Here is a 72,089-nt window from a genome sequence, read left to right as displayed (position 1 = left end):
CTTGGAACTATAGTTCACATTAAAATGTTGATTTATAAAAACTACATTGTTCTACGGCCACTCTTCGGTTATCAACAACGTAACTATGTAGTGATACTGGAAAGCATAGAACTTGAGTTTCGGGAGGCATGTTGTTCAGCATTAATATCTACAATGTTTTCCACGAAATGTTGAACTATATAATGCTTTTGAGATAGAGCGTACAACCGAGATGAACCAGGAGGGAAGAATCTTATGCTAACGTAAGTCTGGTTGTGTAAGCGCATCAAACTACTGGGTGAAACTGTAATATATTCGTCATTCAAAATTCCGGGGCTTGACATTAGGCTTAGATCTACTTATGAACAGAGCCATCTTCTTTTTCACTTATATTGCGTTCTTATTCGCTACTATAGCAGAGACGTTTTGTTTCTTGTTGCACTTGTATCGCAGCCATTTTAATGTCAGGCGTTTATCCATTCAGTTCAGTGGCTATCCAGGCGTGCTAGTGTGATTCTAGCTCTCATATGCCAAATATAAAAAAGTGTTCATTATTTTATATATGGCACATTAATTATGAGACAACACGCCTATATTTGTTTTTGGAACTACAGTTAACAGCAAAATGTTGGTTTGTATAAAAAAATATTGCTCTACGGCGTCTCTTAGGTTATCAACAATGCACTGGAAAGCATAGAACGTGAGTTGTTCAGCAATAATATTTACCTTGTTTTTCACGTAACATTGAACTATATACCCTAAAGCTTTTGAGATAGACCGTACAATCGAGATGAACCAGGAGGGCAGAATCTTATGCTAACGTAAGTCTGGGTGCATAAGCGCATCACACTACTGGGTGAAATTGTAATATATTCGTCTTTCAAATAGTAGGCTTAGATCTAGTTATGAACATAGCCAGTTTCTTTTTCGCTGATATTGCGTTCTTATTCGCTACTATAGCAGAGACGGTTTGTTTCCTGTTGCACTATCTAAAACATTTTACCTAGACGTTCCTCCTAAGACTTTTCCTTAACAAATTGGATGAATACACATGTCATGACCTGATTCTTGGATCATCAGTTCAACCTTGGCGTATCCATAGAAACTCGAAATTTAGCTGCGGCGCCGTTAACACCGTCAACATGTTCCTATTACAAACATTCAACATATCTATTGTGATAAGAAAACACAGTTCTTATGAGCGGATGGTGTCTTAAATCTAAGTATTCCAGTTCACTCCACATTGAAACATTGCTTACGCAATTAAATTGTTAAATTTGACTATTTAGCTGTCTATAAGAATATCCATTCATTTTAGCCATCGGGTTGTTAAATTAAAATATTTAAAAAAATAACTTTGTAAACAATATTTGAACGTTGTGTGAACTGAAAAGCTTAAATGATAACCTAAACTATGTTATAATGTTATCTACATTATCTAAATATGTTATGTTTAACATAACAATTAAAATGAAGTTATATGGGAATTAGGGAAAACCAATTTACATTTTGTCGTCTACATACAAAAAAATAATATAACACTTGTTTACTCTCTAAAAACCCATCGCAATAAGTTCAATAATTTCAAGTGAAAATACACATTCCACTATCCTAAGTCTTGGAAAATTATTTAAATAAACCCAAATTTCTTAAAAAAAATATATATACAAATTTTATTTAAATTGTTATGTATTTTACAAAAGATACATAAGAAATTAGAAAAAATTATTTTAATAGATGTGTAGCAATAACTTTACCCTTCGAACTCTAAGGACATTTAATTTTTTAGTTCTACTGATTTTTTATCTAGAAAAATCTTAAATTATTTTGTATTTATTAGTATGAATATACAAATTATAAACCTTACGTGAGACCGTAAAAAGCGTTTAGATGAGTATTAATCGTATATTTAAAATGACACATCACATACTTTCTTGACCAAAACAAGGGCGTAATAGTGTTTGATAGATAGAGAGTCATAAAAGAGACATAAAATTCGGTACGCACATTTATTTTGTGATCTAGAGGTTGTCCTGAGCTGGATTTACAAATGGCCTGAATGGGCTATAGCCCAGGGCGGCATATTCAGTGGGCGGCAAATTTTGGTAAAAAATAAATTATTCCAAAATTTAAAAATATGTTCAAAAATTACTCGTTTTTTATTTTTACACATAACAATTTGTAAATTGGTATTGTTTAAACAATCATTCGCTTAATATACTCCATTTATTTCATAGTCCTAACATTAATGAAATATGGTATGTTCCGGGACGTGACAGTATCTGCCCGCAAGTAGATAGCTCTGGTCCTTCAGATATTTCAGATGACCTAAATCCTTAATCTAAGTATTATTAAAATCAGAGTTAAGTTATTCCTACATATATCTTCTTTGGTTTGAGTGTCCTTAATCCAACAGACATTTTTCGACTTTCTTTTCATAATTTTTTAGTAATTTCTCAGTTGATAAATGTTGTGACATCTCATATTTTACGGTAAAAACAATAACTGCAACGATAAGAAGCGTAACTTCAATGTTGACAATTCAACCTATTTTATTTGAATTTTAATACAATCTTAGCATGGCCGCCTAGTTGCTGCCGACGTCGCGTCGACCCACCGCGGTGCCCAGGTAAGCCTACATGGTTGGCGGGAAGAGGAGGGCGGCAAATTGTGGATAGCCTAGGGGCGGCGAATCTTCAAATACGCATCTGGAGGTGCCCTAAATCTCATGCACTGAATCATATAATGCTGAAAACAATAATAAATTTAACTATTGATTTCTGGATATTTTTGTTAGAGAAAATGGATGTAAAATTGCCTAAGTGTGAAGAGGTTTGAATATGTCTATAATGGTGAATTTGTATAGTATTAGCATACATGTAATTCTTACCATACCGAATTTTAATGGGAGAGGAATAGATCTTCGAAAACTTTGGACATAACTGACAGAATTAATAGGTTTGTAATTTAGTAACATCATTAATAAGTCCTGTTTTGTGAGTGGAGACAACGTATGCCAGGGATATGCATCTTGGGAAACACTAGTCGCCAGTGGTGTGTTAAATAGATTACAAACTGGTCCAGTTAATAAACTTATATAATAAGACCATAGGTGGTATCTCATTGGGATTTCAAATCCTTGTTTTAGTCAAGCTTCTTAAGCTTAGCCAATACATTTTGTAGGCTGAATCTTAAAAGAGAGGAGTTTACAAGGTGATCGCCGCTAGCAGGAGTGTACGAAAACCGAGAACAAGAAGCTCCAAAACAATTTACAAATCACATAATGTTAATTTAATACGGTGTCGTTGTAAACCATGCGTAATGGTATCGATGAAATGTTTCTAATTGCATTTACGTGGCTCCAGACGAAAAGGAGATCCACTGATACACCTTGCTCTATTCTATTCAAGTGTTGGCAGTAGTCTTCTCTAGCAGAAATCTTGCAAGCTGGTCTTGTATTAGAAAAACGCAACTAAATACAGGCTGTTGTATGTTGCTACTTATACTATTTGTAGACAATTTGTTTGAGTTGTCACCAGATTTTTTGAGCTGGTAGAGAATGATCTTGGGAGAGGTGAAATACTACCTCTCCTCATTCACAAATTTAGCTTAGCCACAGCAGCAATCGTAAACAAAAAATTTTCAGTTGCTTCATTGAGGTTGGAAGCACTCAGAATTGACGTTAAGCCAACTACTGTATTCAATTTTTTAATTCTTAGCGCAATATTCACTTATCGCTTTTGCTTGCAATGCTTCATTTGGAGTTGATTTTAATTGTAATTATTTGTAATTTAAATTACATCGGAACTTTTAATCTTTACATCTAAGTTTCCTGTTTTATGTTTCAAAACAAGATCTGCTAGAATCTTGTTAGACCCTATACTTTACAGAAATTAAAATAAATATGTGGGGTTTCTTTCATATCTGTTTATGGCTGTTTTAAAGATCTTTCTGCAAAATGACAGGATAGTTAATGGTGTGGATTTTAAAACCAAAATGAGACAGTAAGTAGCAAGCAGCCATGCTGCCTTTTAAAAATGAGAGTTGGTTTTTTCCATTAGGTATTACCAGCTTCCGCTAACAGGGAATGATTCTCTCTTACGTTTAGGCTTGTTAAAATCTTTCACATGAGATCCCACCTACTTTTCAATCATTCTCTACAGTAAAATATATTTATAAAAATTCAGAACTTCTTTGTTTAACACCTTCACTGTGACACGAGTCACGTGTCGATTTTCGGATAGCAATGTGCGTATGTATTACACTTTTATACATATCTATCTATATTATATGTGGTTAACATCTCACTTGTATTTTAATACACTTTTACAATTGGGATGTAATACCTGTAAGAAAACGGAAATGTATAGTTTTACAACGTTTTTATATTTTATGAGAAGGATAAGTTTAAAACAATACCGTCATTATTAATATTCCATCGTCGAGTGCATAAAAGTAAACCATCCAAGGGTAAAACTGTTTATATTCCTAGCTTAACAGATACAATAGCAGTTTCCATAGGTGTATCCAGGAAGGGGAGGGGGTTTGTGGGAGTTATGACCCCTCCCATTGATAGAAATATTCTAGGTACATTTTTAACTTAAGTTAAAATAAATGTATGCTGGTATACAAACAATGTTATAGTCATAGTTAAGTATTGTTTTTTTCTTTTCTTTTTTTGAATTTATAACAGTTTTTCATAGAGTAAACACAAGACTTGTGCTTTGTAAATGTTCAGTGTGACAAGTTCGTCTGTGACTCGTAGGGGTTGACAAAATTAATATAGTCTAATGCAGATATTGTCGCTTCCTTACTAACCACGCTTCGCGAAAGAGAAACAACGAGTAGCAGCCATGAACGCTTACCAGCCATCTCTTCGAATGACTAATGGAATTGTAATGGTTTTAACATAGTTTTCATGACTTTCGTTCTTGGCACTAGTCATGTATTAGTTACTTGTGGTGTTATTAATGAATACCGACAATGGTAATATCAACAACAACAAAATAATAAAAGTACAAAGCCTCTTGTTTGCTGATTTCAGTTACTATGTAGAAGTATTTTATCTCTTAAAAGTTTTAAATTTTACTCGCTGTTACTGCTCCACTTCTCCGGTCTATTTCAACTAAAATTGTGTAAGACACATATACAGTTAGATAATCAAAACGTGTTTTATAGCTCACCTAGCTATAGAAATAAAATAATGAACTTTAAACACTTTGGTGGCGATATTCTAATAACGTATATCGGAAGTTATGGAATAAACCAGTTTAATTTATACTCTAGCGTATTGTAATGAAATATTAACAAAACTTATAAGTTCAAAACCAATGTGAACATATCATAGTCACTTAAATAATGTCTGACTTGAAGTTTGTATTTTCTTTAATGTTTTAGTTTGGACACTAGAACTCGTTTTCAGTTCCAGGAATAAAATACAAATAAATAATAATATCAAAATATTGTTTGTAAGTAAATGTTAAGCTTATATGAAAATAAACTTAAAACTTCAAGCAATCATTAAAACGACTTTCCGACCAGATAACATCCCAGTTTTGTGGAGTTAAATCAGGACTGAAGAAAGGAATTACATGTTTATAAATGCGTAACTTCAATTTCCTTATTTTTAACAATTCAAAACAAATAAATGTAGTGATAAATCAATAGAGAGGGTAGAAAATGTTAAAATGCTATCTAACGGAAAATATTTTCTGAAACTCTCTTAATCCGAGTTCCCAGATGACCAGCAAGTTCAGGCGGAACAAAAATTTAGTAATTCTCGTCACGACACATAATATTTGACACCATCGCAGTGTTGGATACTGCATATGGCAGACAGTATCAATCCTTATTTACTCGAATCATAGTTAACTATCTAATTGGATACTTTTTTAGTAATTCCCGTTACGCCACAGAATATTTGACACCATCGCAGTGTTGGACAGTGAATACGAGTAGCGGAGAAGGTTAGGTTTAACCACATATAACGCACATGTGTCCAATTACGACAATGTGTGTTGACCAAAACATCCGTACGCATACATACGCTATCTGTATGCGTACGTCTGCTGATCTGTGACTTGCTTGCTGGTACCGTTTTAATTATGTCTAAATCTTGTAAAATTAACTTTTTAGACATCTGAATCCTGTTAATTTGGGTAGTTATGTGTTTCGGAATATTTTTTTATAATTAATAGACAAGTACAGACTGCATGCAGTCTGCAGTATATCACTGTGTTCACCCCAGAAATAAATAAACATGGTACAGTCCACGAATGTGGCTAACTGAATTTGAGAATTATGAAAGTATCATTCTGGGCAAAACATGTTTATTCGTGGGGGGGGGTGGGGGGGGGGGGGGGTGGGGGGGGGGGGGGGTGGGGGGGGGGGGGGGTGGGGGGGGGGGGGGGTGGGGGGGGGGGGGGGTGGGGGGGGGGTATAAATAATCACAAAATGACAGTCATATTTTTTCAAAGAAGAAAAGAAAACAATCAGTAACAAGAAATATGCAAAATAAATATAAATGTTCCTTTTACCAGTAGTTACTAAACATCATCAGTACAATTTGAAAATATGTTATAAGATTTTTTTACAAACGATGTAACGGCTGCCATTGCTCGTAACAGAATGACCATCCAAAAATGGGCCGTAGGTACAGTGATATTTAGTATTTTATCACGATATCTTTTCGGCATGTATTTATTTTCTCGACTACAATGTGTTGTAAATCCCATCTACAGTGAACCAATATTAAGCATTTCCAAAAACTACACTTAGTCTCTGTTATAGATCGATTAACTAAATTTAAAAACATTAAATTATTGTTTATGTCCTGCGTGTTAAATGACAGTCTTGCAGTAAATTGTAGGCTACTACTCAATTGACGGTTTGAGACCCCGTTAGATATTTACAAACTGTGTAATCATAAATTAAAATTATGAAACAATGCAAAAGTTATCAAATAGACTAATGGTTTTATTAAACCTCAATGGCCAACCTTTAAAAAGGTACATAAGTTACTGAACTTAGGCTACTACGATTTCTCCGTCGAAACACACATTTTATATTAAGTAGGTCGTACCAATTCAAATTACTATTTATTTTATAATTGAAATAATTTAATCCAAATTCTTAAATTTATGAGGACGCAACGAATAAAAATGTATGTTTTATCAGTTACTAGCTGTTACCCACGGCTTCGCACGCAAATCTTAAGAACCGAAGTCCTTATATATCACTTAGTAAAAGCAATTAATGCGCGATTGGCTGCGGGTAACAGCTAGTTCATCAATAAATTCCTAGTATTTTATAACGAAAACTCTTGATTTTCACCCACGGCTTCGCACACGATTTCCTACAGAAAAATTGGGACATAGGAGGCATATTTCCTTTGAACATCGTTATTACCCTTCTGAGATAAATGATACTCACTGAAATATACTCATGATCTATTTAAGATTTAAATTTTAAAACAGTCTCAATATGCACTTGTGAAATAACTGGAATTTTCTCCAATATTCTATTTTTTTTGTATACAATTGAACTATATTAGACCATCGTGGACAGGAGTCAAAAAGTCGGAATTCATTAGCGCACATACAATGTAATAAATGATCGCACTCAATGTAATTTTGAAACGAAAATAGGCACATTTTTAGGTACATATTATTACAGTCTAATGATATGAGCTTCAGATGTTTTAAAGCAAATTGCATTTCTTACGGGTATATCTGTAACTTTTAGAGACCAGTGGGGCGGAATCCTGAATCGGGAACGGGATAAAAAGTATCCTATGTCCTTCTCCCAGTTCTTAGCTACCTCCCTACCAATTTTCAGCCAAATCGGTTCAGCCGTTCTTGACTTATAAATAGTGTAACTAACACGACTTTCTTTTATATATATATAGATACAAAAGTGAAATCAAACATTATGGAATTTTATATTCTATAGTAAATGCAGTAAATTCAACTCTAAAGTATAAGCAAATAGGGAGTGCGGTTGCATCGAGGTAGTTTTACACCAAACCACACACAAGTTCAGTTGATGAGGACCGGCCACATCTCCACCCTGTTAAGTCACCTAGTGCACTTCCCTAATCAAACCTAGGATTTTTTAATCTCGTCCTTAAAGTGGTTAGTATATAGAGATTGTAAACACCTTAACGAGAAAAATTATACAAATAATGTATAATACATTTAAATTGTCTCAGAGAATTAGGCTACTTAGTCATGAGTCAGCTGTTAGTGAATAGCCCGAGGCGGAATACAGAAGATGTCGGACTGACCCTAGCCTTTTGCCCTCGTGAATGTGGGGGTGTAAGCGTGTGACTACCAAGCCCTTCAGCCGCACTCTTTATTTGCCAATACCATATTTTATGCAGCTAAAATTTGCTGCATCTAAAGTATAATAAGCAAGTTAATTTTGTTAACAGACATTATGGAACAAATTGTTAAATAACTATTATTTCAAGAATGTAACACACGAATAGCCCTTGGTGTTTTAGTCAAATAAATACAATAATTATTCGGTATTGCATCATACTCAAATCCCAAGTCTTAACCTATTTCTTGACTATTCGGAGACATTTGGAATTGAAGTAAAATAACCAACTGAGTGGAAATGGCCGCAAATACCTGAAACAAACAAGTGGTGAACGTGGTGAACATTAAGTGATATTACTAAACTAATGTTCTATTATTACAACTTAGAATTATTAATTATTTATAAAAAAACATTATTATGTTTTCCATTTGTGAATAGAAGAGTACGTAGTCTACCGATAGGTGGAAACATAATGACACATTTATACCTAATATTGATTACGGTAACACTCAATGATTCTGACGTTGATGGAAAGTAGAACAATCTCTTCTTTTATATTGAGATGTAAGAGTCTAGCACACCACAAATCCTGCAGTAACGTATTTCAACAATATATTATAACGATACTCTATGCAGTTTTATTTGTAATCTAAGATTGGTAAAGTTGTAAAAGCTAACAAAAGTATGATCTTAACTAAAAGTAGTCTCACACATTCACTGCGGCACGTGACTGGTATAGGCTTGAAAGACTGCGACGAGTTGTATTTAACTCGTACACAAAACAATCCAATGTATAAAATATTCGACGCGAGACTAAAATTATACGTACACCTAATGTGATCAGCACAATATAAAAATTATAAGATATAATAAATTTGAATATAATTACTATTACACAACTATTGCTTGAATTTCTTTTGATAATGATAATACATAATTATAAGTTACTAAAATAAATATCTATTCACTCCAAAAGCAGATCAGTAAGTTAGACCACTGGAAACTAAAATTATAGGATTCATCATATCAGATACGGTTAGATTCTGACCGTAGAATCAAATTGTTGTGTAGGAAAATGACGTGAGTATGCCAGAAATTATAGATCATAGACATCCTGTTGATCTTGATTATTGTGAACACTTATCTATTATTAATGGAAAAGTTATGTTTTTATAATCTGAAAAATGAATAATCTTACATCTCAAAAACAGTCTAATTCTGATAAAATTACACAACAAAAACACTTAAACATTTATGCCATACACATTCTAAACGAATCTAAGTTTGTTTCTTGTTATTCTAGTCGAACAATTAATTTCTGGATGAAAATGAAAAATTGTTATCGGTAAAAGCATCAACACAGACGATATACGTTCCTCAAGTAAACCATTAAATAACAGTCGAGAAGAGCATACTTACTGAAGTGATGAGACTTTCATTCAAAGTGAAGAAACCACATGCTGTGAATGTCATGTCAATGTGAAGAATTTGTTTTGAAAATGCCACCAACTGCAAAGAAAAAGAAAATGTGCACAGCTGAATAAAGATATATACATTAAAGTGTCTTCGGTAGAACGCAAAACTAACAGCAATTTCTAGATATAAAACACGTTAAATGCTGTACCATATGAGACGGGTGCACTTTACGGTGCGTTACGACCAGATTCCGTTACATATATGATTTTGCGCATCAAAACACGTTATGGGCTTCAAACAGAGCAACGTTTTGTTTCAGAACTATCAGATTGCTGATTTCCTATAAGTACTGGTAAGGATTAGGATAGGACGTGTTGTACGAGGCCCGGAGGTCTCGTAACGCATACTAGTAATGAAAAATAACAAAGACATTAAGAGAACTTTTTGTTGTATAAAATGTATTTTTATATCTACGAGAATAACATATATAATACAGGAAAAAGTAGTATAATTAGAAAAATCTTACTTTTCAACTGAAATATTTCCATCTTTCCCTTATACAGTACCTAAAATTTCTAGCCACAGTTCTTAGCGTGTAGAACTGGTAATTCAACAGAAATAGTTAACTCGTTCCCACCATAATTATTTCCTTACGTCAATTAAATGTAAAGTACGTTCAAAATCTTTCATATTTACTTTGATTCCCGTAAAAATGTACACAGTTAAAAAAATCATCAACACATGTGCTTTAGACGATAACAAATACATATGATTTTGGTTCATAAAATAAACTACTAACTGTGCTGTGCTGTTTTCATAGGGGAAAGTAATCAATGCGCACGCGCAAACGAGCTGAGCACCGTGGTCTACATTGTAATGCGCGATTAAGACGTAATATTAGCTGTTGCGTATAACACTGAAATTTAAAACATTGATTTCAACGGGTCGAACTGATCGACCGGTTTTTCTGCAAAAGCCATTTAGGCCAACAGCGACGTACCGGCCTTGCAGTTCTCAAAGGGTTTTAAACTTAATAAAACACGTTAGTATTGTAATTATTAATAACCTTGATTGTTGTATCTTTGGCATGCAAAAACCATCTCTGCAAACTAGTTCCGTAAAACTATTTTACTATAGGTAACTATTTTATCGTCACTGGTAAATGCCATCCCGTTCTCAGGACTTTGCTATTATATAATATTACAATATAATACTACTGTGTATCCATAAAGTAACTATCTCAATTGTATTTAAATTACATTTAAATTTATCGTGCAGGAGTATAAATTATATTGAGATAACAAGTGTTCATTATTGTTTATGTTTGTGATATTACACATTAATTGATAACAGATTTTGAGAAGCCAGTTCCAAACAATAATAATTACTACACTTTTTTAATTAATGGCTTTTAAAACTTGTTAGACATTTGAATTCTCTTTCAACTAGAAATTGCAGTTTTACATTTATATAAATTCCTCTGTAGCCATGAATTTTGTATATTCCGTTTTTGTGTGGATAATAGTTTTAACTCGTTAAAATTATCTATAAATTCGAATTAAAAGGTTATTATAAATTTACTGATATCTGTAACATTACTGCACGTTGTTTTATTTTCTTTGTGTTAATTAAAATAAGATATTTCTATATTTTACTGCAGTATCTTTTGAAACAGAAAAAAATACTGAATTTGAATTGTTTATGAAATATTTATAATGTTCTTATTTAATATTTAAATATTTACTTACTGCAACAGTTCCTTGGTGTTGTTTAGTATTGAGAAGTTCATGAATAAGAGCAGCAACTGTTTGAATCTGAAAACCCATTTCTCTTATAATTAAGTTAATTATAAAATAATTTAAATAACAACTCACAAACGTTTTCTTCAAATCTAGTTTTTTCTGAAGAGAAGACAATTATTCCAGTTGAGTATCAAAAACATACAGTTGAAATATGGCACAAAATATACTTTACTTCCAATTAAAATAGAATAGATCCATACTACTTTGACCCTAAAATTTTCAATAATTTTTTAATCCTTTATAAACAGTTACTGTTTTTACCATTTACAAATTTAAACTCGAGCAAAGTTTTTATTAAATTTATGAGTTTTACCCACTTAATAAACTGTAAACTAATCACTCATTGCATGCCATTTTTTTAAAACAGACTATTTGTTTTGTATATTGTAACTGCGTTTAGGCCCATCCTTCCATCATAGGTTGGCCAATAATCATTTCAGACAGGTAGGCCTGTGTATTTATGCAATACATCGACTACATAGAATTATGAAATTTTGTACATATTCCTCAAGTGTACTTGACCAGAGGTTCTCAAAGTGCGATGAAGGCTCAAGTGAGTCAAAGCTTGGTTGAAAAATTAATTTAATTTACTTAAAAATAATAAAGCAAACTTTTATTTGTAAAACTGCAACATTTATTTTTAGTAAACGTCGTAAGAGTGCCGAACATTTTATTTTTTTATTTTATCGGCAGTAAAATAGTGTGCGTGTACATCGACGTTTTCAGTATAGCGCAGTAGATGACTCTCACGGTAGCTAGTACCTTGCGTGCCTGGCTGTTGTGATTTCACAATGCCTTACAAAGTACGACTGTGACCGTCTACTGCAGTTCCACGTTTTGAACGTAGCAGTTCTCCATGTTTTGTGGTTATTTTCATAGATACTTTCGTTTTACATAAGTGTTTTGGGCAAGTATACAAGTGTATAACATCGAAATTAAAATATGTTTTAACTGGAACAAATAGTGGGAGTGTAGACGCGTCAGTAAAGGCAGGCACGAGTAGTGGCGTCAATGACAGTCAAGGTCAAAATGAGGATCCCGGTGACACGGCCAGTGTATCCACTCCTTTTCCAAGCCACAGTGGACCAAACGTAGCCAACGTGCGCGAGTATGACGACAGTTATTTATCAAAAACAATCATAAACGGCCAAGAACGGCCCCGGTGTATAATATCTAGCCGTCCTGGCCTCTGACAGCATGAAACATAACAAACTAATGAGACATCTTGACACTAAACATGGAAATATCGCAAACAAACCTAGAGAATTTTTTGAACGAAAAATCAACAGTGTTAAATCTACACAAATTGTATTCCAACATACAGGTTTGTTGGTACCTACCTTCAAAGGCTTTGTTGGCATCTTATCAGGTTTCTCACAGAATCGCCCAGAAGAAGAAAACACACACTATTGGGGAAGACCTGATATTACCAGCAGCAATTGATATGGTTTCAACTATATTTGGAGAATTCACGGGTCAACAGTTGAAGGTCATGCCAATATCAAATGATACGGTATCAAGAAAGGTGAAAAATTCCAGACAAGTTGATGAAGTTACCGATCTTCATAGAGTTGCTCAATGTTATGTAAAATCCTTCGTCGATGGTGAGATGATGCGGGAAGAGTTGATTTTTTTCTAAGACGTTTTCAGCCAATACCACAGGTGAAATCATTTTCCAAATGATTTATACATTTTTGAAGGATAATGCCATGTCTTGAATCAAATGTGCAGGAATTTGTACAGATGAGCTCAGGCTATGTCAGGAAAGTACACTGAACTTTGAAAGTTGATTAAAACGGTAGCTCCAGAAGCTGGATGGACACACTGCATCATTCATAGAGAGGCTGTTGTAGCAGCAAAAGATATTATTCTGAATTCTGATGAACTTTAACATGTGGTCGTTAAAACAGTCAATGTTATTAAAGGACAGCCTCAGTGAAGATATGGGCTCAGAACACACAGCTTTATTGTTTAATACTGAAGCTAACTAGTTTTCGAGAGAAAAGGCTTTGACCAGAACTTTTGAGCTTAGACATGAAGTCCTCGCATTTTTGCTTCATGAAAACTACCAAAACTCAACGTTTTTCACTGACTCATATTTTTTAACGATTAATTTACATGGTAGATACCTTTGAGAAAATAAATGTACTGAACAAGTCTTTACAGAAAAAAAGATACAAACCTTCTGAATAGACTGAAAAGGTGAAACACTTTGTAAAGAAGTTAAGTTTGTACAAGTGCTGTCTGAAAATTGACAGTTTGGAGCTATTCCTTAATATTAAAATTATGATTGAAAAAATGAACCTCAAAACTATTCCAATCAATGCAATGAAATGTTTTCTTAAACACTTAAAAATTCTCAAATCTCATTTTGAAAAATATTTTGATGAGAACTTAGATGGCTTGGCACAGATTCAAAGCCCATTCAAACGATGAATGTTCCCTTGACATGATGAAAAAAGAAAGTCTCATTAATTTCCACAAGGTAATACTGGGCTTGAATTGAAGTTTAAAGAATCTTATCTCTCATCGTTCTGGATTGGTGTACAAAAGGAATGCCCAATTGTGAGTGAAAATGCATTAAAAATACTCACTCCATTCGCAACTACTTATTTTTGTGAAAGTGGGTTTTTTGACCTAGCTGCCATGAGCAGTAAGTATAACTTAAAACTGGATTTGACCAAGGAACAGAGTAGCGTTATCAGAACTGACACCGCATTTAGTCAAACTAAGCGCAGGAAAAACAAACAAAACCTTGACACTGGAGCTATTTTTATTACTATTACTTTGAGTTGGAAATAACAATTATGTACTGTAGTAGCTAAAATAAATAAATTGTAATTGTATGTATGGAATTTGTTGTTTGATTACGATTAAACCTATTGCCCTTTAGACTCTAATGTAGTATGCATAATAATGTGCAAAACTGAATTAAATAAAAATAGACTATAAATGTCAAAAGTGACGTGCTTATAATATACAGTACATTTACTTTTAGGGGTCCGGCTTACAGCTGGATTATGCAAGAGAGCTTGAAGTAAAAAGTTTGAGAACCGCTGTACTTTACAACATAACGATGATGCAGATTTTGCTAAGATGATTATCTGATTACATTCCGGTTGGAGGTTTTAAAGTTATGTAGTAACACTAGTTTGGTTCCAGATATAGGGATTCCTTCTAGTGTCTATAGTTAGCCTCAGGTAGTATTGGAGACATATTGCCAAACATTTGAGGATTCCTGATGACATTCCAGTTGGAGGTTTAAAACTTGTGTAGTGTGGCTGGGAGGATTCCTGAGATAAAGATTGTTCATAGTGTCCATAGATAACCACAGATAATACTGTGGGGAGGGGGAGTCCAGGAAACTGATATTTTCCCATAGTGGACAGAGAGTAAGGCCCCATTTTGTTCCTTAAAAAGTTCTTGACCCGTTTCTTTGTTGAGAACGATCTTTCAGCAGTACATGTCAGTAATACTGAATTATTCAAATAATAATAATCGTTTACTAAAAATAGTAATTGAACAAATTGAAGATTTGGGAGGGTCCGGGCCTCTTGGACTCCCTTGCTGGCTAAGTCCTTGGCCGCAGTGAAAGTGTTTATGAATTAATCCAAGATACTTTAAAGATAAGGATTTGTGGATATTTAGCCTTAAAAGTAAATAAAAATAATAAAAAATAATCATGGATACTATTCAACATGTATTCAATATAATAATCTTAAAAGGAGTCCCCCTTCCCCAATAACTTGAGACCAGAACCATATCAATGTTTCAAATGCTTATCTTAATTTTTTTTCTTAATAAATATATTATACCACTGTAATACCTGAAAAATTATCAAGGAAATCCATTGATTATTTTCCCCCAAAAATAGTGAAAATACTAATTTTTACAGCATTATATTAATTTCATGATAATTACAGGACTGTAAAACAAAAATTGTTATTACTTTATTATTCGTTTAAACATTCTTTCAAAATATTTTTGGTTTCTTCAAACTATCTTGTTTGAGTAGATTAAGAATGCACTTCTTCGTTTCCTTTCTGAACGTTTGTTAATAAACATTAATCTATATTATCAATTTTAGTAACCAAATTACAGTAAACTTTTAATCTGTTTATTATAAATAATAAAACTAAAAATTAATTATATTATAAGAAAAATAATTAATTTCAATGATATACAATATCACACAAGACCTTACCTCATCACGTACTGCTGCACAGGAAAATGCAATAAACATAACTTGAACTATATTCATCAAAACTGTATACAGATAATGCATCTGTCGAACCCCTCCATCCAAATGGGGTGAGACAGACCACTGTTTGATGAGCATGTATAGGTTAAACGTTGTCAGAAGCATATTGTTGGCTACCACCAGTAGGATTGGAATGGAGAAAAATGAGTTTAGGTCTTCCTTCATCACACTGAGAAAACCTGATCAGTTCTTTGCAGGTATGAATCACTTGGTCCTTCCTTACCAACAGTGTGAGCCTATTGAGTGATTGAGTTACAACATTGATATACTGGTTCAAGAGCAGAACACAGCTGATGAACTGGGCCTGTGAGAGATATGTGATGACAGCAAACATTTTCAGAACTCCAGGCACAAATCCATCAATAGAGAACCTAAAGATTGCATGCACACCAACTGCGATTCCAATCACAAACAGGATTAGGAATTGAAATCTAACATAAACTCCCTTGGGTAACTTTACTTTTAAACCTTTCCAAGTGACAGATTCAACATGCGAGATGCAATCAAGGAAGTGGAGCAGTATTTTATGCTTCAAGATGTACACAATACATATGGCAGTTCTGGTTATTGTTGGAGACAAAGTGCAAATGAAAGCGACAAATTTAAACAGCTTCGACTTGTCTTCATCAGTTATTTCTGAGACTAGCTGATAAGCAGAAAGGAAGTTCATAAATACTACCAATAAAAGAGAATATACCACCGATATAATTGAGAGTTTTTTTGAGGGATTGAGTTGTGAAACTGCAAACAACTTTGATACAAAGTGCAGCGGACACATATATCCCATAAAATGCTCAGCCATCTTATTAGAATTATGAGAATTGGAAATGCTCAGGTTCAACTGTATAAAACAAGAGTGACACTAAGACAATTGTCTAAATATTGTCATTATTAAAGAGCTGGAATAATTGGTCAGCTTACCATTGAACAATTACTGTCAAGGTCAAACCAATTTAATCACTTTGTTTTATAAGAGCACATAAACACATTCATTAAAAAAAAACAAATATCAATTTTCCAGAATCAATAAATTATCCAATTGTACAGAAATTAAAATAAACATGATTTGTCAATTTTGATAATATAGAATTTTTATTTTACCAAGTTTAAGGAACTTATTTTACAATACAAATTAAATATCTTTATTGTCGTGAGGCAATTACATGCTGTGACAACCTCAAAAATTCTACCAATTTTTTGTGGTATTGTCATGTTCACAGTTCAATGTTTTCCAAAAACTAGTATTAAGCCTACTTTGGGTTACAAACATACTTTGGAATTTTGAATAGGCCTATTTTAAAAGTTATGTAAAAATTTACATAAGAAATTAAATATTATATAGCCCAACAGAACATTTAACAAGTTGTACATTTTTAGCATACAACATATCTTACTAAACATTAAATAAAAATAAGTTATAACAAGTTTCATAATATTTAAAGAGAAACAACAAGATAATAAATAAATACAATTAATATGTTAAATTAGTTAATTAATTTAAAACATTTACATTTAAAATTAGTCTATAAGTTAAAATTACCCTGCTTTTCATCAAAAAGATAGTCAAAACAATGTTCTAATACTATTTTTTTTTTTGTAATATTAAAGTGTTAAAACAAACTCCAATGTGAAAAGTACTAATTCACAAAAAAGATTAAAAACAATAAATATCAATTACAAGACCAAACACTCTAGAAATTAATATTTTGAATACTAAAAAATTCTGAAAGGTCATAAAATGGACTTTTTATCAACCAGCCATACAGTTTAGTTTTAACAAGTTTGGTTGGTTACCTGAATTACATTTTTTAATTTGTTGTAAATGTTTTGAGAAATAGACACATGACTGTGTTGTGTTTTGCTAAGCTTACAATACTCTAGTAATTCTATTTCTAGTATTATAGCCATGTATATTACTGCTAAAAATTAGAGATGGAATGTTTTTCAGGATTTATGATGTTAAAACAAAAATAAATAAATTAACAACTGGTTGTTACTGTAGTTTAACAAAATGTGGTTTACAATGATTCAGTAGCTTTGTTCTCATTATTACCCTGATCACCTTTCTTTTGTAGGATGAGGATGTCATTAATTTTAGTGCTATTTCCCAATACGAAAAGACCGTACCTGATAATAGATTGAAAGAGGCATGGTATGCAGATTTTACATAATTCTTAGGTAGACAGTTCATTATGCTCTAAGTAAAAAGATTACTCTAACGAAATGTATTCAATTGGGTGTTCCATCTTAAATTATCATCAATAAACATTCCTAGTAATTTAACAGAGGAAAAAAGTAATTTTATTTATCAAAAGAAGGTGTTTATCTTAAGCTAAACAAGATGTTTGGGGGTTTGAGTTTATTTATAGCAAAAGGCCATTTGATCTTAACCATAATTAGGCTTCTTCAACTGTTTTTACCCTATATTTACAAGATTTTGTACCGTGTCAAAATTTGTGTGGATATTCAAGAAGGTTGTGTCATCTGCATATAATTAAGATTTGGCCTTAACAGCACTAGAAAGGTAATTTATATAGAATTATTAAGAACAAAAGGGGATCCAGGACTGACCCTTGGGGTACTCTTTTCTCAGCCACTAACTCATTGGACCAGTCTCCATTAATGTTAACTTTTTGCCAATGATTTGTTAAATAGTCTTTAAAGAAATTTCCAGAAATACCAGTAATATTATAATTATTTAGCTTTAAGATTAACTCATGTTCTACACAGTCAAATGCCTTGCTCAAGTTATATTCTAAAAAGCATTTAGGACTTCTCTAATTAATGCGTTCACTACATCAATGGTACATTTTGATAGCACTCAGTGAACTTCTATAACCTTTTTAAAAAAGTGGGAAAAGTATTGACAACTTTCATCTGGAAAATATTCCTCTCTCATACACTTATTAATACATATTGTTGTATTGAAAATGTATGATAGAGATTTTCTTAAACATACTGTTAGATGCATTAAAAACATTTTTACTTTCCAGGTTTGGTATGATGTGTCACTTACTCTAATTATATCAGACGTGCTAAAGGTGAAAATGTAGGAAGAGGAAGACAATCCATGAAACTTTCTCTGCGATCAAGAAACTTTGTTATCTGGTCAAATTAAAAACAAATTCAAACATGATTGTTGGTTTAATTAGTTTAAGAGATAACAAAGGTTTTATTGTTTTAGGTAGTCGCCTAGGATTTCTTAAACAAGGAATAAGATGAGTGAAATATATTTTGGATATTATAATAATTGTGAAAGAACTACAAAAAAGAGAAGACTTTTGGGTTGATTTTCAAGGGCTTGACAATAAGAATTAAAAATGATTTTTCCCACAGTTATTATTTACATAACTAAGCAACGACGTAGTATTAAAATAAATTAAGTAGTAGTCAGGTGTCTTAAATGACTTTTATATCAGTCATTATGACTTATTATTGGAGGTCTTCAAGGACACCACTTGTTTCATGAAAACGACTATACCAGTGGAGGGTTACCAATATACTGTTTTTGATAATATGTATTGTTTATTGTTGAAAGTCCTGCAACCTGTTTATTCTAAATTAGATTTGGGAACAGGCATATTTTCCAATAACCATCACTTATCTCAGGAGTACTTAGCATGCCAAATAAAAAGGATATGCCTATGACATCATTGTAATTCAGCACGAAACTGCATATGCAGGCATGTTCCTTGGTCCACAATTATTGTTTCCTGTGCTAAAAATGCCATTTAATTGGCATGTTTTGTAATGGATACTAGATGTAATAATAACAGTTGAGTATTCATAATTACAAACAATGTTATTATTATTTTCCCCTACATATTGATATTAAATATCACTTAATCTTGTTACATATACATAAATTATTAGAAATTAATTTAAAATCATTTGATTTTTCGGTAACACTGGAGAAATACAGATTTTATCATCCATATAAATTAATTACGAGGGCTGTTTTTTTAAGTAAGGGCCGTTCTCCCGTACACGGTAGTAGTTCGCGTTCCTGCCGTAACGAGCGTGCGCCCCGCCTCCCGGCATTCTTAGCGAACAACTTCATGCCAGTTGCAGCTCTGTAGCTAAACCTGTATGCATTACTGTGGATCTTTAAAATGTTTAAGATTATCGAATCACCCGCCGCGTGTGAGATTCGGTCAGTGATACGATTTTTGACTGCAAGAAACATGTCGGCTGCTGACATTCACCGTCAGCTTTGTGAGGTGTATGGTGCCAAGGCAATGAGTGAAGGTAAAATGCGGAAATGGGTCCGAGAATTTAAAGATGGCCGCGAAAATGTCCACGATGAAGATCGCTCAGGCCGGCCATCTGTGATCACGGGAGATTTGATTACTGCAGTTGACGCAAAAATTCATGAGGACCGACGGTTCACAATAACCACTCTCTCTATGGAATTTCCTCAAGTGTCCAGGTCAGTACTGTACAAAATTGTGTCAGAAAACCTAAACTTTAAAAAATTTTGCTCAAGATGGGTACCCAAACTCCTCACTGAGGATCACAAAAAAAAGAGCAGTTCTTTGACTTTCTTGACCCGCTACGACGAGGAAGGAGACGACATGTTGAGTCGAATTGTCACAGGAGATGAAACATGGGTATCCCATATCACTCCTGAATCAAAGCAACAGTCCATGGAATGGCGGCACACATCTCCAGTCAAAGTCAAAGCCAAGCAAACGCTGTCGCGGCGCAAAGTTATGGCAACTGTGTTCTAGGACAGGCGCGGTGTTTTGCTAGTGGGACTTTATGCCGCGAGGAATGACGATTAAACTCAGAAGCCTACTGCGCAACCCAGTCTCCGACGCGCCATTCAGAACAAAAAGACGCGGCATGCTGACAAAGGGAATTCTGCCCTCCACGACAATGCAAGGCCTCACACCGCTGCTCGGGCACAGGAAATGATCGACTCTTTTGGCTGGGAAGTTTTTGAATCATCCGCCGTACAGCCCCGACCTTGCTCCGAGCGATTTCCACCTTTTTCGTTACTTGAAAAATCATCTTGGCGGAAGCGCTACAATGACGACGAAGAAGTCAAGACGGCCGTGAACTCCTGGTTGTCAGAGCAGGCGGCAGATTTCTTTGAAGAGGGATTTCAAAACTTAGTTTTAAGATATGATAAATGCCTTAACAAACAAGGCAACTATGTAGAAAAATAAAGAAAAGTATGCAGATTCTGAAAATAAATGTATTTTTGAAAAAAATAATTGTTGTTTATTTACAAAAAAAAAAAAACGGCCCTTACTTAAAAAACAGCCCTCGTATATATGTATAAATGGTTTCAGCAATATCTACTTCTTTGAGTGGTTTGTATCATAATATAGATTTTACTCTCCGAAATAAACCTTAACCTTTTATATGTTTTTGATGTAATATGTTGTACTTTACATAATATAAAATAAGTGGTTAAAATTAAAGCAATTTGTTTACAACAAATTTCCAAGTAAATGTGTGAAATTTTAATAAAAACATATAAACTTGTTTCTAGATTTAAAGAAATGGATATTAATATTATACACAAACATAATGAAATAGAAATGGCCTTTAAATTATCCCCCTATTATCAGCATGTGCTATTTGTCTTATAATTTTGTGCCATGCTATATTTTATTTTAGTTATTGATCGGTTAAAATTGTAATGCATGCGAGATTTACCTTGCTTTGGAGCAAGACTAAGCTAGTGCAACTAGTAAAAAAATGCTAGCAATTATTTATTTTTATAACAACAACCAATAAACTCAAAAAAAATTTTTTTAGATACTGAAAATTAAAGTAAACCCTAAAAACATAAAAAAAATTGTTTCGGTTATAACTAATGAAGCAAGTTCAAAACAGTTTTTTTTAACTCCTTTATTCAATAAAAAACAGAAACTAATGTAAACATTACATAACTTCATTTCATAAGTTTACTAGAAATGATTATAGTAAATCTAAATTATTATCTAAAGTATTATCAAATATATCACACACAAGGTGGATTCACAAGATGGCGTAGCCTATATTTCCAGGTGACCAAAATTATGAGTAAGAGACAACAATTACAGACAAACTAGTGACGTTACGAGTACACAATCGCTGTACAAGACCAGCTTCGGACTGACCAGTGGGACGGACCCTTGCTGGCCAATCGTCATAATGTCTTGTTACTTCTCAGTTGTGTACTTGTGAAATCTCTCTGATTGTACTGTATGTTTGTGACTCTTCTGCTGTAAGAAAGTAAATTATCTGTGGGATGTAAAAACAGAAATTGTAATAACACAAAGTAACTGTAAAATTTCCCAAATTAACATTTATAGAATATAGTCTTACACATAAGAATATCAAAGTCTCTAAAAAAAGATACACTACATGTTTTTTTAAGCAGAACATTGAAATTAAGACAGAAAACCTTTTGATAAATAACACTGTAATTCTGAGAATTGTTTTTTAACTATTCATAATAAGAATTATATAAAAAATATTTAGCACATCCATTATAAGATCAAAGCTTTTATTTTTTTTATCGTAAGATTATAATATTATATATATTTTTAGTTTCAACACATTTAAATAGCAATTGAAGATCCAGAAAACACAATGGTTACTATTTCAAACTAAAACTACATCACAATCTCTGTTCATCTGCATTTCTACCTTGTTGAACATTTTTATCTTACAAAGAACACAGAAAGCAGCAATCTTTAGCCTCTGATAACCTCCAGCTTCTGATAAATGTAGTCTATTAAAAGGGAGAGAAGAAAGACATTTATTGGTGTAAAAATATGTCTTTCGAGTCAACTTGAATCTTTTAATCCTCTATTTGATATTACTAATTTTTTACAATGATAAGTAAGTTTTTTATTTCACGTTTCAGCAAGATTTAAAAACTTATTCTACACTATATAAATGATACTGTGTGTTATATATTTTTTTGCAAGATGTGGAAACATTTAAAATATTACAAAATTTGTCATTTACCTAGTCAAAAATTTTCTATTTTCAGCTGAAAATGAAAACATTACCTTGATAACTTTTGTCCTTAGAGTGATTTAAATTTTAATGCAAAGGCAGCATTCCGGTACCTGTCTCTTTTAGAAATAATATTTTTTGGTTTGCAAGGGAAACTTTTTCCTATACCTCAGATATCCATAAAAACATTCTTATAAGAAATTATATTTTGATAATTTTGATCAGACTTATTTTTCTTCTGAGAGGTATTTCATACCCCACAAATCTTGGAGAGGTTACATATATATAAATTGCTGTCTGTTAGTAACAAACTGTATTACGCAAATGAACGACAGAAAATACAAGAATTTATAAATTATTGTAATTCATATTAAGTTATAGGGAAATAACAGACATGATGTTGACTGAAGGTTATCAGTTGACTAAAGAAATAAATTAATGTCTAGACTTGTTTATCACCAGGCAGAGAATTAACAACAAGAAATTAAATTTTAAACCCGGGTAAATTTAAAATCAACATTCCAACAAAACATGAATAATCAGAAGTTAGTTTCATTTGTTAACTGTAATATTTATTCAAAATGTTGCAAACAACAGTGAATTATACAAGCGGATAAAAACAATGACTGTAACAGTTGTTGGGCTATATTAAATAAAACGAAAAAAAGGCTGAGACAACAAAAAGGACAACAACATTGAACGTTACACTTCTTTCCATATAGGTTTTTAGTTTCTACAATGTAATAATATACAAAAAAAAGCTGCTATACTGTGCTAAAAAAACACAATAATCTGAAATATGAAATAAGGCAGAGAAATCAATTTGGTAAAATTATTGTTGTGTATTGGAAGAATAACTGATTTTCAATGTTCTGCTGTAGATAACTAACATAATCAAGTAATTATCATAAAAACTACAAAACCTAAACCCACAATAAAACTTTAAGTAAAAATATTATAATTTTACATCAAAAGAAAAATTAATCCTTATTAAAATGATCCTTGAAGAGATTTAGCAGAGCGTCTGGGTCTGGAAATTTTTCTTTTCGAGGTGGTCCCCGATTTTGGCCACTCCAAATTGTAGTTTCTGAAAGTAAACAACAGTTACTTAAAACAAATAATATTTTACAGAACATAGGGTAACAATTCAAAAGTTAACCCTTAAAACACTAAGCTACTTTATGAGCTACCGCGTATTTATACCAAAACATTTTTTTCAATTTTCTCGTCTCATTTTGTTTATAAATAAAGTGAATAAAACTGAAAAGAAAAATAATTTAAAAAATTCTCACTTGAAAACAACGTATTCATTATATCATCAACAAATATGTCAAAATATGGATCATCTGGATTTCTCATTGTCTACAATAATTCACACACAAGGAAAAAAATAAAATAATAACCTAAACTATAGCAACTTGGTACAACAGTAAAAATATAGCATATAACAAAAAGATACACTCTTAAACAACAGGAAATGAATATTGTTAGTAACAGCTGACTGAAATAGATGATGTACAGACCGCGAGAGAAAAGAAGAGACCTGGATTCTGGCCTATCTGAAATTTGCAGGCGCTACTACTAGTATGTTGCCGCGCCTTGTTTCGTAATTCCATTATTGTTTCACTGTTCCATTGCTATGATAATCAATTCGCAGGGTTGGCTGTAGGGCGAAGCGCCTGAAATTACCGCGCGGCAACACACTAGTACACAGCTGTGCGCCGGTACGGGCCAGGTCTCTTCTTTTCTCTCGCCATCAGTATGTATAGGCATAAAGTAACTGTATATTTATTTTGTTCTGAAAATGAATCAATATTCTGTTTAGTGACCTTGAATTAGCAGTTTACGGATTCCTAACATTCTAAAGCAATATCACCATGAACTACATAAATATAAAGCGTTTTGCAGTCTTGCACTTTTCAAGGTATAGCAGAACCCATTCATACCACATCTAAAGATGTATAAGGCGTGTTAAGGGTTAACTTATAATTCAGGTAATGTATGAAAAATGACTAACCTTTTCCATCCTTGTCCACAGCCACAAATTCAAAGGCACCTCTACGAGGTTTGGTGGGATTGTACGAGAATTCAAGCTGAGAAAAGGCTGGCCTCAAGGCCGCCACAAGATCCTCAGCTTTGCGCTTGAACGCTCGTCAGGAGACACTGTAATAGACAAAAGATTCATGGATTATAATAGTATCCAGTATTCACATACTAATGAGGAGTCAATGTTGTGAATACCATAATGAGGAGTCAACTTCAGTGTGTCCTATTTTGTGTATTAAAACTTTCACATTATAAGTACATAATTGTTTTTTTTTTTAAACAAACACTTTAATGAAATAAAAATGAGTTAATTCCAGTTATTGTGGGATTCTTCACTGTAGAATCTCTTGCTGTGTGACCGAGCCCTAAAAATTCCATTTAAAACACTTAACTATTACAAAATCCAATACATTAGCCAGAGATCTGTAGCAATGTCACACTTAAAAAATGATTTCCCATTTTTCGTATGCCTCATGACGGTTTTTAAATAATTCGTAACACGTAAATATTTTTCAATTTAAAAAAAAAAAACTGTACTTGTTCCGTGACAAGTACAGCGCCATCTAAATAATTTTTTTTTAACTATCTTTTTCAACCAAATGTTAGTATAAATTAGACTAATATTGTTGTAACACATAAGAAAAACTGCAATACTACAGTTAATTGAAATTTAAATGAATAATAAGTTACTATAAGAATATTAGTGTACTACAAGAGAAAAAAAAATCAATATTCTTGGAATTTTCAGTATTTAGAAAAAACATTTATTCTGACAAACTATGCATAAATATACACATATTCTAGTATTGCTAGGTAGAGAAATACATTTCAAATAAAATAAAAGTAACAATGGGGTATTTTATTTTATATTATTTGATTAAAAAAAAACTTTTTTTTAATTTAAAAAATTCCAAAACTTTTTTAGTTTGTACAGCATTATTATTTTGGAATTACGACCAAATATATCACTATCTATTTATTATTAAAGCCCATTTCATGTTAATCCAAAAAGACATAAAATATAACCAAATAACTTGAAAAATACATTTTTTATAAACATATGACAAAACTCTTACGTTTTTAGCATTTTTAATAGGATAACTCCAGTTGAGCTGATAGTAAAAATATGTATAAGCCAATGGGTTAATAATACCTTTAAAATTATTCATTCTAAAACCTCTACAATAAAAAAAAAAACAGTAGCAGTCGCGGGACTGCCGATAGAAGTGAAAACGGAAACTATTAAGTTGAGAGTAATTAACAATACGTTATAGTAACAGTACATCTGTAATTGTAAATGTGACGCGTTTTTAATTTTCCAATTTTAAAATCCACGAAAAAAATATTATCAAATAACTAGAAATCTATTTTACCACGCTAGTAAGATAAATCTTATACCGTAATAATACTCATTTCATGATGAAGAGGTTAAATATTAAAAACATAATTAAAATGAATAATGCTAAATTTTAAATACAAATATTCGTACAAATATTAAAAAATGTTTAAAAAATATATACGTTGTTTTCATTATTCATTTATCTGTATAAAAATATGTTGTAATTGCTCAATATTAATAGTTAGTTTAAACATAGAATACAAGTGAGTAAACAACCGATCTGGTGAACAACAGTGAGTTGAACACCGTTGTAAATAATACAGTTATTGCTACGGATAAAGTATATAATTGCAATAACAATTAAACCCACAATATTTTTAAAACTAATAAATTAGTTAAATTAAACTTGGTTCTTTCGTAAAGGTATTTTGATTGCACAATAAACTAATTTATTGAGTTAATACGGTATCAGTGAGCCAATGCGCCAACTACAGTTCCGGCAGAAACGTTCACTCATCACTTCATACGCTACTACAGGCTAAACTAAACTTCCAATAAAAAAATGATAAATTACAAAAAAAATATTCATCTATTTTCACACAACTTTCTCGCTGACAAATTTTGTCTGACCAAAAAATAAAAAAAAATCCTCGCTTACTACTTTTTTCTTGTCATTGTAAACGCTATGTAAAATGTAAACAATAATCAAAATTATTTCGAAATTTTTTTAATATTTAAAAATGTAACCAATAGATTGCCAATATTAAGAGCTTTAATTTGACGCATCTTACAGAATTGTACGACATTAGCTTCACTTTTAAATCGCGAGAGGAAGCCGTAAAGGTCACTGATTTTCGCAGTCTGTTTTCATACTCCGCCGGGACAGTTTTAACACAGCGAGACTGACTTTTTCATGCAGGTTAGTAGTCCGCGGCCAAGTCTACGGTTAAAAAACACAGCGAGACTGACTTTTTCATGCAGGTTAGTATCATTAGCATGTCGGTGACGCGAACCGAGGATTTTACCCTCTACCAAAACGCTCAACGCGCCTAAAGAAGTTTTCACTTCAACAAGGGTTTGGAGTTTAACATTATTCCTATAGTGTAAAATTAAAGATAAACACTATAGCCAGCTCTTAATTTACATTATTAAAGTTATGTCTAAACAAAACTTTTATTAGTTACTTAATGCAGAATTTCTGAATCCATATAATGTAATTTATAAATCAGTTTTTAATTACCTGCATAAAAAATGGTACGTATCTTGAAGGGCTACTAACTTTGAACTCATTGTTTATTATGTTTATATTATATTGTGCTTACCAGTATTCAACGCGTATGAATCCGATGTTGGCTCCCACAGCAGGTTCAACACAGGTCTTTTTGGGAAGTAACAACTCTTCAGTTATATCACTTTTTCGTTTTGAGGCTCTTTCAGATTTATTCTTTTTGATACTTTCATCAGTTTGGTTTTTCGTCACCTTACGTTTAGTTCCTTTATTATCAGACATTTTCACACGTAAAGTGGGTAGCTTTTGTTTCAACAATCTGAATAAAATAAACAAACAAAATTGATATGGTTACAAGCTAATATATAAGGATGTAATGAATCATAAGTAAATATAACTTCATATAATTTCAATATAAACTAACAAATACTGATTTTTGAACATTAATTAACTTGTATAAACTATAAATACTTTAATACAGTAAACATATCTTCTTTTATAGATAATAACAGACAGTCAAAAGCTCGTGGAGGACCGTGAAACAAAGTTTAAAAAGTGGCATATCAGCCGACCTGCTTTCAGCACAGAGGAGAAAACATAAATAATTACGCATATTTTGTATTTCCTGTTATACATGTTTGTATGTATATACATGTATACATTATTATTTATGAGGTTTTTCCTATTTCCAGTTCTAATAGTTTGTTTGATCATTAGAGCTCATGTATTATTTACAAGATCATCACTATGTACATTATATTAGTTATTTTAATTTAAATATGATTGTAATTATGGCTATAAATATGTTGATATGATTTATAAACGCTTATTAAGTATTTATGATTTTACTAATCAATATAAAAAAAACCAGGTCCGCTTATCGTACTCTACCCGAACATTGTTATATCAATGCGTGAAAACTACTACAAATAGGAAAAAATTTTAAATGTGTACTTTTTCATAAAAGATTATTTTAAAACAATTAATTAATATAAAATGTTTCACATTATACATTTCTGTCTCAAAGACAAAATTTCCTACTAATTGCCTATACTGAATTTTGAATATGTGTAATATTTAAAATTCATGTGGATATTTTTTCCAAAATTGTTTAAATATTAATTTTATTGATTTTTTTTTAATAAACCAAGAGATTTGTTTTTCTAACTTCATATTTACAGTCTGAAAACACAGTTCATGGGTAGAGTACAATAATGACCCGGTTTTTAAACGATATTTAATTATTATACCCATTGATATAATCAACCAATAGTAATGACTTTGAATAGTAAGTAAATCATCTACATAAACTTTACACACATTTTCATATTCTAAACAAAATTTTGTGCTATAAGTAACTTCTTTTAAATAAAACAATATACTTAAATTTAGACAACTATACAAAATAACACTAAAAGATGATTTAATGTCTTTCTCAGTTTGTTTTGTTGTATATTTTCTTATTATTTAAATGACATTCACCAGTCTTAATTTTTTGTTTGATTAATGGCTATGGGGTTTTCATTGTTTTTGACATTACATAACTGTTTAAACTATATCCATTAATTTGATCAATGTGACTTTGGGTAGGGTACGATAAGTGGACCCGGTTTTCTATATCGAAGAATGTAGCCTAACCATCGATACCTAATTTCGCATCTCAAATCCGAGACTATAAATCGATATAAAAGTATCTATAGTCCTCAATAACAATCATATGTTTTAAATTAAAATATGGATTTAATACTTTTAGTGATCAAATAAATTATTATAACCAAAATTAGGAAAACTGAAGACGACCATATTTGCTCCTCTCACAGTTACAGTTGTTTCTTTCCCATAAATTTCACATAATGGGTTTTTCGGTATGAGTCCAACATGTTGAAGCCACAGAAAAACACGTCGGTATTTATTTACAATACCGTGACCATGAAAAAGGACTTTTTTTCATGGGTTGGGCATTTATAGCCAAGTATTATTTTCACAGGTGCATATAAACTGGGGGGAAAAGTATATCATTGTATTATATTGATGCCTTTTCGGCCATTATTGCATTAAGGATGGAAAATAACCGACAAAATTTTGTCGAACAACACTTGGAGGGTTAAGGATCAGGGGCATCACGTGATTTGGGATTCGACTTTTGCAAGCTCGAGTTAATTTTTTTTCTAAAAGAGCAAGCAGTGCGCAGCACTGCGCAGCGGGCAGGCATCGTTGACAGGATTAACGTCATCATTTCAGTAAAATTGCCAGAGGTACTGTCAAAAACAGAGTTTTCAGAGGATTTCAAAAAATCGTAACTCCTTTGATTTTCGTTGCCGACGAATTTTTTCTTCACTATTGTTTTCAGGAAAAATTGTAGTTTTCAGGAAAAAAAAATTAACATACCTTTCCATGGTCACGATTTTTGTAAATTGATACCAACACGTCTTATCATCTTTCAAAGCAATGTCGTGTAGTTTTCAAAAATTGACTGCCATTTTTAATAATCAAATATTACTATATGTAAAAATTGAAATATTACGTTACGTGTGTTATTTGAAAGTGTTTAAATAACTGTTGATATAGATTATCTAAGTTAACTGTTCAAAATAATTAATTAGTATTGATTGATGGTTATGATTAAGTAATATCGTTTGCCAATTTCGATATAAAAATATATATTATTGTAGTTTATTACTACAGTAATTATTAGAATACATAGTATTGTGTAACTTACCGCTAAAAAATACTTAAAATAAACAACCAGTGCCTTCTCTTTCTTTAATTCAGCAGAGACAGAGAGACGAGAGACAAACACAAAAATCTTACCTTCTAGCCTAGTTTAGATCAAAATTAACAGTAAACAGTAATGACGAAGTTATTGTCACACTCGAATTCCTTCCTGTATTGAGATTAAGAACATATTATGTAAGCTAGTGGTGGGAATAACTGAATTGAAAATAACTGGTTAGTTCGGTTATTTTATTTTAACCGATTAGTCGGTTATTTTTGCTGCATCCAGTTAAAATTAGTCTATAGACTAATTTTTCTATAAGTTAACTGATTGTGCAGACTTAGTCTGTACTTGAATTAGTCGGTGATTCTGATCGGTTATTTTAAATTAGTCTTTAGATAAGTTTTTCTACCGACTAATTTTTCTATAAGTTAACTGGTTGTGAAGACTTAGTCTATATTTGAATTAATCGTTGATTCTGATCGGTTATTTTAAATTAGTCTTTAGATTAGTTTTTTCTACCGACTAGTTTTTTTTCCCTATAAGTTAACTGGTTGTAAAGACTTAGTCTATATTTGAATTAATCGTTGATTCTGATTGGTTATTTTAAATTAGTCTTTAGATTAGTTTATCTACCGAATAATTTTCTGTAAGTTAACTGGTTGTGCGGGACAGTCTATACTTGAATTGCTCGTTTATTATAATAAGTTATTTTTATTACTGAAATATCGTTCTTTAGCGATAAACTTTCGGTTAACTTTGGTGATTCGTAATTAAAATAAATTATAATTTTGCAATTTGAACGGTAATTATCTTGTAGTGTTATAGATGATATATGATAATATAACATTTTTAAAATGTTATGACTATAACGTATGCACAGAAAAAGTTAATAATACAATTACAGAATTTCGTTTTCAATTACGGTTCTGCCAGTGCGGGTTTGCTTGGAATTTTTTGATTGTATATTCAGGTCCGAACTCAGACCGGGTTTTCGTACAATTTCTTCCGGAGCCAGTCACACGTCTATAATGAAGGGACTGTGTCTGGTGGGGGGACACGACGGGGCCCGACCGAATATCTTTACCAGGGCTCGCCAAAGCTAAGTACGGCCGTGAGTAAATTGGCCGCGCCGCGTACAGTTCGAGGACTTTAGCTGTGCGCGTGACCTTGAGTGTGTGGTGATAGGCGGGAGGGGTGGCGGGGTAGCATTATGCGCTGCGTCCCGAAAATATTTCCTGTGACTCATGGGTAAAACCCTCCTTTCAGGAATCGTATTGGCCCGAATAACTTATCACACTCGCTAAAATGAGTCCTGTTTTGTAAAAGTGCTGATTGTGGTGGAATTAAATAATTAGAGGAAACCAAATAATGGGAATAATATGATTTATCCTTGTTTTTCAGTTGTTATAGTGCTGTCTAACGTGTTTTTGAAAATAACGTATTTGTCAATTTTATCTGTAAATCAAAATCGTGAGTTTAAAAGTCGATAAAGAGATTGTTGCGGCCTTCATCTCAGCGGCTAGCACGTAAACGCAACCCTCCACACAGATAGCGTTTGTTTGTTGAGAGGGTAGTATCTGGGTCCTACGAGCACAGTCTAAATTCCTCCAACTGTACCTGTCTCAACAGGAATGGTTCATTCCCCACCACCCCATCCCTTTGACTCTCCATACCTATCTAAAGAATATAAATAATCAGTTCAGTTCGCACCTACTTATCTCCAATAGAAGATCTTCCTTTATCAAACTTTGATGTTTGATTTTTTATAAGACATAAATAAAATAATTGTGTAGGTATTATGGTTAAGGTGTTTCGTGAATAATAGTGTTTTGTTTAAATACAAAAATGAAATGCGTTATATTGAGAGTAAGTTAAGCAGAGCATTAGGCTAATTGTTTAGGTGTAATTGTTATCTGTAAATAAACTCTGAAATTGTGTACTAAAATGTGGATTGAATTTAAAAGGTAATCGGTTATTCATTCGACTAAAAATAACCGATTAACGAGAAAAATAACTGACTGGTTAGTCGGTTATAAAATCCATTCGGTTATCCCATCACTAATGTAAGCCAGTAATGTGGGGGGGGGGGTGGGGGGGGGGGGGGGTGGGGGGGGGGGGGGGTGGGGGGGGGGGGGGGTGGGGGGGGGGGGGGGTGGGGGGGGGGGGGGGTGGGGGGGGTTATGCAAAACCCAAAAAGTGTAATCTCAATTGTAACTGTCATTACTATGTATTCATTTGTATTATGTTTATGTACTGGGAGAACTTATACTTTAATTATTAATGCTAATTAAAATAAAAATGTGCATTTTGTATATACATTATTTTTTGCATGGGCGTCATTTCAGCTTTTTAACTGGGGTGGCAAGATTCTACTGGGGGGTATGGAATACCCCCCAGGTGGAGGGGGGGTCCGGGGCCCTCCCCCGGAAAAATTGTAAGAAACTGGCTTTAAATTTGTTAGTATTTTAAGCTTTTTCAAGCTATTTTTACAAAAATTTTACTGCTAACAACTTAGCCTAAAACAATAATTTTTAATGAATTGAGTTATTAACTAAACCACAAGGTCCACAAGTGAGGTAATTTATTGTTCACACACAACTCAAAAGTGTGCCCAATTTTAATTTATGTGTGCCCAGCCCGTTTGTTTTTTATAAAAGGAAAAATCAAGTAAACATGATCAAACAAATTTCACTTTATTCTATGTAACCAGACTGCATCCACAAGTTAGTTTTAAACAAAATGAAGCCTTCTCTTCTGGCTTGAATTGAAGTCATCAATTACTTTTGAAATGTCTATTTCTACACTCCTTTCAATAGCCAAAAGGGCTAACGAAGACAACCTTCTCCTGGCCAATAGAGTTTTCTAGTATATGTCTTTAACCGCCGTAAGCATGAAAAGGATCTCTCACACGATGCCGAGTTCATTGGAATTGTATAGTACAAACGAAAAAGTTCAAAAAGCATAGGGAACACACTTTTCAAAGATGTTTGTACAAAAACGTCAGCTTCTTTCTTGGATACTTTTGCTTCTTGATTCCTCCGTTCTGTTAAAACAGTTTCAGTTCAGACAGAAGAATGTCATAGTCTAAACTATAGTATTTACACACATACTGTACACTGGCTGTGTCTATATCACTTCCACCTAGAACTTTGCTTAAGTGGTTTAAGTACATCTAGGTTGTTTTCTTGAAGCCTGGCCTCTATCTCCTCGCTTAGGATATCAATAACTGGCCAGAGGATTGAAACTTTGTAGTACTGTTGTACAGATTCAAATGGAGCTTTACTCCCACCCCCGATTTTTGAGGGAATTTTGCCCTTTCTTGGCAACTCGGCAGCTCTAAACCCGCACGTGTCAGCAATTTCTGTGCAGTGACTGAACAACTTGGTGAAAAAATCATCTGTTTCTGAAGGATTGCAAAACTTCAAGTGTGCTGTTTTTTACAGATTTCACAACTTCATAGGTCACACTGCTTGACTGAAGGGTCTTTGACAGGTATGTCACATTGTGTTAGAACTCTCCTGAGTAATAGAAGGTCAAATACAAAGTTGAAGTCCTCCCATATTTTTCAACAAAGCATTGGCTTGTCCACCACTGTCAGGGTCTGTTTCAGAAATCTCTCGTAGTGTCGTAAGAGTGGCATCAAAATTATCTAACAAAGAACGCACTGCTTCGACACGGCAAGCCCATCTGGTATCACTCAAAGACTTCAATGTTGCTGTTCCACCACTAAAGCTTTTTGCACTTTTTTGAATGTTTTCAAAAACAGCATGTCTTTTAGTTGATTTCTCAATGAAGTTGTAAAGACTTTGAAGCACAAAGAAGGTGTTTTCTTTATTGAATTCCACGCTTGTGGCATACAGCCTTACAATGCACAAGTTTCAATATATGATTGCACTTTGCAGTGAATGTACATTGCCATGGGTGGGCTTTCCTTGTATAATTCCTAGGCTGCCACTCCTTTGTAGGGGGACCACCTCATGTTCGAATGACCCCATCATAGCACTGAGCACGCAAGGAATGTTTTAATATTCAAGTCCAGTGTAAAAATCAAAACGTCCTTAAGTTACATTTGCCAGTGTGTAAATCCGCCATTCATTTCTTCTAGCACGGTAAAACCCCACAAAACAAAACAGGACTCATGAAACTATCTAGTTTATTCATTAAAACATGTCTCAAGACAATAGCTACTTGCTCGTCGCTTTGCTAACTGTCTATGGGGTCTTCCAATCCAGACTATAATGGGCAATAAAACATATTGCATCTTTTAACCATTCTTTGGCAATGTGGCAACTTAATTTGTTCCCCAATTATGGACAAGAAGCTCATTCTGGGAAAGGTCGTCTGTGAATGTAATAGTTGAAAATTTTTTGGCGATGCTCCTATCAATACAAAGAATTTGTTTTTACTAAAAAACTATTTATCCTTTGGAAACGAAGAGCCTCATCAGCTCCAAAAAGTTTTCCATCCTGTGTTTTTTTGAATCTGTAGATTCGTCCATTGACCTCTTGAGGAGGCAACTAGATTGTCTCCCCACAACCCAGAATAATGCAGGGATTCCACACAAAAGGCCTCTATATGTTTAACAATCTGTTTTCTTGTTGTTACTTCTTCTGAAAATGTACCTTTTGATTTTACTTTTTCCAATAACAGTTGCCACTTTTGTCGGCTGTCTCTTAGAAAGAACTGAGTTTTAGTGTTTACTACTTCCGATGCGAAGGTTACTGCGGGTTTTCATGATTCTCCAAATACTTTTAACAGCTTTCTTTCCATTTGGGGAAAACCACTGAGTGTGTAGAAAATACATTTTCTGCATTTTTTTTCTTCTTGGGCTTGTAAAACGAACGGCCAGGCACAAACAGAGACGCTTTGTCATGTTAGAGGACTGTATTCCCCAGCCAAGGATTTACAGGTTTAATACCCTACTCTGGCCTAAATTGTCCTTACCATCACAGTTTTAGGGAAATTTAATTCTCGTGGTTGGAATGAAGCGCTTCCCCTAAAAAACCGCCCTTAGGCCAAAACCTGGGCCATGAGCAGGATCACGTTTAATGTAATTACAGTGGATTGTCAATTGGTCAGATGACCAACTAGAGGAACCAGGCTAGGACCTCTGCCACTTCAATCTGTAGGAGTAAGTTTGTTGGTATCTTCATTTGTAGTTGTGGTTGTTAAAACTGAGCCGCGATGACGAATCTAAAAACGTCTACTACAGCCGGTTCTCTGGTTTCAATGTTTCCAAAACAAACTCCTTCTGGTAGTTCTCATCTTCTAACCGTTTCTTTTTGGTTTTGCTGGGCCTGAGCTAAAAGTAGGGGAACAGCAACGAACTCTGGGGCTGCCCCCTTTTTTTGGTTCTTCTGACGCCTGAAAAAACCCCCATTAAGAATTAGCAAAAGAACCATTTAAGATAATGGCAAAACATGCTACAGCTAAGAACACAGAGTTCCTAAAACCTAAAAATTAATACAAGTCAAATTATGAACATGTCAATAGGCTTTTGCAACAATTTTTTTTGATTTTGGGCGCTACTGTGTTGTTGACGACTATTTCTCATTCTTCTTTGTTTTTGAAACAATCGTACCCATTTGATAGCGGGATTCGGAAAGGGCACATACAAAAAACGGATGCCCTGACATTTGACTTCATAGTTTATGGTTTTTTCATACAATTTAGGTGTAAGAAATTTTACAATGGCAATCATTTTGAAAAAAAACTAATGATTTTGAATTTAAATTGTGGTAGAATATCTTCTCTGAATAGTGGATATTTGTATTAGATAAAAACCACATGCCAAGTTTGAGGTTAAATCGGTCAATAATAACATTCTCGGAGAATTATGAAATAAAAAATTGTTAATAAAAACAAAATGGTAGATATCTCAAAAACGGTGTTTTTTAAGAAAAACCATTATTTCCTTCATTTTTTTACTTTATTTTGAGATTTAATTCTACCAAAGTTTTGTTTTTGTTAATTTATGGGAAAAATTTTTGTGTAAAAATTTGTTAATCGGAATAAACACCAGCCTAACAGCCATATGGAGTTAAAAAAAAACAGTCATACTTTTTTATTTGCATTACTGTAAACTGTACTTAAGAAGCTGGGGTTTTTTTTAGGGGTCGTACACGAAAACCCAAGTCCTGCCCTACAATTACCTGAGGTTTCGAAATAGTTTTACAAATTTTGCTATTATATCTGGTATTTTTTATTACACATATATCGTTTTTTTGCCTAAAGATAAAGTTCATTTAGTGCCTTACTCTACGAGTTGATTGTAAAACATGTATTTTAAATAATTGCAAGACCATAAAAGATCTGGATGTTTACTAATTATTTTGTATGACCTTTTTAGTCATTGGCTCTTCGACACAAACGTCTGCAGCCTGACAGCCACGGCATTGCAAAAACAGCTGTCAAACACAGGAAGGCGGGAGTTATTAAAATGACAGTAACATAACCTAATTAGAGGTATAAGCTGAAATTACTTAATTTCAGGTGATTGGATGGTATCGTTGTTTATTTTTACATATATAGGTTAAAGTAGTGTTGCGTTAAATGTGAGGTTTATATGACATCGGTAAAAGCATTTAGGTGGCCAAACAAACAAAAATAAACCTAGTATTCCATACCGTACTATAAAACAAGCTACTTCCCTTATATATGCAAAAACTTCTCCTATACCAACCAATTACACCTATAAAATGTTTAAACAACTAAAACCATAACCGTAACAATGCAGAACTAACTGGCAGAACTAATAAAGTTAGAAAGTTGAGGTTATGTTTTTTGGGGGCCATTTATTGAAATCTAGTCAGTAAAAAGATTTTCTATTTTTCAGCATTAGGCCTAGTTGGATGTAAACAAAGATGGGGAAACTCCAGAAACTGACCAACACCTAAGTTTAACCTACGAAATAAGAAATAACTGAACTAAACTTACCATCTCTTAGTCCATGCAATCATACGACGGTTCACTTGAAATGTAATTCACATCGTACTGCAACTGCACTAATCGAATACATCTACTGAGGAGTAAGGTTAAAGTAGGCAGGCGACACGACAGACGTTGTCTGCTTCTAGCTGTAAAGACAATATACTACTAACAGGTGCCCTGTTGCCAAATCTCCCTCGCCAACTGTGTATTACAGAGTTGCCGTTTCCAGACGGCAGACGAGAAGCAGCCTACATTGCTCATTCTCGCTCTTCACGCATTTAATGTTCCTTATTTCATTTCGTAAATTCTAACTACACCAATATTTCATTTTAAGTTTATGATTTACAAGTTTTTAAAAGACGTGCTATCTTTCTGTGCTAAACTAAGCAAAATTAATGGAGAATTGATAAAGTTAAAAGGTTCCCTATTGGTAGACTTGTATTTTCCAGTTTTAAGTAAGTTATATGTAAATTATTTAGACATTTACTTCAAAATTCTGGGGTGGCAAAATACCGGGCTCCACAAATCTGGGGTGGGCAACTGCCACCCCTTGCCACCCCCAAATTACGCCTATGTTTGTTTGATTAAGGAAATAGACAGAAGAATATGATGGCCACTTTACTCCTGATTATTGAGATTTTTCCTAATCCCATTCAAATTTTTAATACACCAATAATTTCATCCATCCCTATTAGTAAAATATTATCTTTACACTATTATAAGAATGACAATAGTTTTCATGCCAGACTAGATTCTTAAAATTAAACAAAATTATTATTATTTACTTATTTGTTTACATAGGTTCACAATAGGAATGTTGCAATGCAACTATAAACAAATAACACGTCATTTTTCAGTATCTAATACAAAATTTTTGACAAACTGGAATTAATTTCATTTCTATGTTCTAAGGCAACATTGAGTTTGATTATAGTGCAGTCTCTAGATGGAATTTGGCTGAGCGTAAAAGTTCAGTTTTGCATAAAACTGAAGTTCTACAAAAAAAGGATTGAGTTTGATGGTGAGGCATGTCAGTTCATGTAATTTGTTTGAGCTTTATGAAATTTGTTAAATCAGGATATTTCAAGAACGAATTGAGTTACAGACTTTTTTACATTTTGGATGTATCATTTCATTTGTACCAGATTTTATATTTTATCAGATAAAAATTATTTGTAATCAGCTCAAAATGAAATAATATAGCACTTACCCGTATTTAGATGTGTAATAGAAAACATTACAACAATTTAGGTTTCATTATTCTTGTGCAATAACACCTTTCTGTTGTAAAAATAATCTTTTACAGTCTTGCTATTTAAATATCAGTGATGTAACAGTAATTATGAATGTAATAGTTCTTGAGATTTAAACGGATATTATTGAGAAGGTGCCAATGCCATACTGCCATGTTTCAGGTATCAAATGATGTATGCAGGAACCTATCTTGTCCAGAGAGTGAATTCCAGGAAATGTTTGACCACAGTTTGTAACAACCGAGTTCGAGATAGACTGCAGTGTCAAAATGCCTTTCCCAACGTGTATGGAAAAGTGAATAGAAAAGTGAGAGACTGAAAATGTGGAAGTCCTTTTCAACCTAGCTACTAGATAAGAGGGTCATTCTGAAAGTTTTTAAATACCGTAAACCGGGGCTACTTTTGCACCTTGTGAGGTTACTTTGCACCAAAGTTTAAAAAAGACTCAACTCTATCTGTAGGAGAAACTATTTATCATTTCGACCTAGTTTCACAATTCTCCACTAGGCTGCACCATCTTCTACATCATTTGTGTGAACAGACACTTTATCCCGCCATTTTGGATATTTGTGTGGGAAGAGTTTTCTTTGTATCTTCAGTTTTGTTTGAATTGTTATGTCAAAAAAGTACCGTTTTTACGATATTAGACAACGTCAGAGAAAGGCAGTGTGGTATATTTTATGTGTAGAATTTTATTTTCTTACAAATAACAACAGTAACTGAGAGTTTATATCAATACTCATTAAATTATCATCCATTTTAAGTTTAAGGTTACTTTTAAGAGAAAGACGGGGTTACTTTGCACCAGCATAAGTAGAGCCTTCAGCTGTTTGTTCTGCTTTCCTCGTTGCCCTGCAGTCAACACGAGAGGCCTGCAGCACAAAGCCACAAATAACAAGAAAAAAGAAACTTGCTGTGCCAGCAGGAAAAAGTTTATCTCACGAAGAAACGATTTCCATGCAATCACTTGTAACTAGCGATAATGCTAGTGTTAAACCCCCACAATCTATGACTGATGACCAAACACCAAGCACGAGTAAGGCAACCACAAAGACTTGTTTAACTAAAGGAAAAAAATCGTGTCAGCCTAAATTTCAACGGGATAGTAGTGATGAGTCCATAGATGACCCAACAGAAATGTGTATTGATGAAAGTTCCTCCGACGAATGACTGGAAGTCCTATAGGAAAAAGAAATTAGAGGAGATCAATGAAGCAGCAAAAGAAGAGGCTTTTCTAACAATAAAATCAGGACTGAGACCTATTAACAAGTCTGATCTACAAGTAGATTCATTTGTTGTTGTTAACTACGAAAACGAATATTACCCAGGTACCACTGTAAACGTTGATGAAAATGGAGCTTTTGTAAGTGCAATGATGAAGTCCCTAGGCAACTGGAAGTGGCCTGTTAATAAGGATATTTTATTTTATGAGTGGAATGAAATTGCTGGATCTATAAATCCACCCAAAATTTTGAGCAAAAGAGGAATATTTGCAGTTCCAGAGCTTCAAGACAATTTTGGAAAAATGGACTAAATTTTTTTTAAGAATATGCATTATTAAGTGTGTATTATATGTTATAATGTTTTTGAACATAGACCTGCAAGTATTTATTAAGTTTTAAGCTTCAGAATCTCTAAGTTTGTCATTTTGTCACTGTCAATTTTTCCCATGTTAAATACACTTTGTGATGTATCATGAGTTTTTGTTGTTTTCCCCCTTTCAGGTGAAAATAATTAAATCATATAAGTATTCAGTGGTTCCAACAGATGTTTAAGGGATTCTGAATAGGTCTTACTTTGCACCAACAAAGTTTTTCAGAAAAAGATAAATAATTTTTCAGGTGGTGCAAAGTAACCCGCTCCTATGGTATACTTTGCACCAAATCAAAAAAATACATAAAAAATATTTAAATATATAATACAGAAATTTATGAGTCTGGAATGGTTTCCTGGATGTATAAAAATTAATAAAAACCAGTAGTTTGTTAATTTGTTGAAATGCTTTATTTTTTATGAGATAATATTTATTTTAACTCCTAAAAGTGGTGCAAAGTTAGCCCCGGTTTACGGTATATGAAGAATTTGTGTGCTAAATTACCAAATGTTAGGCATGGTCAGAGTAATATTCTCCAGTCTCAATTTTTAAATGGAGACAAAATATTTATGAATCTCATCATCAATTTCCGCTTCCAAAATACAACGTTGACCGTGCATGTGTTCCTTCAGATTGAATATTAACCAGAAGTCAAGATTTAGTGAGGAGTGATTCTTCATGATGTATTTCTGGTCAAACATTCCAAAGTTTTTGTAGCAGTGTAAGAAGAGGCATTGTTGTGGTGCAAAATTAAACCCTTGATGTTCCTGAACAATTTTATGTTGTTGTAACAATTATTTGCCTCTCCAGCTTAATAGTCTTCACTAGTTCTGAAATCCTGAAGAAAACAACATACATTACTTTCTTCACCAATTGTTATTCTTGACCATTGTGAGGGATAACTCGTCTTCAAATGCCCGTATCTCTCTTCGAGCTAGAACGTCATAAAATGATACTTATCTCATCACCAGTTAACAATTTAGGAAAAATCCTGATGACCACCAATTATTAAGCAGTTGATGGATCTGCTGACTGATTCTCATATGCTCAGCATTTTGATTATCTGTTAAATCGTGAATACCTATCAAGAAGTTTTTCTGACTTTTAAAAAGTCATGCAATATTACTTATGCTGCTGTGGATCTAATCCCTAGACAAAGTCTCATTAGTGCAGTGTCTGTCCTCTTGGATCATAGAGCGCATCCAATTAATGTTTTCTTGAGTGACAATGGAATGTGGCCTTTCTGAACGTTCATTGTCTTGAAGCAAATTATGTAGCCTTTAAAATTCCAAATAATACGTAAAAACAGTAGCAAGGGATTAATGATTTAGAAACAAAGGCAAATTTGAGACTTTTAACTCACTCCTTTAGAAACAAACCGACTTTAAAATCATAGCAATTAAGTTATCTTTCCAAACAACGGACACAAGTACGCTAATAAATTCTAGTTGCTGTCATATACTGATAGGCACTGGAAAATCAGATAAGAATATTGCAGTATGGAATGTCTGCTGGCATCTCAAAACTTTCAGAGTGACCCTCATAACTTTAAGTAAATAGCATTAGTTAAAGTCCATTCGATATCAAGCTACTACAGCACTTAAACTAAGCAATTATTTTATTACTATGGTTGAGTAATGATGCCATGCGGCCTGGACGATTGGAACATTTGACAACTAATCGTTCTACTGTGAAAGACAAGCCTAGTTCCTTTTTCACCTTCAAAGAAAGACTGTCTTAAACATATGAAACTTGACTACTGGAAAACGAGAAAGCTATTGAAGCTTCCTAAAAAAATTGCCTTGTTGATGGCAAAAGATAAGACACCTCATACAATTGGTTAATTACTCATAAAAAGTTGTATACTTGCTGCCTGTAGTATGATACTTAACAAAGAAAGGTCTAGTAAAGTTGCAAAAAATTGTTTTATCAAACGACAGTCAAACGTAGAATTTATGACATTCTCTGAATTAAAAATATCAAGTTATTAAAAAAAATAAAAAAGCTCTTCGTTATTTTCTTTACAATAATATGATGAAACAACCGACATTTCAAAACATGCCCAGTTACTATTTTATTGCAGATAAATATTTCCTCAGGTTTTCAAAATCTCTTGAATGACAACTAAAGCTGTTGATATATTTTCTGCCCTTAATACTTTTTTTAGAAGCTAATAACCTTTCTTGGGAGAAAATTATTGGAATATGTACTGATGGAGCCGAAACTATGACATGTTGCTGGTCAACATTATAAAATTGATAAGAAAAAAAGCCGTAATTTAATTTGTTTTCACTGTATCATACACACACAAGCTTTAGCCTGTCAAACTCTACCAGTCCTTCAATGTTGCTTAAAAATAGCAAGTTTACAATAGTAAACCATATAAAATCTGGGGCTTTGAACACTAGTCTTTTTGAGACACTGTGTCAAGCATTAAAAAGCGATCAACCAATCTACTTAATGACACAAGTTAGTTTGTTGCTGAAAGGCAATATGCTTGCTCGATTTTTTAGCTTAAAATCAGAATTTGAAATGTTCTTGATGACCTCAAACCAAGATCTGTACAAGTTCACAAATAAAATTTAATTTTTATTCAGCATATTTATCTGACTTTTTTTAATGATTGACAATTTGAACTTGAAGCTAGAATTTCATAAAACGTTCTAAATATTTATGATGCAGTTAAAGAGTTTCAAAGAAACAATGGCTCTTTGACAACACCGTTTTCAGAGTCCAGGGCCAAATTTTTCCAAGATTCAACAACCTCCTAGATGACACATAAAATCTTCCCCTGCAATTAATAAACAAATTTAAAGAAGTATCTGCAACACTTAAACATGAAATCAGAGAGTATTTTCCAGATGTTATTTTAGAGAGCTGGCAATTTAAGTCGACAAGAGATCCATTTAAAATATATGTGGATATACTTCCTGACCGCATTCAGGAACAGGTAATTGACATAAAATATGATTCTCAAGCAAATTTGGAATTCCAAAACATGGGTGTTGATGATTTTTGGTTGAGTTATCTTCCTATTTACCCACAAGTTGTTTTGGAAGGTGCAAAGTTGTTAGTGCAATGTCATCTACATCTTGCTCGAGTCTGGATTTTAAACAAAGGCTTATCTTAAATCAAAATATCAAGTAAAACTGGATGTCAAAAGTGACCTGCAATTTGCTTTGTCACACCTACAACAAATATTAAAAAGATAGTAAAAGACAAACAGTGCCAACTTGGCCTAAGTGACTGATTGATATATTAGCGTAATTTGAATCTTTTGTAAGTTTCAAAAAGATTTTGTTTTGTTTAGTTCCTGTGTTTCATTGATTTAAAAAAACCTTATCAGCATTATTGTATGCTAATACTGTATGGTCAAAATAGTATTAAATTTGAGATAATATTAAACGTTTCCTAAAATGTTATGAAATAATTTCAAAACCTGCAATTCTAACCCATATCCTGATTCCCAACTCACTTTCGTTATAAATCAAAGTTGTACTTTTTATGTACATATTGTAAGGTGATAATGGTATGGGGAGGTTTGACCAAATATCAATATATTAGGGATGGCACAAAGCCAGAAAGGTTGAGAACCCCTGCATTAAATATTCCTATTATCACAGTTTTTTATCCTATATTTTAAAAGTTGCCTACTAGTTCTCAAAATCATATTAACATTTGTCTCCACATTACATTACTTGGTTATCACCTCAAACAAATTCAGAGATAATGAACTAGGATTGTCAATGGGAGAATGCTTCATTATTTACCTTCTCTCAATCAGAAGATGTGATTGCCATCAGAGTGTTAAGGAGCCCCCCATAAAACCACTGAGAATCACCTAATATTTTCATCTCCAAATAACAAATTATTAGCTGAGCCCAGCTTGAAATTAGTAATGGAAAGTGAAGACATGTCATCAGTCATTAAAAGACGTAAGTCAAATGAAATAATTGTCCTGTTACTTGTATAAAACTTCCAAATCTTCGTATTTCCATCAGCTTATCTCATGACATATATTGAAATACAATTTTGTTATGTGCACTTTTAACTGTACAGGTATTTTTGTGTACTTATTTATCAGAGATTTCTGTGTGGACTTTTTTCTCATAAAAGTTATAATCTTGTTATTTATATCATAGAGGGTTATATATATTTATTATCTTATAGGTTTGATAAGAATATTTTACTGTACAAATGTTATGTGCACTATTTATTGTACTGTTTATCAAGTCCCCTAGACTAACCATGATTGTCATATATTTTGACATTGTGACTCCAGACTAAATAAAAGGTTTATCCAACATACTTGGATTCCACAGAAGTTAAACTAACATTCATATGAACAATTTCCTGCTACACACACAAGTGTGCTTGCGTATTGTTGATACACATATAGCATGCCCCGTGCAGTGTCAATATTTCTCCCCATTTTTGAGCTATGTTAATTACACCATTGCCTGGTAAATATTAGGCTTTATCAATGTTTGCTTCATTAGTATTTATGTTATTATAGATTTTACGCAGCTATCTAAAACAATAATGAAGGGTACGTCACATGGGGAAAATATATACTGTACATACTTAAGTAGCAATGAAAGTGTTAACCTTGGAACGGCCATCACTTGAAGGATGCATTGATTTTTTCTCTATCAATTGTATTTTGAACAATTGTTAGCATTAACCTAAGTTCCATGGGCTGTATAGAATTTGGGTCAAATGTATGTTTTGGATATTATCTTTCATACATTCCAAATTAAGCATCAAACAACAATTCTGGGGTTTTTGAAACAAGTATGGCTTAATATACAAACATTTAATCCCATGAAATTTTTATTACAAAATAGTTAAATGATGTTAAAAACAAATTTTTTATTAGTGAATACTTTTTAAGGTAGAAAAATGTTCTAATACAAAACTTGTTTGGTTTGCATAGGACAAAATGTAATGTTACTTACGCTTCACTTTTAAAATGTTCTTTTTAGTGTATCTTAATTTTTATATAGTTTTATAACTGGTTTTTTTTTGCGGTCCCGTATATCTAGGTCTTGATCAACTATAAAATAAAACAGGTTTCCAATAACGTGCTTAGGGCCTAAAGGTATTAAACCCATTAAGGAATAAGAGCCAATTTGTTGTCCTAAATATGTTTTCTTGAGGATCACCAGGACTATATAGTAGCCTTGATGAATTGTTTTCAGACTATGCCATTTTCCTATGGTAGTGTTTGTAATCAGGACTTAGATGTTAAACACAAAAACCATATTGATTAAACTTGATGTATTTAAACACAAAAAAGTATTTATTAAACTTAATGTATTGAAACATTAATTAAAAATGTCCATAGTAATTTTGACTATATACTTTAATCTAATTGCTAAAATTTTAGAGTCCATATTAAACAAAACCATACTATCTATACTTTTCAATTCAAATGGGACAGATCAATAGTCCAGGCACATCAGCCCCAAGGAGCTGTGAGCACTCGCCACTCTGTAAGAAAATATTTTCAGTAGACTCCTGTCTGTTGAAGTATATTGAAGAAGAGTTAAGTGGTAGAATGGAAAATGAAAGAAAGACAGTAAAACACAGATTAAAAAGTGCTCAATACGAATATATAGATAGGAGTGGAGGGAATTGGAGGCAGAAATAATTATTAGTTTCTCCAGTACCAGCCTAGTATCCACTGTTATAGCAGGCAATTGTTCTAACAACCACATTGTTTTAACAGTTCCAGTGACACCTTTTTTTCTGTTGTCACAGTTTTTTTGTTATTGCTACTTTTTATGATTTTTAAATTGTTTTTAATCACACACTTCACTTTTAAGTTTATAATAGTGTAAATATTGTACATTTATTTGAAAATAAATTCAATTTGTTCAGTTATCCAAGGCTGAATACATTTCTATGTTCTTTATTTAAAAGTTATTGGTGATGACGAATGATTTGTAAGAATAGGGTTCTTGGACATTTGCCATCATTATATATGTTACAAAAAAATACATCTACCTATATAGGTGTAGCTTAGGTAAGTACTTTTCTACCTTCTTCATCTCTTGACAATCTCCAACATATCTGAATACACTCCAAGGCCAGGTTAGCCCTGAACATTTTAGATATCACAAGAAGGACCTGTAACATCATCTACACCGGTCATTTCGATATACCTAAAAGTAACAATTCAGCTGGTTTTCGTTGCCCTTCTGACCCACTCTGTCCCTCCTGCTGAGTTTAGTGCAGAGCAGTCAGCCACAATGGAATTGAGGAATTGCATACTTACCAAAGTTTTACTACCTCTGTAGGTCAACGATTGTCTTATTTGAAGCCCCTCGAGCATCCCTAGAGAGATGGATTTATCTCTAGGTAGAAGCTTGTAGTTCCCACAGATCTCTTGCACATTCCCGTTGTTATTACAAAGGATGGATTTATCTCTAGGTAGAAGCTTGTAGTTCCCACAGATCTCTTGCACACCCCCGTTGTTATTACAAAACCTTTATTACCACAGTTTAGTTCTTCAAATAACTTTGTTATACTGGGTCAGCATACTTTGATATGTCTTGGAGATTTACCTAGAGAAATTAATGTCCAGTTATACCTCAGCATTGTTTCACCAAATTTGTAATTTCAAAGACCCAACAATAAATTTAATCATGTATTTTAATTTAATTGTTATCATTTATGTCTGCAAATTACATAAAAACAATGTTCTTCATCCTATTTCCGACACTCGGTTATCTAGAGACAGCAAATGTTATTGGTCTTCAAGGATTAAATAGGTAGTTTTTAACCTCAATATTTACAAATGAACAATCTCATAAACATATTAATAATTGTACTTGTAATTGTATGTTTTTAATAAAATAAGATTTGTGCTGTTTTCATTGCAATTTAAAAATATTCTCAATCATTCCACATATTCACTTATATGACATCATGGCTACCTGTCTCAGTTGGATTGACGAGACTATTGTATTTCTAACAAACTAAGTGTCTATTCGGTCCCTGTAAAACTAGGGCAATATCTGAACAATGTCACTTTACATTACCATTACAATTTTTTTCTATGACAAAATTTGAAATTTTTGTACATTTATGAACGTTGATTATGTGTCATTGGAAAATCACTTTTCACGTACTTCTTCTATAACTGATTGATTGTTGTACTAAAAATATAACTTCTCATACAGTTATTTTAGCTGATAGTGATGCATACAGATAGATTATAGGTTAATTTTTGACTCTACATAAAAATGTAAATCAAGTAGAATTTGATTAGTTTCTTCACTTTCAATAATGCTTGCAAAGACTACCCACGTTTAAAATCTTGCCTGATTGAAACAATATTACGGTATACGAAATTTATATTACGATTAGTGACGGGTAAGCAATTACGTTCATGTTGTTATTTCATAATGTGTTTGTTGAGGCAACCATCAACCACTGCTGTGCTGAAATAAACAAAAGGAGAGTAATAAATAAAACACAACATTACAAATAAGAGTGTACAACCTATATATAATAGTTTTGTATAAATAATAAATATTTAAGCTTAACACAATAATTTTTATTAATAATGAAGCTAAAATCGATGACGAATTCAAAAACGATAGGTGATGGTATATGAACATTTACATTACTAAAAATGTACATAATAAAAAATGATAATTTATAACAATAACAATGTATTAATTTTAACATCACACCGCATTCACGGAATGTCTTCGCTCGGGCTAAGTAGTGCACATAAAGTCAGTTCGTCACAAATTCACGAGTGTCAGAAGAGGAATTGTCGTGCTAGTCGCTGCGACTGTGTTTCACACTATATTTGTACAAGTAGTCCGTTACGACCGCGACGACGATGACAACACGGCATATTTATATCTATTTATAAATATAAACATTTAATATACTTTTTTTATACAAAGAACTTTCTCCTGAAGAAACACCATATTTTCCCCTGAGCCAAGGAAGATAGAGGGTCTCTTCACTGCGGAGACGGGGTTGGGTCGAGAGGGGAGGCTATGAGGCTGGCCGGTGCTGTCCACCGCATACGCCACAGGAGACGCAGCAGAGGTGACAGGCGCGCAGCGGTGGGTAGCACCACAGGCAGGGTAGCAGCAGCGAGAGTAGCGCTAGTGTGAGCCAACGTCGGCCACAGCCTGCACCACACTCGCACGGCTCCTCACCCAGCACACGGCGCGCCACGCCTAAGCACGCCACACACTCGATGGCGGTCCTCACGTGGTCAGGTGCGAACGGGCACGAGCCCCTCACGTTGTTCTCACTAGAGAATGGTTCCTGGAAAGGTAAAACACCAATATTAGTATTACCTGTGTGTATCGTCCTGAGGAAATCTTTTGATATTTTTATAATAAATATTAATGCAAATGTTCCTAATACATGGCAGTTTTGTCTGAAAATGAAATTCTATCAGTCAAGTATTACATTACTATCAAACCAATTTTAATAATTGAAATATCAAATAAAATATTGCTTGCAAATTTTCGAAAAGAAACATTTATTTTTGCACATGATTTACTTTTTATAGGATAAAATTTTCTCTAATGTTTATTAATGAGGGAAACAAACTTCAAGTGTAAATCAACTGGTACTGCATCAAATAAAAATGTTCTAATCTCAAAATCCTAATAGATTTTATCTAATTAAAAAAAAGTGAAATCATAACCAAACTAATTTTACTATTCTCAAACCTTATGAAATCGCAAATAACACAAAAAGTAATCCTAGAATACCATTTCAGTTTTAAGGAATTTTGAAGGGTGCGAAGTGGCAGGGTCTTCATATCCCCCCAACACATGTCCACACAGCACACGCACAGCCATCTTCTCTCTTCTTCATGTGCTATATTTTCGTGCACGTGTATCTGGGAACTGTCTGATCCAATTCTTGTCTTCTATGAAATTCTTCCGATCAATCTGAGCTGAACTGGCGTACTTATTTTAAGGATATCCTCTACTATGCTCACTTTTCTTTTCAGTCTACCCTCACCTATCGAAAAAAAAAAAACATTCCCAAAAATCTAACCTCTACTATACTTTTCTATAACTATATCTAATTTCTCTCTCTTGTAAGCCAAGGTGGAACAGCATATGCGAAGGGGTGCGTAGTCACGGGAGTGCTTGATTGTTAATATGTGAACTCGGGATACCTGATGACCTCCTGTTTAAACACAGCCTACCCCAAGTAGAGCGAGCCAATGCTTGGGGTGACTTATAGATCTCTGCTCCTCGTGGTAACACAATGAGTACAAATTAATAAAAATACAAACCAAACCAAACCAGAGCTCTGGGAGCTCTCAAAATGTGGATGAAAATCCACAAAAATATAGAGGGACTTGAAATGGGTGCTGACCCTAGCTGTCCTGAACAAACAAAAAAGACAGGTAGACTTCCCAACAGAAATCCTGAAACCCCTGACTCAGCCAGAGTCGACACATCCAAAGAAGATACCATAGTGGAGGATGACCACCAAAAGCTGGAAGACCGTTCCCAGAAATTCCTAAATTGGGTGGAGTCGCCAGGAAACATATGGCATGGTTTCGCAAAAGAGGGTACTCTCACGAAGAAACCAGGGACTTGGCCTTAAAACTAATCCCAGAAGAACAAAACATACATATAAAAAGATAAAGAGAGGGAAGACCAAAAGACTCACTCTGATGGCTCCACTCCGGAAGCTCATCAGAGGAAGAAAACAAGAAATGAAAAAAGACATAGGTCATGAAGGCATAAGGGTGGGAATATTACACTCTGATTTTACTGAAACCCTACTATCATCTGAACAGATGGAAGATATAATAGAACTTCATCTTGGAAGCGATCGTGGAAGAACAGGAGGGACCTAACTCTCCAAGCTTCTACGAGACCAACAGGAGACAAGGCGTCCTGATTTTCACATGCGAAAATAACAACACAGCAGAATAGCTGAAAGGAAAGCAAGATTCCCTTAAACCTTGGGAGGGGGCCAGTCTGAGAATTATATCAGAGGGAGAAATTCCTTGTGCAAGAATCGTGACTGCCTATTTTCCAAATAGCAAAAATGAATCCACCAATAAGATAGTGAAGTTCTTGCAAGCACAAAACTAATAGCTATCAGTTGGTGAATGGAATGTCCTGTGCAGAAGTGATGAGGGAAAGTCAGTGCTGCTTACCCTGGCAGTCGACTGTGCTATAGCGAGCAAGCATGAGAAAGAGAGTCCATGCATCAGCTACATATTTGGGAAAATTCAGTTAATACTGAAGAAAAAACACCGCTGAGGAGATGGAAGTGGAAGAGACTAAAAAAAAGGTATGGGAGAAATCTATTCATACCTTACCTGAGAGGTTTACTCCTAAAGACAGCACACTTACAAATTAATTAATTACGAAAGACATGGTGGCAGTGTCCGTGAAAGTAACCTCACAACAAGGGGATAAAGAGGTAATCATATCGTCAGCCTACTAACCAAGCCTTCAACAAACTGCCCAACAGTGGAAATAGAAAGGCTACTTCAGCACTGTGGAGAAAGAGGTGCAGTCCTCATTCTCGGCTGTGACTGTAACGCTCATCACACCTTCTGGGGAAGCATCAACATAAACCCAAGAGATAAGGATCTCCTGCAATTTACGTTCTGTAATGACTTATTTGTCAAAAATAGAGGGTCTAGCCCCACTTTTATTACTAGAAAAAGAAATGTTCTGGATATAACCTTATCTGAAGGACTCAAAAACATAAATATAGTAAGGTGGCACGTTTTACAGAAGGCCTCACTTTCAGATCACTCACCTGGCAATGTCTACAGTGAGCTGTGCACTTTTATTGAGACTGCCCTTGACCTCTACTACCTAGTACTTACAATTAATTACTCTTTTATAACGTAAAGGAGCATCACACCTGGCAGTGTCTACAGCGCTCTTTCCTCTTGTTAGGAAGGGTGAGCTGTGCATGTTTCTTGAGACTGCCCTTGACCTCTACTACCTAGTACTTACAATTACTCTTTTAGAAGATAAGGGAGCATCATCACACCTGGCAGTGTCTACAGCGTTCTTTCTGCTTGTTGGGAAGTGTGAGCTGTGCACGTTTCTTGAGACTGCCCTTGACCTCTACTACCTAGTACTTACAATAATTACTCTTTTAGAACATAAGGGAGCATCATCACACCTGGCAGTGTCTACAGCGTTCTTTCCGCTTGTTAGGAAGGGTGAGCTGTGCATGTTTCTTGAGACTGCCCTTGACCTCTACTACCTAGTACTTACAATTACTCTTTTAGAACATAACGGAGCATCATCACACCTGGCAGTGTCTACAGCGTTCTTTCCGCTTGTTGGGAAGTGTGAGCTGTGCACGTTTCTTGAGACTGCCCTCGCCCTCCACTACAGGGTACATGTAGTCATGTACTGCTGTTAGCTGAACATAGGAGTAGCTTTCAGGCTCTGGGGCAGCTGGGGGCAGGGGCTGCGGCTTGCCTGCTGACGAGTCCGATGACGACCTTGAGTCACCTCTCTCCACTGGCAGGTTCAGTGTCTGTACACCAGTGTGTGTCATTATATATTTTTAGAATTTTTAGAAAATATTACTATTACTACTTATTACTTTTATTATATTATTATGTTATTACTTTTACCATACAACATCAGCTGAAGTACAACCTGAAACCACTCATCAATTATTAAAGTAATACATTTTCATTCCCAGAAAGAATTTTTAGGTTATATTTCAAATAGTCCAACAATCTAGAGAACCGAGATGATCAGGGTATCAGGGTGAGAGAGACAAAGAGCTAAGGAGGGGTACGACAGAGGTGGAGGAGATAATTAACACCAACACAGGCCAATAAAGTAGAAGAAATTAAGAAGTCAGTTTCTACTTGTCAGTTGATATTTATTCCTGTCATCTCCATTGTTCCTGTTTTTAGACATTTTTGCAACATTGTCTACCAGCGCGCATCTATCTTGCACATCACAATATTAAATAATTATTTTGAGCTACTTCGTAATTGATCAGAATTATCAGCATTGTACATTCTAAAATAAAGATGTGCTTTGTATTTTGGCGCAGCCATTAGCCATTTTGTGTTGAAGATTTTTCAGTGAAGTTTGGTTCTTGTGGTTCTCCAATTAGAACAATTGACTATCAGTAACCAAACAAAGTAAACTGTGATAAATAAGTACAGTGGGTGTTCTGTTAAGTTGTTTGACTTCATTACAATATACAATTTGGAAATTGTGTCCTTTTAAGTCCGATATGGAATTTTGAACGGGTTTTCCTTGTGTAACAGACCAGCTTCATAACTTTCCCAGAGCAACCATACGTTGTATCCTCTTCTTTATTGAATATTTAGTAAGTTTATTTTTATTTCTTTATTGTTTTATTTATTTCAATTATGTTTGAAATGTTATTACTTTAATTCTTGTGTTAGCTGGTTGGCCCCAAGGGTAAACCATTTTTATATGGACAGATCATGATTAAGGAATTTTGGGTAGAGCGGAAACGGACACTCGCGTGATCTAAGCTTATATTTAGGTACTATCTCGAAGATTTTTTTTCATTTCGAGAAGTGCAGGATGGTGCCAAAGGCGTGCTCTGATGGCCAAGGGTATTTCGGTTTAGCCTTTTTTCACATCATTTGAGCTCGAATTTAAGTACTATTTTGAGGATGTTTTTTTTGCCAGAAGGGCGGCACCGAAGCTTGAACTAATGGCCGAGGGCGTTACTGTTGTAATTTCTGGCTTTCCTCCCTTATATATTGATTGTACTGATATCCTATAGATTCATGTTCTCATTTTAAATTGGAATTTTGATAAATACTGTGAAGTGGCTACAGTAAATAATTACCTTCATATGATTACTTATATATTTACAGATTACTTATATATTGTGTTTAAATTGGTTTTGAAAATGTTTTACCCATTTAGTTGTTAAAATAAGATGTTAGGAAAATCAAAATAAACTTATTAAGTAATTTAAATATTATTAGGAAATATCCCTGTTTATTAATTGTAAATTCTTGAAGGGAGAGTGATTATTGTTAATAATGATTTTTATTTTTTCCCCCCTGAGGAAAAGAGACGATTGTCCCCGCAATTAGTCCCAAAAGGACCTTTGCACATCCCTTACTTAAATTTGTATCCTCAGAATCTGAGACTTTAACAGAAGCCGATCAGGTTTGAGGGCTCCTGTTCTCTGATGTTCTTGGGGCTGAGGAGATATGCCACGACAGTTTAGCCAAATATGCTCCAATGATTCCTCCGCTTTACTGCAGAGTCTGCAATCATTAGTCTGGCTAAAGCCCACCTTCAGGAGGTATTTTCTAAGGGGATCATGTTCTGTCAGCAACCCTATTATAATTATTCTTATATTCTCCTTACTCTGATCTAGGAGAGATGCTCACAGTTTAGCATAAGGACAGATAAACTGTCTTAATCCTGAGGCCCTACTCCAATTAAAGTATCTTGTTACCAAAGATCTCTTTTCCCAATCTTTTACAAGAGCTTTGCTGTAGGAAAAAGCTATCCCGCAACCTGGCTCGCTCTGGCCCCATCATAAAGGACTCTGCTTCCTTTTTGGCGAGGGTTAATAATGATTATAATTATCAGAGGTATTTATCTACAAATTATATTTATTTGACCCTTTTAGTACCAGGGATCTCGCTACGAAATGATGTAAAAAAAACACGCTTGAGTGCAGAGTCTCACTCCGAGATGAAACGTACCTGAGCGAAAAGTCTTTGAACTTTCATTTGTAGTACCTCTATTACTTATCCCATACTAGCTGATATCATACCAAAGGCCAACACATGAACTAAACTAACCTTTGTAACTGTTATTTCTACTTTGAACTGCTGTTAAATGACGTAACAACTAACTAAAATACAACTGCTCAGTTAGATCACGATCGTAGTGTTGTGACCAGTAGCAGAGCATTTTTTACATTATATAATTGTGCGTTTTTATTAATTTAAAATGCTTCTGTTATATTAGTTATTAAAATTAATACAAAAAGTGATAACAGTCACATAAGAAAACTTTTAGAAGATGTTTGTGCCAGTAATACGTCCGAGTGTCCATAAAGACAGTGTTGTAGTTTGTTTGAAAATTGCCTGAGTAAACTTGTGTTTATGTTCTGAGTTTCATTTTAGTAAGTAATGTTATATTACAGATGATTTTGCATTGTTTTTAAAGGGTTTTTATCATTAAATTATTTAAATTTCAAAAAGAATTAAAAAAGACCTTTATATGGTAAAAAATAAACTTTAACACATTCACTGGAGTGTTTTTGATGTTGTATATTTTTCAAACTAATATGTAATATATGTGTAATTGATGTACTGTCTACGTGTCATTCATGTACTATATATGTGTAATTCGCGAGTGTTTGTGCCGAAACCTAGTGCGCTGCGAGCACATGCAACACAGGGACCGGCACCCAGTGCGGATGATGAGCAGACTCGGCACTGACACTGACATGACGTCACCCGTTCCACAGTAGTTGTTTACTTTAATTTAAGTTTATGTAATGTGTTTTTGAGAATTGTATTGACATTTCTATATTTGAAAATAATGAACTATTTTATTTATCAATACATAAGATTCTATTTCTAACAAATCTACATTGTCATTACTGATGATGAATTAGATTGCCCTGGATGGTGATGCCTTGGTAGTATGGTTGTGTGTTTTGCGTTTAAATAAGCAGACGCTGGGTGCTGTAAATTAACGCAGAAATATAAAAGCTAAATTTTAATGTTAACTCTCGTCTATTGATTAGTTTGTGGTTAACATTGAAAATCGGGTATCTGTACTTTCTTATCTGAGAGTAGTTTATGCAGTATTTGCTAAGAAATACAGGGTGGAGTGTGGTAATTTGCTTTTTTGCACTGCAGGCTGTGGCGGCACTGTTGATCGAAGAGAGGGGAAAGTGGGTGTGGCTTATAGTGGCTGACGGGAGATTTGTATTCCTCCGCGTTCCAGTTGCCATCATGCAGTAGACACGAGAGGAGAGGTCGTTTTGTGTTGAAGCGTATTTTTAAAATGCCCAATCGATTATTGCAATGCAGCGTGCTTTTCGTTTACGATTCGCTGTTCCCCCACGCGGACGTGTTCCTGGTCGGCAATCAATTGTAAATTGGTTAACTGCATTCAGAACAGCAGGGAATGTGTCATGTGTACGAAGGGGACCTCAGAGAAGGATTACAACACCAGAAAACATCAATAGAGTTAGAGCAGCAGTACTGCAATCTCCAAAACGCTCTGCTCGGAAGCAATCACTTGCTCTTGGCATTTCAAGACGTTCTCTCCACTGGATTCTTCATGATGAACTGAGATTTTACCCGTATAAAAATGTGCGTGGTCCATCAATTGTCAGCACGGACTATTTGACACGGCGTACTTCTTGTGAAGACATGCTTGCAACTATACCGCGTGACGCAATTGTTGTTCTTTTCTGATGAGGCACATTTTCACCTCAGTGGGTGTGTCAACAAGCAAAACATGTGGTACTGGAGTGAAACAAACCCCAGAGAAGTCCACAGAGACCTCTGCATTCAGGACCGCGTCACTATGTGGTACACCATATCACGAGTAGGCATCATTGGCCCTTACTTTTTTCAGGACAACCGTCGTGCCATAACTGTGAACTCCGAACGGTACTTGACTATGATACAGGATTTTTTTCAGCCGGCTCTTGAGGCAATGCAATTAGAGGATACATGGTTCCAACAGGATGGTGCCACTGCACACACAGCGAGGGTTACCATGAATTGTTTGAGGCAAATGTTTCCTGGACGACTTATCTCTTTGAGGGGTGATGTGAACTGGCCGGCACACTCACCAGACTTAGCCCCATGCGATTTTTTCCTTTGGGGTTACCTGAAGTCAAAGGTGTATATCAACCGTCCCAACACCTTGGAAGACCTAAGGAACAATATTGAGGCTGAAATTGGCAGAATACCAGTCGACATGCTTGTTAGAGTTAATGAAAACTTCAGAAAACGTATGTAGCAGTGTGTGGATGCCGAAGGTCGACATTTGCCAGATACATTATTTAAAACCATGTAATTTTAAAATTCCCTTACTGTTCAATATAATTAAAATAAAAAATAATTTTTTCTAAGGTTCATAATTTTTTCATTTCATTTCCAAATCAGCAAATTACCGCGCTCCACCCTGTATATCTTGTTTGGTTTACTAATGCGAAATTGAAGTAATCTATAACTCACCATGAAAACGTCATCGTCTCCAACATCTGGATTGCAAGGAGGAATTCCATGAATACCTGTCAACATTATTATCGTCAGGTTACTTACTTACTTACTTACTGCCGGGTTAGGTTAATACACCAATATAATTGAGCCTTTATTTTTCAAAACAATTTTTATGTGTTAAATTAAGAACTTTTAGAATTACCCAGAGTATAATGTTTATAAACAAAAGTGTTTTTAGAGTATAAAGATGTTTCCTAAGTTTTACTGTAGTGGCCATTTTTACATATAGTTACAAGTTTCCCTTGAATCTAGTTATGTTCTTTAGATGTTGGAAAATGTCGACATACTATTAGGTCTTGGTAACTTAAGAATCAAGCTAATCCAAACACCTTCAGTGAGAATACTTGGACCCTGGTAAGAAAGTGGCTTCATAGAAAACAAATATTTTTAAGTTGAACGAATTCAACTAGTGTTACTTGGAAAGTGAATTTCAATTCTATGTTGTGAATGGAGGAGTCGGAAGCAAATGAGAGATTTCTATGTAACTTTGTCGATCAGATCATTAAAAGTCTAGCAGTGTCTGGAAGATCATCCAACAACAGCTTTAATAGCAAAACTGGCCATAACACTGGAAAACCTCTGTTTATTAATTATGTACTATATCATCCATTTCCTGTGTGTGAGTAACATAACATTTTATAGATCTATTGTAAATATTTTGTAAAGTACAGAAAGAATATTACAAGTGATGTATGTTTCTGGAAGGGTGGGTGAACATTTGGATAAAGAAGTATATGACCATCTATAGTGACAAATTATTTGTTGCAATGGTTACTGACAGAATCAAAGAAAATTTAAGTTTACAATTACAGAACTATCAGACTCGTCCCCTCAGATACTACGAAAGTTCTGTACTAAATTATGACTGATAACTTGGTCAGCATACATTTTCTTTTTCCTTATAGCACATTTTCACAAATTGCAGATCTGGAGCCTACAGGTACAATTCTTATGCAGTACGATAGAAGAGACCAATTCAACAGTCGTATGTGACAAACTATGAAAAATTCATTTCATATTTTAACCCTACTATTGGACAGTGACTCATTTTGAGTTCCTCTAGGTTCACTCTGTAACGGCCAATGACTCATATGAGTTGGTAATCTCCACTTCCATGACATATTTAACCATCAAAAGGGGCATTAACCCCAAAAAATATATCTACGTGTTCCTAATGAACTAACATTTCAAATAGATATTGAAATTTCCGATAAACCTTATCACTTGACTTTAGCAACTTATAAAGTAATTATACAGTTAGTATCAGCCACAATGTAGCGAGAAGGTTTAAAAACTAAGTATGTTTCAAAGGATCATACCAAATAGAATTTTCATTTTTTTATTATATATCAATACAAAGCTACAAAAAAAATGCAAAATATGTAATATAGTACATTATTTCACTTATTTATTGCCTAGAGTGCCCTAGAGTCAAATACCCAATAAGTAGTTTTTAAAGGGATCAATGATGAATGTGACAACAAATCAAAATATTGGTAACTTTGTAATGATAAAAAAAATTGTGAAATTAAATATTTTACTCTGATCAGCTGTTGTTAGCTATTACATGTTATAAATAGGTGATTATACTTGTTAATTGTAGTCAATATGTTTTTTAACTCAATGACAATTCTTGAAATTTTGAAATTTAATCTTTAAATTATTTACTTATTTTACTCACAGACAAATTTGTAACACATACTAGATCTGCAACCTTTAAGCATCACCAGGTAATTACTATTACAGGTAATGCTGTTCCAAGATAAAATAGGCATAATTACATTTTTTAGAAGGCCAAAGCATATTTTTGTATAGATTATTTCTTTTTTATTGAATAAATTACATTTGTAACAAATAAGACTAATGTAACAAACAAGTTAATTCATTTACATTTTCATAAAATTTTGGCACATAAAAATGTTGTAGTGTTGTATACAATTTTGTTACCTAAAACATAAGGCTGAAAGTGAAACAGAGTAGGTACAAAAATTGGAAAAGTATACTTAAAAAAACATGCAGCTGTGTGAAAATATTTTGAATCCATAATTATAATGTGAAGGCTCTGTCCCAGAATTTTTAAGGTCAAGCTGCATGGGTCCATACATTAAAATAAATAATTTATATTACATTATAGAATATAGAAGTATGATCAAAAATAAATCATAAAATCAAATTAAGGCTATCTAATATTAAGCTATTCACATAAAGGTTAAAATTCATTCACCTCACTTATTTTACTTACCATTTGTTTGAAAGCCATGAAAGCATGAATGAGGCAAACAGATGTAATATTTGAAAAAAATAACTTTGAGAAATACAAAGAATTCATGCTTAAATTTTACTAAATCATCCCATTACATATCTTATTTTAAATTTCTTATGACAATATGTTAACGGTATTAACATTTTTTTAATCAATGACAAGGCCAGTATTGCTTGACAAATAAAGCTTAATCTGGCTACAGCAACACAACCCTCCTGACTCATAATGATGTAATTTGCATGTGCTTTCATTTTTGTTATAATGCACAGTGAAACCATATGGACTATAATGAGGCAATGATTGAAACCATCAAATTCTAAACTAATGTTGTGTACATCTTTTTGTTTTTAATAATGCAAGCTCTTGAAACTTCCTCTGGTTTGTAGTGTCCATAGTTTGTGTTGTGATAAATGCACAGTTAGTAAAGCGAATAATATATTTTTATTCAATATTTTATATTAGTATACTGTTACTATTATTTATTTAAAAAATTTTTTATACGAAACAAAATTAGTTTTTTACCCTTCCCACGCCGTAGACGGGATATATTAGAATGGTACTTTGACTGAAATGCCAAATACAGTTTTATCCGATATTATAGATTATGTCTCTTGGAGAGTTTTTTTGGTTTACATAAGGCCTTCGAAATCCCTAGTGCACACTCTGTGCTTACCGCACTTGCCAAGGAAATATTTATAAACAATTCGGGAGTGCCCTTTTTTTTATAACTCTGACCACCTGTTCGTCAGTTCTGCGTCTCCTACAGAGCTGGGGGGGGTGGGGGGGGGGGGGGGTGGGGGGGGGGGGGGGTGGGGGGGGGGGGGGGTGGGGGGGGGGGGGGGTGGGGGGGGGGGGGGGTGGGGGGGGGGGCCAGCGGAAGAGTAAGTTGTTGCCAAATGGTACAATGTCCTGGAAAATTACATAGAAGTAATCTGGATATTTATAATATATAATATGGATATTTATTGCAGATATAATTAGTAACCATAAGTTACCAGTATCATACATTTTCTATTTTTAGGTTTCCAGTCGTCATAATGGCTGAAAGTGGACAATCACCCGTTTCTGAGTATTTTAATTTGAAAAAAAAAAACAATTACTCCAAGTGTCAGTTATTATTCTGACATGTCTTCACTAGGTTTTAATTTTAACATAATTTATGCCAATTTTTTTTTTTAATATTGTAATGCTTAAATTTATGTAGAGTGAAATTGTATAATGAAAATAAATAAATAAAAGTGTAATGTAGAATCTTGGAGCATTGGAAAAAATGTTTATCGTACTATCACTTGTATAAACAAATTCAACATTTTCCAATATATAATTTTTATTTTGTGCAAGGCCTTTCTGAATCAAAGATTCCATCATCCATAATTTGTGAAGTGCCTGATGATGGAATCTTTGATTCAGAAAGGCCTTGCACAAAATAAAAATTATATATTGGAAAATGTTGAATTTGTTTATACAAGTGATAGTACGATAAATAAAAGTGTGTTAAATAATCAAGTAATACATTTTAAAGAGAAGCATTTTTATCAACCTTTTGATATAATCAAAAATGACCTTAATGAAATTAATTTAAAGTTAAAATTCTAGGTACTTGTTAATATTTTCTAAATCCTTTGTTATCGATTAAATGCACGTGTTTAAGGATAGTTAGTTATTCCTGGTTATTTTGAAAGTTATCAAATTAAATAAGAATGTACGGTATTGTTAGTTTAGTTCTTTTAAAAAATTCTGTTAAAAATGTACTACAATAGTAAGCATGTAAACAAATTTGAAAATGGTTGTGAAACTAAACTCTTACTAGTAGGTCAGGAAAGAATACCACCTAACCTTGATGTAATAATGGTAGAAATGAATTATTTTTTGTTTTAATAATCATCAACACTAATTTTCTTTCTGGTAGTCCAGTCAAATATTAGATGCAATGATTGAAAACTATTTCTCGGTCACAAAATCTAGCCATAAATTAATTTTAGACCTGTCTAAAAATTAAATTTAAAATGCCATTAACTATTCAAGTAGTTTTTTATGAATTGTATATCATTATGAATTTTATATCTTATTTAACTTTATCAGTCATAGTATATACTGTATTATACAGTGATGTATTTGAACCTTTTTTATAGCTACTGACAAATAATTATAACAAAGATTAATGACTAACCTTTAACTCCCAAAATAAGGATTTTGTATGGCGATGGTAGTAGTCTCTTAAGGGTATAGCCTCTGTTGTCTTGCCTTTGCTTACAAAACTCCGCACATGTTCGTAGAACCACGATTTGTACCATCTGCTTATCACATTAACCTATACATAAAATATAGTAAACGCTTAGAAATAAATAATAATGATATTAAGATTTTAGTCTACTTTTGAAGGTTCATTGTAGAATTTTTATCTAGAGCATGTTTTGTTCTCCTTTATACAGGGTGTCCCACGAGTAACCCGACAAACTTCTCAGGTGGTTTTCTCTCATTAAAATAGTGAACAAAGTTCATATAAACAAATGTCCTTTGTTAGCAAACTGCAGATAGTGTTTCCAGATTACTTGTGAGACATTCTGTATAGTGTTTTGTATAAATAACTGATGGAATGCAAATTTGCAGCCTAAATGAGCTTTCTTTTGTTACTTTGTTGTAAAACTACAATAAAAAATAAAATGTTAATTACAATACTTTTTCCAGCCTTGGAGAAAACATTGCTCTTTTTAGTGAATAGTTCACTTATTCTGAAAACTACCACAAGTTTAGCATTTGCAGGAGTTCAAATAAGTGCCATTTATAATTGAGAAAAACCTATTTAAATTCAGAAGACAGTCCTACAAATAAATAGAATGTCCTATGCAGAGCTTCATGGGCGTATATAAGCGGGAAGGGATCAAGGTCCCTGAAATTTTGAAAAAAAAGTATTAAATTTGCACTCAGTAGTCTTTTTAAGTTTGGACACATCCATGAGGTCTTAAAGCTCAAAACTTTGCCAGGAGAAGATTCCTGAACCCCTGTTTTGAGAGTATTTTACACCTAAACCACCCAGTGTGCCAGCCCCCAAAATAATTTTCATCATACGCCACTGCCAAGCTTCTAATTTGGGTTATATTAATAAGATAAGATATCAATTGTAAAACACAAAAATACAAGTACTCACATAACAAGTAGTGGTATCCACCATCTTTCCTGTCATGATGACCCCTTCTGTCTGACTGAACATGATTCCTTCCACAAATTGATTGTTTACAGTATCTTTTGAGTGGGCCTCAAAAAGTTGCACCCCTTCCTCCAGAGAATAGAATGGTTCATATGTTAGCTCCACATACCTGAAGCAAATGTTTCATTTCATTACTATCACATCATATTCATGAAATTCCCTTTTTTAACTGGTAATTTCAACATGACTTTGAATTCTAGTTTGATAATTTATTGTAGCATACCACGAATAAAAGTTTTACCTTTTTGCTGGAACAATTTTCAGTTCCACAGCTGTGAGAAAACCCAAAGTTCCGTAGGACCAAGGAATAGAATAAAATAAGTCAGGGTCTTCTTTCTGCAAGTGAAAAGTTTGTTTAGTTTTTGAAGAAAACCACATTATTAAAATTAATCCAGTAAAACAAAAACCTACATCAACATATTCTTGAAATATTAAAGTATATAACACATCTTATCTACACTGTTTTATTGCTGATATTATATCTTACACACTATTCTATTACAAGTAAATTAAGTTCATTATAATGTAAATCAATTATATTCTCTTATAAGAAAATAAATACGATAAAGGCACACCATATTGTTATTAATTTAAGTTCTCTAAAGAAAATATACCAGATTATATATAATGTAAGCTCTCATTTCAGATACTATTTCTTAAAAATAATGGAATTTTAATTTTACTAATTTATTAGTTATAATGTTTTCATGTGAATTTTTTAAAAGCTTTAATCCATGAGGCAGATATGCATTTTGATACTAATTCTATAACAATATTATAGTTATTTTTAGTTCTACCAGCGCATTTTGGTTGACAAGCCTTTGCAAAGTCAAGTAGATTAAATTTGGTAGAATCAAGGTTATTTTCAGTCCTTTGTTCTCTGATGAGAATTAATTTATGAAAAAACCATAAAGTAGTACTCATTCCACAAATTCATCCTTGTTTCAACAAAATAACTTTTGAATTAAGCATTTTTTACATTGGGGATGTGTAGTACATAGAAACTAAATTATTGATAAGAAAATATTTGCTTGATATTGAAATTACGAGTATACCCCTTTCCATTTTATGGTCTCAACTCCAAAACAATGAATATCTCTGTTTTTATGATGGCGAAAAACCTTTTGAGGCTAGCTTGAACACTATTCTTACATTTTGTTTTACCAGTTACTCCAATATGACTATAATGCATACACCTGTAATTGTTTTGATCTTTTCCTAGTAGAGTTCATATTCTTTAGTCAAGATTATATTGTAGGCACTCCAAAAAGTAGTCTAAAACCTTCTAATTTGAATGAACAGTCTTTGAGTTCTTTATTGCACCTCCGGCAAACTGTTGTTTGAACTATTATTTGGCATATAATAATGTATATCTAAGCAGAGAAAATAATTAATTCCTCTGGATTTCATTGAAATTATTGCAAATCGTCCTAGGAAAATATCACTAAAGTGTTTTAAACAACTCTACTTTTTCGATGCTGAAGTTGGTATTTGCTCCTTTGAGAGATGCTACTAACAGAAAATAATCTCAATAATGCATCAGTTCTGTCTGACTTTTCACAGATCAAGCTTCCTATGTCACAAAACTGATTATGACCCATCCATTACTTGAAACTTGTATAAGAACCATAGAAGCAGAGTAATTAATTTATGTAGATCAGAAAGAATCTTTGAGTAATGTTTGCATGAACAGTTTGCAATGTTAGACTTTGTTTACAGTCTTTATAAATATCTATAATTGATCTAAAAACACTTATAGGAGCATTTATTTGTACTATGACATTTTACGAGTGTTTATCTATATTAGTTAAACCCTTGTGTTATTTATTACATGTTATAAATTCATTAATTTAGTAGTATTTAACAAATATTTTACCTTGGAGCAGGTGACCAAACTTCCGTCAGCTAGTACTAGTTCATATGATATGCAGTTATGTTGGAACAAACCGACAGCATGGGAAGAGGACTCGATCCCTGTGCCCATTATCAGTCCACCTAGTTACAAAACAGGTCTGTCAGCATAGCCTGTTTTAGAAAGGTTTTATGCTTTCTCAATTTAAAAACTAGTTTTAAACACAATCTGGACTGTCTTAGAGGTATTAGTATTTTTCTTGTTAACTAACAACAAGACCTGAGAAACTCCTCATTGTACTAATCCTAAAAGGATCTTTGAGCTAGCTTTCAGAGTGATATGATTTTCAGGATGGGTAAGGTTGGTAGTAAAGGCCGCTTCCTGTCGGAGATCCTATAAGGTGGGATAGCAAGCTCTATATCTCTGTCATCGTGTCACCTTGGAAGAAGGGTACACCCGTGTCACCAGCCTCTTACAGTCTAAATGGGTAGAAAAAGGTATTTTCTCATGTTCTCTTTAACACTAAGGAAGTACAACCCACTCTAACAGGCATCTTCCGCAGTAGACTAGACCTATCAATCCACCCTTTGATCTCAATATCTTAACATCTTCTGTTAGTCTCGACATCCATGGAGTTGCTCAGATGTAAATACTGCAAAATAAAAATTTCCTCAAAACTTAAGGCCATACCAACATCAACTTACAGGGGCTTCAACGATCAAAATTTAAAACAGCTTAAGGATCTATTGGAAATCCAAACATGCGACAGAGTGAGGGATGCAACAGATGTAGAAGAGGTTATAAATATCCTGCTGTCAGGTTATAAATATCATTGCAGTAGCAATTGAAATAATTTGCCCGGAAAAAAGTCTCGAGGTCCAATTAACAATCGAAAGAAAAACTTTGTTGACCCAGAAGTGATTGTCCTTAAAAAGCGTTTTCTAGATGCCCAGCAAAAGTACATCTTGAGTGGTAAAGAAGGCAGACTTGCAGCTAATATAAGTAAGAAGACATATGACCAAAAATGAATAAGCATCCGTAATAACTTAATATCTGAAGCAATATATCTTAATCACAGTCAATATCTGAAGCAATATATCTTAATCACAGTCAATATCTGAAGCATCGAACAAAAGTAAAGCAGTTTGGAAAATCATAAACAATGAAAGAGCTCCAAAAACTTGTTCTTTCACCCCTTCTTCTTTAAACATCAATGGAAAAAAAGTTGACACCTTACAATTGGCTAATCATTTTAATGATTACTTTTCTACCATTGCAGAGAAGGCTTTGCAGAAAATTGGACTGTATCCAAGGTCAACCTCAAACATATTGTCAAATAATACCCCATGGAGAGTAGGCAGTAATCTCGAAAATCTCAAACCTACAACTTTTAAGGAAATACAGAACATTTTAACGTCATTGAATCCTACACTGTCTTCAGGTATCGACATTCCATCACAACTGGTAAAATATTGCAAAGAAGAACTTTCTTATTCTCTGATACAAGTAATCAACAGATCTATGGCTGAAGGCATTTTTCCCTCCTGTTTAAAGATCACAAAAGCTTATCCATTGCACAAACAAGGCTCCAAAGAGGTAGTCCAAAACTATCAGTCCATTTCCTTACTACCCACTGTTTCTAAGGTGTTTGAAAGGGTTTTGTAAGGGGTCAGCAAAATGGTTTTGCAGCTATTTGTCTAACCGAAGCCAACTCTGTGAACTAAAAGAAACCAAAAATGGAGAAACGAGAACTGTTAAATCTGAGAGAGCACCTATGGAGAGAGGTGTCCCCCAAGGATCTGTCCTAGGACCAGTCCTGTTTGTGCTCTTCACCCTTGACCTTCCAAAATATGTTTAAGACTTTGGTTACACTGTAATGTTTGCTGATGACACAGTTTTGCTGACTTGTAATAGCGCCACAGAGCATCTAGAAATCAAAAGTTTTCAACGAACTTATACTGGGAATAAAGAAAGACGAGCTATCACCACTGCCAAACTTACAGCAAGTCTATAAACAACACATCTGGGTGTAATTATAGATGAATGTTTGTTATAGAGTTTTTATGTAGCAGACTGGGATCAGCTTTGTATGCAATTCGAAGAACTAGAACAATTTCCACTGTAGAGGCAGTTAAAGTCGCATACTACGCACTTTTTGAAAGTCGTGTAAGACATGGAATTTTGGTTTGGGTAGGCACATCAGGAGGGAATCTCTAGAGAGTTTTAGTCCTACAAAAGCGTGCTGTGGGTTGAAGCCAAGAGAGTCATGCAAGGATGCGTTCAGAGAATGGAGAATACTCACAATACCCTCCATCTATATAATTGAAGTAATCATGTTTGCTGTACAAGAGAATCTACAGAGATTTAACCACATCCATCAACATAATACAAGACATTCCCAACAGTTTACTCTACCTGCACATCACCTAGAACTCTTCCAGAGAAAGCCGTCCTATGCCAGAGCAAAGTTTTTCAATGTACTACCAACAAGTCTCAAGAATAGTCTACCCACAACTCTAAAGAAGAAACTGAAAGTCTGGTTCATTGACAAATCTTTTTACTCCATTGATGAATTTTTGTATAGAAATTATGAAACTCTGTAAATATTTAACATTATATTGTTTTAAGTTAGTAGAACACACTTTCTAAACTTGAGTTTATGAAATAAAGAGATTCTGATTCTGTAACTGACACATTGGTTTATAGTGAGTGTACCCAGTGAAGATTTAAGTACGTATAAGCTTAGCCAGAGGCAACTCTCCTGAGGTTTAGCTAAGTTCACATAAGTTGGTGTAAGTTTTAAACCTACAACAAATCTGGTAGGAACAAAACCTCTATGCTTCTAGCCATATAAAATGTTCCAATGCTATTGTCAGCCATTAATACACTTTCATACTATAACAGGGAAATTTTACTATTAATAGACTTTTACTACCATTTGATTAGTTTGATTAATTTCTCTGTATTTCAACAAAAGAGGTAGCACTCAGATGGACAGTTTGTGGGACGGACTGCCATTTTAGTACGTTTTTACTCTAAGATCAAGAGGAATCTATTCTCAAGTTTCTAGGACTTTATAGAAATCGAGAGTTATCGCACAGATGGCCAGACAGACTGGCAGACATAAGGACTGTCCTTTGACACCAAAATTAATAGGGTTCTTTCTTGGCCGAAGAGGAACCCATTTATCAAGATGGGTAGACAGGCAGCCTCTTATTTGACCTTATAATCTTAAAATCAATAGAATTTGACAAATAAAAAGTTATGCACCAAGTTTCAAATCTCTAAATAACACCTTTAAATCAAGAGTTATCACACAGACGGATGGACAACATTATGATTTCAAGAATACCCTGTCAGTACCTTAATAATAATAATTTAAATATCTATAATGTTATTCATATTTTATTTTATTGTTACTTAATAAAACAATGTTTATTGGTATATTCAACAATACGGTTTCACTGAAATAGCAAAAGCATATAGACTCCATTTAAAAACCAAAGTGAGTACTTTGATTTTATGGTGAAGACTGAAAGTGCAAAACAAGTCAGAATTACACAATGTTCTCAACAATAACCTTCTCAAACCAGCCTTAATCAATTTAAGTTGGGGCTTTTCACTGAGGAAAAAATAACTCTGCTCACATGGCTTCCTGTAAATGACATGTTCTAACTAGTAGAACCCGAAATGTCAGGAGTACAGCTAAAACCTGCCCTATTCCTGACGTCATGGACTTGGAACCAATAGTCAAGGGAGTAGACCAATGCTATTCAAGTAAACATATAACATTACTATATTATAAAAAGAACAAGTACATCAGAGATACTCTTAATTATTTTTATGGCTTTGAATTAGAAGTTATATGCTTAAACATGTCCATATTTAGTAGCTGTGCGTACTGTGCCATCAGTCGTTTAACAACTTTCCTGCCTTTCATATCCTTACCCTTCCCATCATTCCCCAGCGATCCCCATACTGTAACACATAGTTTTATTTACACCTCATACATAAGCTATAATTTTACATACATTTAACATATATTTTATTTCATAGTTTCTATAAATTGCAATATTTCTTCATTATTCCATTGTTTATTACTTTGATAAAATTTACTTTGACATGAAAATCAGCCCAATTACTTTTCCTCATGAAAGATAGATATAGACAATAATAATAATTACTGTATAATACAAAAAAATCTTTTTGGATTAAACATATATCTCTTTGATATAAAAAAATGACCTTTAGCCTGCAGTGGTTTTCTTTTTATGGGAAAAATGTTCAATTAGTTCATCAAAATGGACTGTTTGTTATATCTGATTCAATTGCAAATATTTTACTATAAATATTAAAATAAAATAAAATAATTTGTGGCTTCCTAAATCTTGCCATCCTGTACAGGAACACAAAATATCACTTGCCTAAATACACGTATAGACCTAAATATACATTTTGAAAACATTTCAGATCGAATTAATCGATTAATAATTTTAAATTCCTTATTAATTTGAACTAAAATCAACAAATTACAATAAAAGCATACATACCTACGGTTAAGTCATCCAGTTCCACGACAAGTGGAAGGGTTAAATTTAGAGGCTTCAATTTACTTGTCAGTTGTCCCATAGTAACTAAAGGCTCAACCTTTACTACCTGTAAATAGAACATATTATCTTTAAATGTATCCATGAAATCCAGATAATATTTTGAGCAAACAATTTGAAACCATTACTGTAGACAAAACTTGAGGGTGATAATTTTTTAATGTTTTAGTAGCAGTTCTTTGTTTGTCTAAAGTAATTCCACTGATAATGTTGAGCAATGGTGGGAAGTGTTGATTCAATACAAATGTTAAATTTAGCTCCATTTCAATAGTGAACATGATGAGACATGAGAACATCACTTCATCTAGGTAAAATTTGTTTGTAGTATAGGTATCTCTGATGTCGAAACGATGTAGAGTTCGTTTTGAGCTTCTTCATCACCGACTGCTTTGGATCTCTTCAGATGGATATTGCTTCCAGATTCTATAGAAGTCAAATCTGTCACAGCGTTAGATTTCAGATGCTGCACTAAGTGGAAGGTAAAATATAGCTGAACTTAACAACCGTTAAGTAATTCAATTAAGAACCAAATGAAATAAAACAAATTACTAACAGATTACCATTTTGTCGATGTTGATTTCAATAATTTCATCCATATCAATATGTATGTTGTACATAGTCTTCTTGTACTGTGGCTCTCGTAGGGTCATCGCTTTCCATCCAGGTCGCCCTGTACACATGGGCATTTTTTGTCCACTTTTCTTCCATTGTTTTACCTGTAGACACATACTCTGTGTTAAGTGTGAAGTTTTAAAGATTATATTATAATCTACCTATCAATATTGCCAAAATATTGTTAAAATGTTATCGTTTCTACACATTATTTTCCCATTCCCACATTACCACCGATTTCTTGTAAGATGAGATCATTTGAGTACCCAAAATCCTTTATAAAATCTAGAATTAGTACTGCCAGTAATGTAAATGAAATAAAAATCTAGAATGGGTATTGCCAGTAATGAAAAACGAATAATCTTACAAATTGCAATTTATTTATGAAGAAACATTAAAGCCTGCATTCTGAATCAGTATATGGTATGTAACTGTTGAAATCTCTAATGTTGGCAGCACTGGAGCAAGCAGACTATTTCCAATTCTGCACCATGGTTGTGAGTTGAAAAAAATTTAATGAACACTTCACCACATGGTAGTACTTTGCTTTCCCATGTAGGTTTGTTGAATATAATATAAAACAAAAGACTTGATGTATAGTTTTTATACCTATAGTCTCAAAAATCAAAAATTATTTTGAGATGTACTAATTACATTGTTGTACCTATAATTTCATTCTAAAGCAACATAAGATACAACCATAACATTTTGTAGAAGAAAAAATATATTGTATACAAATTTTTAAATACCAACATTGTGCATATTTGCATAACCATGATTTTAAGAGTTTCAATTAAGCTATAGGTATTAATTTAAAACATTTATGTTATTTTGAGATAATGTATTGCACACAAATAAAGAAATACAGGTAATTAATTATCAAGACATTATATGCTAATTTACATCCACTAAAACTTATGTAATTATTTTATTTCTCAACCGATTTTAACAAATTTGGTATTGTTAGTTTTTGCATTACTTTTGTAATCAATAGTTATTTATGCAATTTTTACGTGGAATTAACAGTTTTTGGAATATCAAAGTTTGAAAATTTTTTAATGCCACTGTTTTTAAATGGAAAGTGGTAATAGGTACTTTATTTTTTTATTTTTCCTTTAATTAGCCAAGTTTCATGTTATTTGCTCCAACAGATTCTGAGATATCAGTTTTTAAACAAAAAACACACATGGACAGACAGACAGTAAATGAAGCGAGATAGGACATGTTGATATAAACTATTTTGTTTGTGTTTGTGTCTACTATCATATCCTGAAGTTGTGCTAACCTCTTGTGAAACATCCTGTATATCATTAAATTGCATAGTGTGAATAAAAACTCTAAACAGATCTGATATTTTATATTTATATTTATTTTTATTATTTAAATATTTTGATTAACATTTAACATGATATGATTAAATGTTAATCAGCTTTCTGCTGTAAAATTACTTTTTACTGAATGAACATTAGTTACGGTACCTAATATTGATTACAATAAAGTCAACCATAAAAATTATATTTTTAGTATAGTTACATAAGTAGGGAAATTCAATTATAGGCATTTACCTGGTCTTGAACAAATTTAGTTTTTTCAAAGTGACTCTCTGACTTTTCTTTCGTCGAAAACGATCCTAAGAGGCGTTGAACACTTGTTATTATATCGTACATAATAGTCAATGGTAAGAGAAACAAAACAACAAACACCCATCTAAAATTGAACAGGCAATAAACAACCAGTTCTCCCAACACCATAGTTACCAGCAACTTTGATAATTGTCAGTGTTGGTAAAAGTCTCTACTGCACTGAACACTTTGACTGAAGTAGTTCACTGTAAACAAGACTATCATTAAATGGATATTAAAAATCAATTATCTAATCTGTTTGTTCAGCCCTCAACATCTCTGGAGTGTACGAATGTGAGAACAGTTACCTGACAAGATTATACAACAGATAACTTGTCACCTAGGATAGGACTTAGCAGTCATTGGCTTGCAGAGACAGGAGTGGGGATGTCGGGATGTGTTCCCAGTTAGACACTTAAAATTGCATAGCATTCAAAACTGGTTTGCGCAGCAAACAACATAAATTAATACTACATTAGTCGACAAATACTCAAAGTGTAATGATTTTGTCCGTACTGGTCAATTTCTTATTTCTGTATTAAATAATTGGCTAAGCGTTAACGAAGCCTGTCATTCGAGAACTGGAAAATTTCATTTCTGTCTGTCTATATGTCTGTCCTCATGTTATCTCGAGAATGTACTGACCTATAGATTAGAAATTTTGCATGAAGCTTCATTTCTATATAAGCAAGATTAAGTATGATGATAGGGCTTGTCACTCCATGGGATTTGGCAGAGCATTAATAAAATCTTTTTAATTGGTCTTTGCATAATCATGATGGCAATGTGAAAATTACATAATAAATAAATTTGTAAACAAACTGTTTTTTTTTACATGAAAGTTTTAACATGTGGGATAGTAACATATGTAGACTTGTGTAATAAAACAGTCTTGAAATTTAGCAAGAAAACCACAAGCAAAGCCTTTTGTGCAACACACCCGTATGACTGTTACCTATGTTAGTGTGGCATACTCTTATCTTGTATATTATAGATTTTATGGTAACCTCAGTTGGCAAAATATTCTATGCCCTAGGACACAATGTACTAAATATTTGTTGGTAGTAAAAAGAAATTTACTTTAAGAAACAAACTGATCATCAGTCACGCTAGTTTCAATGGAAGTCAAATGGGAGAATATCAAAATTACTACAAATATCAAATGGTATATTTTTACTGTTCATATTTTTCTTAGCTTGACACATTTGAATCCAATCATCAGACACATTAATAAATATTTAATCAATGACAGCTAACCACATACAGGCCATCAAACTTTCAGTCTCTTTATCTAGTTATCTGAATATAATAAAACTATTTTTATGTGTTTAATGGTTGGTTTGAATTTGTTTCTTATTGGTTTTTTTAAAGTGCCTCACTTTAAAACTGTTGTTTGCAGGATTATATATTGTAGTAACATAAACAAAATGAACAGTTCCAGTAAAAATAAGTCTATTTACACACATAGGTTTCATGAAAATTAATAATTTTATTTAACTTCACGTAAAATGGCTCGGATACTCATGCTTATTATAGTTTGTTGTATCATTTTTACTAATAAACAGTATTTTTTAAATTTTGTTATTAAGATAATCTAATGCTCAATTAGCTCTGTTCCTGTTGTTCAACTTGGAAGAAATGAGAGCATCAATGCAATATTATACAAGTTGAAGGGCACCTTGGAGACACTTTGAACTCCTCATGAAATTCAAATTATATGTGCCCTCATGTATCATCCATGTATGTAAAGATGTAAACATACATTTGCGTATTATTTTTACTTATTGTTTTAGGGGTCCTTGCCACTTTTAAAATTAC

General features: G+C 33.4%; 2 protein-coding genes and 1 long non-coding RNA gene across 4 annotated transcripts; all 3 read right to left on the bottom strand.

The window, feature by feature from the left end:
- Positions 1 to 22,209: 22,209 nt before the first annotated feature.
- On the bottom strand, positions 22,210 to 30,267 carry LOC124364442. 2 transcript variants are annotated; one of them, XR_006922614.1, is made up of 4 exons: positions 30,165 to 30,267; positions 27,448 to 27,672; positions 24,758 to 24,903; positions 22,210 to 23,827 (listed from the first exon to the last, which is right to left on the bottom strand). It is a non-coding gene; the product is annotated as an uncharacterized LOC124364442 (long non-coding RNA). The 2 variants fall into 2 exon arrangements; XR_006922615.1 differs by having other exon boundaries at positions 30,073 to 30,216.
- Positions 30,268 to 47,344: 17,077 nt separating this feature from the next.
- LOC124364441 (sprouty-related, EVH1 domain-containing protein 2) lies at positions 47,345 to 56,210 on the bottom strand. The gene is made up of 3 exons (XM_046819937.1): positions 56,063 to 56,210; positions 51,139 to 51,369; positions 47,345 to 48,147 (listed from the first exon to the last, which is right to left on the bottom strand). Exons 1-3 carry the CDS (start codon positions 56,126 to 56,128, stop codon positions 47,869 to 47,871), a joined length of 576 nt encoding a protein of 191 aa, XP_046675893.1. The 5' UTR covers positions 56,129 to 56,210; the 3' UTR covers positions 47,345 to 47,868.
- A 1,598-nt stretch (positions 56,211 to 57,808) lies between these two features.
- On the bottom strand, positions 57,809 to 70,661 carry LOC124365432 (delta(24)-sterol reductase-like). The gene is made up of 9 exons (XM_046821411.1): positions 70,215 to 70,661; positions 68,598 to 68,753; positions 67,981 to 68,086; positions 63,455 to 63,573; positions 61,820 to 61,914; positions 61,519 to 61,687; positions 60,541 to 60,681; positions 59,242 to 59,279; positions 57,809 to 57,821 (listed from the first exon to the last, which is right to left on the bottom strand). Exons 1-9 carry the CDS (start codon positions 70,398 to 70,400, stop codon positions 57,809 to 57,811), a joined length of 1,023 nt encoding a protein of 340 aa, XP_046677367.1. The 5' UTR covers positions 70,401 to 70,661.
- Positions 70,662 to 72,089: the final 1,428 nt, after the last annotated feature.

This window comes from Homalodisca vitripennis, chromosome 6 (genome assembly GCF_021130785.1).
Source record: "Homalodisca vitripennis isolate AUS2020 chromosome 6, UT_GWSS_2.1, whole genome shotgun sequence".
Taxonomy (NCBI): Eukaryota; Metazoa; Arthropoda; class Insecta; order Hemiptera; family Cicadellidae; genus Homalodisca; species Homalodisca vitripennis.
The sequence above is the reverse complement of the archived record's forward strand: the minus strand, read 5'-3'. Positions and strand labels throughout refer to the sequence as shown.

Excerpts from the sequence above, each read along its gene's own strand:
- LOC124364441 (XM_046819937.1), bottom strand. The coding sequence starts at position 56,128 with ATGTTGACAGGTATTCATGGAATTCCTCCTTGCAATCCAGATGTTGGA. Across the intron at positions 51,370-56,062 it reads GAGACGATGACGTTTTCATG|ACACTGAACCTGCCAGTGGA; the intron begins GTGAGTTATAGA and ends ACTGGTGTACAG. Across the intron at positions 48,148-51,138 it reads AACGCTGTAGACACTGCCAG|GAACCATTCTCTAGTGAGAA; the intron begins GTGTGATGATGC and ends TTACCTTTCCAG.
- LOC124365432 (XM_046821411.1), bottom strand. The coding sequence starts at position 70,400 with ATGGTGTTGGGAGAACTGGTTGTTTATTGCCTGTTCAATTTTAGATGG. Across the intron at positions 68,087-68,597 it reads AAATCAACATCGACAAAATG|GTAGTAAAGGTTGAGCCTTT; the intron begins GTAATCTGTTAG and ends TTCTATTTACAG. Across the intron at positions 63,574-67,980 it reads ACTGGATGACTTAACCGTAG|GTGGACTGATAATGGGCACA; the intron begins GTATGTATGCTT and ends TTTTGTAACTAG.